Source organism: Leptinotarsa decemlineata, unplaced genomic scaffold (genome assembly GCF_025532065.1).
Source record: "Leptinotarsa decemlineata unplaced genomic scaffold, Ldec_3_MD MMD2_tig00004307_RagTag_RagTag, whole genome shotgun sequence".
Classification (NCBI taxonomy): Eukaryota; Metazoa; Arthropoda; class Insecta; order Coleoptera; family Chrysomelidae; genus Leptinotarsa; species Leptinotarsa decemlineata.
The window spans coordinates 4,208,015-4,275,541 of NW_027412606.1; the positions used below are offsets into that span (position 1 = coordinate 4,208,015).

At 35.0% G+C, this 67,527-nt stretch overlaps 2 protein-coding genes across 2 annotated transcripts; both read right to left on the reverse strand.

The window, feature by feature from the left end:
* Positions 1–201: 201 nt before the first annotated feature.
* LOC111509904 (sodium-dependent neutral amino acid transporter B(0)AT3) lies at positions 202–35,364 on the reverse strand. Its single transcript, XM_074178799.1, has 8 exons — positions 35,285–35,364; positions 32,599–32,881; positions 28,099–28,394; positions 21,201–21,373; positions 17,632–18,306; positions 11,211–11,572; positions 7,986–8,249; positions 202–3,132 (listed from the first exon to the last, which is right to left on the reverse strand). The coding sequence occupies exons 2-8, from the start codon at positions 32,799–32,801 to the stop codon at positions 2,937–2,939; spliced, it is 2,169 nt and encodes a 722-aa protein (XP_074034900.1). The 5' UTR covers positions 32,802–32,881; positions 35,285–35,364; the 3' UTR covers positions 202–2,936.
* A 12,254-nt stretch (positions 35,365–47,618) lies between these two features.
* LOC111509900 (uncharacterized) lies at positions 47,619–58,543 on the reverse strand. Its single transcript, XM_023165756.2, has 3 exons — positions 58,302–58,543; positions 54,203–54,307; positions 47,619–47,961 (listed from the first exon to the last, which is right to left on the reverse strand). The coding sequence occupies exons 1-3, from the start codon at positions 58,454–58,456 to the stop codon at positions 47,625–47,627; spliced, it is 597 nt and encodes a 198-aa protein (XP_023021524.2). The 5' UTR covers positions 58,457–58,543; the 3' UTR covers positions 47,619–47,624.
* Between the last annotated feature and the right edge of the window lie 8,984 nt (positions 58,544–67,527).

The window sequence follows — 67,527 nt, forward strand, 5'->3', positions numbered from 1 at the left end:
GCTGCCTTGCCTTGTGGATTAATTCATAGATTTGACTTACAACAGAACCGATTGTTCAATTTCACATCAAAGAATCACTTTTATTGACATTTCTTCGAATACTAATTATCTTGCATTCGTTTGTCTTTTGCCAACATATTCAGTTGGAGGTGCTTTGATTCCTAACATGATTCCAACATGAATCAACGAATGTGATTTGCATTGAATGTTTTCTTTCCTCTTGTAGTGAATTTTAAAAATGTCATAATTCTGAAAACTATCATTGATACTTGGTAACTCAAAACTGTTTTCTCAAAGTTATTTCTCTCAATGCACAAAAACGATGGAATAGTTGAAGGCTAGACAGCGGTTACAGATCTGTTCAACTTGTTCAACCGATTGAAAGGAACATAAGTCGGTGATCCTATTCATGAAAATCCCGAAATTTGAATTTTCAAACAAAATTTTTCCGATTTATATTATCGTCTTCTTTTTGTGGAACTGATCTTAAAATTTGTACATATTTCAACCGATTGAACTTGTACTTTGAATGTAACCTTCAACTACTCAAAATGAATATAGAGGCATGCCATTGAAATGCAATAAGTGAAAAAATATGTATTATGTTGTCAAACATTTATATTTATAAAATAGTTTATAGGTGCCTTCATTAAATTTAACTTACATTGTTTTCAAAATGCTCTTTGGTAATACGATTATAAAGAAATACAAATGAGTGTCAAAAACAAATAAAATTTATTTCAGAAAAAAATAAGAAAAATGTACATTAATAGTGAGTACGTCCACCCCTGGCTCTAAGAAGTTCGGCACAATGACGAGGCATGCTTTCCACCAAATTTCTAACTATTTGTTGTGGTAACTGCTCGTGAATCGTCAAAAGAGTATCTGCAACTTGGTTCAGATTTTGAAAGAATAGATGATCCTTCAAACGTCTTTCCAGAGCTGCTCAATAGAATTTAAATCTGGACTATTAGCTGGCCATACCATGACATCAATATTGTGCTCCTGTAGGAGCACAATATTGGCCAGCACGTTATCTTGTTGTGAAATGAAACCAGCGCTCATATTTTGGGCAAATTGTTGAATTTTTTTTTCATCTGCAAATATTACATTGGCCCACTGCTCTAAATTCTAATTACGATGCTCTTGACAAAAGTTTTTACGATTTCCTCGATGAGCTGGACCTAATCTAGGGGCTCTAGCACGTCGTCTTGCAGTCGGAGTTGTACTTCGTGAAGTCGGTTTGGTTCAAAATTCGCGTTCCCGTAGCTTCTATAAGGCGAATTTGCACTGTTCTAGCAGAATCGGTACGATCCCTAATTGCCCAAAGTCATAACAAACGATCTTCTCTGCGGGTTGTTGCTCTTTGTCGATTGGGATAAGGGGGTCTTTTTACTATGCCGTAAATTTGGTAGCGATTCCAAGCTCTGGAAACCGCAGAATGACACACATTAAGCATTTGGGCTATACGACGCCTTGATTACCCTACTTCTATCACTGCCACTGCTCTAGCAACTCGAAATTCGTTGAAGTACACCCCACGTATCCTCCTTCTACCCAATACATTAACATTCATTGTTTGAATTTCAAAATTTAATACCTATCACGAACTAAAGTAAAGTGAAACGAAATACAGAATTTTTCATATCAATGATTTTGTAGCTGAAAGTACAAAAAGAAGAAAAAAAGTAAAAAAGTAAACAACAACCGAATGGAACATGCACGGCCGTCGCCATGGGAAGGGATGGGGAGGAGCCTTCCCCCGCCTTTTCGACTTGGGAAAAAGTTGGGAAAAGTTGGGACATTTTGGGCCATGAAGATATTAAGAAATAATAGTGAAAAAATGAATAAAAATTAAAAAAATTAAAATGAGAGAAAAGAAAAGAGAAAGAACCGGGAGAAGGTTGGAATTTCCCAACATGCATAACTAGAAGAGAATTCTGAGTTGCTTGAAATCTTCAAAAAAGTTTAATTTCTCCCAAGTATGAAAACAGTCCTGAACAGTCCACAAATCTTGAAGTGACAATTTAACAAAATTCACAACTTTTCGCTGTTTTTTCTACTTGGAAAAGTTGGGAAATTTCGGGCCGTGAAGATGGAAATAATAATACTTGAAAACAATAAGCACAATATTATATAAGTGTTGTTTCCTTTTATTTGTATTGAATATTTCTATGCATGGTGGAAGACCAAGAACCTTGGTCTAAAGTAGAATAATTCCTATTATTATTTTTATAATCACCAAAATTCATTTTTGTTTGTGCATACCCTAACGGGCATAAGCATTCAGCCAATCTTTGGATAGCTAAGTAAGAAAATCAATATATTATAGTAGTAACATTAATCCTTCAGCTTTCATTTCTTCGAATGTTGGAAAATTTTGCTGGTGAGGTTAAGAAAATTTGGATTCCCTCCCCCCCTGGTTTTTCTTTTCTTTTACGGCCCTGGGAACATGATTAGAATTAGTATGGAGTACACACCAGAAGTTTTTATTATGAAATAATACATTTTTTTTCACTTATTGGATTTTAAGGACATGTCTCTAAATTGATTTTGAGTAGTTTATATGGGTACACCAGTAATTTACTCGATTCATTTATAGAACATCAACTTTATGTTTTCTTTGAACTATGAGGTATTAAACAATGAATAGCGAACTATGATCTTATTCATTCGCCTACTGTTTCGAATTTTCATAAAAACCTTCGGAACAAGAATAAGTCGCATAGAGATTAAAAAGCATTGAAAAGTGATACGAGCCCAATAACACCAATTCACTATCTCTATTATATTGCTCTTAAAAAATCAATATTTCAAGGAAACGTGAACACATAAAATGTTATTTTTATTGTCTACATCATCACATATTTCGAGAACTACAATTATTATTTATCTCTACGCGACTTTATTCTGTGAAACTTATCTTATTATTGTCTTCAAATCTCTTCATCGTCTTCGTCATAAGAATGGTGTGTTGGGCAACAGAGGCCTTCCGACCCGTCAGCCCTCATACAAAATAGTATTTTTTCTGCTGTAGTTACTTCATGAGGCATTATTCCATGGAAGTCCCTCAAATCGTTAGCTGGAAACCATGCCTTCTCATTGTCGTCTATTACCACATAACCAAACAGCCTACAACAGAAATAACTTCAAATTAGAAAGTGAATATCGTCAAATATCACCGAAGGAAATTTACAGACTCAATTCGAGCAATTTCTATTCAAAAAACTAACGAGATTTAGGACGTTAGTGGTAACTAACTACCCGTTTCTACCCGTCGGCTATACATGATGTTGGTTAAACCCATGATAACATACGCATCTCTGGTCTGGTGGCCAAAGATGAAGCAGGTACCGTCATCAACAAACTAGGTAAGTTGCGAAGACTTGCATATTTGGGAATGACGGGCGAATAAGAACTACCCCACCTGCATTGGCGACACTCCTGAATCTACCTACTTTACACTCTGTGATAATGGGGAAGGCCAGGATGGGCCAATTCAGACTGGAAAACTCACCGAACTACAAAAGATCGGACCGAACAGAAATTTTGGAACATGTGTAGGAATACATATTGAATATGTGCACGAACCACATGACAACGAAGTACACCTTCAACACAAACTTCACGGATAAAATCATAAGCCGTGAAGAGTGGACGAACATTAGTCAACCCGAAAACATGTATGGAAAAAACAGCTGGTATACAGATGGATCGAAGACCAAACATGGAACGGGAGCTGGAATATACGGAGCGGCACAGTTATCCGCTAGGACTATACATATCCGTCTTTCAGGCAGAAGTGTATTCTATCTTGCAGTGTGCAAGGCTTATTGAATTGAGACCTCAAAGAAATGAGCGGATCAATATTTAAACAGACAGCAAGAGCGCACTAGGGGCTCTAACAAACCCGATGGTGACATCAAAACTGGTCTGGGAATACCATGAAGAACTGAGTGAACTTGCAAACAAGAACAAATTAACTTTGTACGGGATGCCAGGGCATTCAGGAATCACAGGTAATGATACAGCTGATGAATGCGCTAGACGCGGATCATCAACTTCATATATAGGTCCTGAACAAGCTCTGGTGGTACCAAAATCATTGGTACAAAACCAGATTAGGACATGGACCAATAAGAAGCACTAGAGTACTGGCAACAAACATAGTAGAACTTTCATTAGGGAACCGTCCGAGAAAAGAACCGAAGAACTACTTCAATATAGTAGGGATCGGCTCAGAATAATCACAGGGTTACTGTGCAACGAAGGGAAAGAAACAGCTTTACACATCTTATGCGAATAAGAGGCACTAAATCACAGAAGGCAGGCAATATATGGACGTACGAAATTACGTCCAGAAGACGAACTAGTACAAACTAGTACAGGGAACGAGACTGATGAAATGAGTATCATGAGAAGATGGGAGAATAAACACAATAAGCCCAAGAGACTGAAGTATTTTCTGGAGACTTGGACTAAATAATATGAATATGACAAAGCCCAAATATGACTTACACCCTGAATATGTTGTATCTACACCTCAATTATTACAAACACACCTACTACACTCACCCTAAATATGTCATTTACTATAAGTATTCGAAAGGAGAAAAATAATGAAATATAAAATGAATAATTATTTACTATTTCATTTATACATTCACTAGTTGTAATTTCTTTCAACAATATTATGTACTTATGTGCTTCAAAATATTTATACGACTTTTCTGTCATTGCATACTATAGTGTTATACTTTTTAGTTTTAAGTTTAATATCACATACAAGCGATATTTTTATACTAAAGCTCCGTGATTTTTTCTTGTTTATTCAACTAAAATACATTCACTTCAATTTTTGTAAAATTTTGAGCTTTCATGGATAAACATTATTATTATTTTTAAAGACTAAATGGACAAGTCAGACAGCTCCCAAGGTACCAAAAAAACTACCCGTTTCAAAAATGGATTGAAGCATATGATAATTCTTGAAAAAAAACTGCATCATTATCTCAGATAATTGAATGTCCTTTTGTGCATCTACTTGATCTGCATGTTTTATGTTTGAGGGGAAGAACAAGTCTCTTCAGCCGACTAGATTTGAACTCTGCCTTTTGACTGACATTCTTTCCTATATATTTTGTATTGTCTCATCATTATTTATTCATGTAATTTGTATTTCAGTAGATTAAAACGATTATTATCTTATTCAACACAAGTTTTCGCTGGTTAGGCCCTATCCTCCGAAGTCCCGTTACATTCAAGAGGATCCGCCAGCATTATCAACCAACGACCTCTCTCCACAAAGTGGGGTGAGTGAACATTAGATTCGAGAATTATTACCTAAAGCAAGAGTAGTGAAAGAAGAATGGCAGCCGTCTGCAGTTGTCCGGCAAGCCGGCAAGATTTTGAAATTTGAGAGTAGAGACGGCAAAATTCCACCAAGAACTCCAATGATTCAGAACAACTATCTTGACAGAGTGATCTGGATAGTCTGCTGAGTTCGAAGGAAAAATTTTTATTATTTATCCGTTTCTTCTCCGCTTTTCGGACGATATTTGTCTTGCCAAGATCTAGAAACTATACGACAAATATCGTCTAGCTCTGGTGGTCGGGAATGATTTCATCAGCTTATTAGCTTACATGAACCCAAGTGTGGAAAACGAAAAATTCCAGTATATTCCACACTTTTCGTTTCTCACAACGGATTCAATTACCCTCGAAGCATTGGGCAACATCCGTGTCTCGTCAATACCGTAAAAGTGTCGAAAGTAGTAATAAAGAACTCTAAGGGCCGCGTTATGTCGATGGATATCGGCCGAGACCACATATGCTGAACATGATGACAGTAAGTGCATAAGAGTCCAGATATTTCGCGGCTGGCCTTGCACCTTGTGTCAGGAACTTTTATATCCATTACGCGTATGCGGTAGACTAATGTGTTGAAGACACCATCTTGTCGAGCCATGATAAACCCCTCATTTTCCGACTTCAGCCCACTCGACCTGAGAAAAGCGCAGATGAGGGGCTTTGATGAGCCAGGGTATTCAATGTTGTTGAAGAAGATTCCATCCATTGGCTTATCCATGTGCTACTGCAGAAGTGAAGTGATCTCTGCGGCTTTTACATGGGCAGCTGCCCTTAAGAAGAATGCTCCAATTTCTGCTCTCTCATAGTCTCATAGTCGGTATCCGAACTCCTGACGACTTTACACACTCCATCCAATACCATTCTGTCAGGTAAACACTTGAAACTCAAAAGTTCAGGCCCTCCCTGTTGTCAGGAGAAGTGCAATCGTGGAACGGACAATTTTGAATGCAAACTCCTATGGAGGTTCATCATTTTTCGGTTCTTTAGGTAGAGTTGATACAGCTTCTCCCGAACTCACTTCACTACTTCAAACGAGTAAAATAAGATTGTAATGGCTGGCATATTTGTTGCAGCAACTTTGTTCTTCTTCGACAGTTCCGATAACCAGATCTGTCGGATTTTGTACTGATACTTGCCGCGGAGAGAGTTCTTCACTGCTGTTACCACTTGTGAGTGACGTTATTATTATTATCATTATTATTACTCCAATAAGTAGTATTCTGAGTCAAGAGTCTTTCATATATAATAAAATTTCACCTATCGATACATCGAAACGTCATTTCAAAATCAATGGCCAGTAAATCAACTCATTTGAAATATACTTTTCCTACATTTTTCATACTATTCTGCTAAACTCAAATTGATTTTTCATTTCATCTGGACCTATATCTATCGTCATAGTTGAGGTACTTTTACTTATAATTATTTTTTTAACAACCATCCGGGTGGTACATTCTTCCGAGATGCTTTTATTTTCAGAAAGTAGCATTTTTCTGGCATTCTTGAAGGATAATGAAGAAAAACCCGTATCTCGATAAAAACTGGCTTTTCGAAAAAGTACTAAAGTATTTTTTGCTGGTATTTTTTGGCAACACTGTTTTTGACAGATCACGCGTGAATCGTGTCTTGTGTCATTGTCAAACATGTTTAGTTCGGTCTATAATTCAACCACGAATCGACTTAGTAATGATCAACGCTTGCAAATTATTAAATTTCATTTTCAAAATTCATGCTCGGTGGAGAAAATGTATCGTGCAGCGACGAGGGTCATTTCTGGTTGAATGGATACGGTAACAAGCAAAATTGCCGCATCTGGAGTAAATACCAGCCATAAGCATTGCAAGAGCTACCGATGCATTCCGAAAATGTCACTGTTCGGTGTGGATTATGGGTCGGTGGCATCAATTGGCCGCCTAGACCGTATGATTCAATGCTTTTGGATTATTTCTTGTGGGGTCATGTTGAGGCTCATGTCTACAGAGATAAACCAGCAACGACTGACGCCCTGGAAGCCAATATTGAAGCATTTATAAGTGAAATACCAATCGATATGTTAGAGAGAGTATGTCAAAATTAGACCTTGAACATGGGCCGTCTAAAGCGGAGCCGCGGATAAGATTTGCATGGAATCATTCTCAAACAGTAAATCATATTGATCGTTTTATCGATTCCAATGAAGATTTCATCAATTTTCTCTAACTTTTCGTGTTGTTTTGAAAATCAAATCATATACCTCTTGAAAAATCACCCGCTAGGTGACAAAAAAGTTTCAAAATCGATGTATTGAACCATTGGTGTAACAAAACTAATTTAAAATTTCGTGGTTTCATATGAAAAAGAGGATCTCATGATAAGGATCCATTTTCATCACAGAATGTTAAACAGTTCATGGAATATTTAAAAAAAATCGATTTTCATTCTGTACTTTTTTGTGTTCATATTTACATTCAATCGAATTATTCTTCAACCAGAATATGTGGTTCAATTTATGACCTACATTTTCGTTACACCCTGTAAATTTAGAATAAAAGATGAAGAAGAATAAATTAAACAATAACTGGACCTGTATGAACACTAAAGTAGTTGTTCTATCACATAGTTGATATTTTTCTTACCTGGCAATAGCAGCTCCAGGTATCCATAAGACGGAGGCCAACACCAAAACTGATATCAAAAGTATGGACCATACAGGCCAGGAATGCCTTTCAGTTTCACCTTTCGCAGATACCCAAACAGAATATCCTGATCCATCGACAGCTATTTCGATAATGCTCGCCACCAAGATGGAAATCATTGCCAAGGGAGAAAGATATTTCCAGCAAATCAACCAGTAGAGACCTGGTCTGCTACCAGTCATCATTTCGATGTCATCAGCAAATCTAAATGCAAATAGACATTTATAATATTTTTTGTTAAATGGATTCTTCGAAGAAACTATTGATATAGTCATTAAGAAAGTTAGAAAGTGTAAATATTATAACAAAACAAGCGAGAGATGATGTTGATGTATTCGTACTCAACATAGAAACAGCTATCGACAAAACCAAAAATGGAATGACTCCCGTTATCATTGGAGAAGACAGATATTTTCTCGATATCATAATTGGACACGCTCAACAGCTCCAAAAAGAAGTTTTCTAAAAAAGGGCAATGTCAAACCACAAATTAATTCGTCAATTACCCCTCATATTTGACATTTTGTGAAAAAATCACTCGAACTCATCATTTCATATATTGGAATCAAAGTCTTCCAAGTATAATGAAAACCTTCTTATTTTCGCTTCTTCGGCGGAGTGCGATCCGTTCTTTGAATATTGGAGGAGGTTGAAGGTCATCTTTCGAAAAATAAGTGATTCCTCCTTCACTAATTTCAAAATTTGATACAGTAAATATTGAGAAGAACCTCATAAAGAACTCGAATCTTCTTTCACTCTCAAGCAATGATTTCGGTGTCATCAGTAAATCTAAATGCAAATAGACTTTTAATCATAGTGTATAGGCTTTCATAGCCTATGTCGAACAGATTTTCCCATGTTTTCAGGTTTATTAGCCGTGGTCTGCAGGTTTTTATACCTTACGTTTCGTCTACTACTGCAGCAGACATTATCAAAGGCAGATCTATTTTGCATTCAGTGAGGAAAATCTGCCTCACTGAATGCAAAATAGTCTGCTACACATAATCCAAAAATCGAAAACCAATTTTCTTGAAAAAAGGTGGTTTTCAAAACATTGATTCATTTTGAAAATATAATATTGGTGATATATACTATTCTGGTTGATAGTATTGCTCAACATTGTCACTCAATTCAGCTTCTGCATATCACTGAATCACATCAATATGACTATACTTCTCTAGATTGTTCCTCTATGAAATACTGAATTAATAATAATAACAAATGGGCTTTATTCATTGACATACATTGTTTATGAAGAAGTAGATAAATAAATATAGTTTGAAAAAACTAAAAAACACGCTTTCAAAGAACATCGAACTAAAAAGTTAAAAATATTTTTTTTAAATGAGCTTGAAACGAAAACGAATGAAAAATACTAGTTTCTTTAAACTATATTTATTTTTCACTTTTTAGTCCGATTTATTGTCAAAAATAATAAAGTTCAATTCACTAGTATTATAAATCTTTAACAGATGGCGCACGAATGTATAATTCCTCTCAAACAACATAATGAAGCTTGAGGTCTAAAATTCTATAGCAATACTGAGATACAGTAAGTCTCCAACAGAGAGCGGACAGTTGTGAAATTTGTTTCGAAGCAAAGAGAAAATTTGCAGTAATAATTTCAAAAAACAATTCAGTCTTGATGTTTTGATTCAAAGTTTCATTCAAAATATTAATGGACTAAAAATATTTTTTCAGTGAATAATTTTATTTTTCAAATCAATCTTTTGATTTAATATGTATGCCTTAATTCTAATTTTTCGATTTTGTTAAATATTTGAGTTACTGAATTTTTCAGGTGTACAATTTACGATGAAGTTTTCATTGTTGAAATCCATATTCTGGTTTGCTTTCAAATAATCGAATTAGATTTTAAAATGTATCTTCGGTTTTGTTCAAAACTTTTTTCTGTACTGAATCACGGGTAATTGTAAATATTTAAATATTCCATCTGTGGTACAGAATTTCACTAACACTTATAATTCTGAAAATATGTTTTTAATTTTGATTTTCTTTTGAACAACCTATCAAGGTTACGTATAGCGGCATCTGCCCGCGAATGGCCCAAGCAATAATTGATAGTTACGTACAGCGTCATCTGCCCGCAAAGAGATCAAGCAATATTTGATAATTACGTACAGCGCCATCTGCCGGCGAATAGATTAAGAAATATCAATGAGGTTAGGTACAGCGCCATCTGCCCGCGAATAGATCAAGCAATAATGCCGATTATTCTATCAATACAGATCCCGAGCTTGAGAGTTACAAACAAACATACATACAAACAAACATACATACATACATAATGGTGAAGCTAATATAAAGCGTGTAAAAAATCAATGAAAAGGCGAAGTTCAGCCGAAGCAGTTTCACAACTTTACCTAGTATACATTGGTAAATGAGTAGTTCATGAATCTTTGTAAAACTGAGAAAACAACAAAGGTTATAAATGTCAAAGTAAATATTAAAAATCTATCCAGTTTAAATAAGGTAAAATACATAAAAAAACATACACAAAAGTGAGACAAAGGGAAAACCATATGAGCAAGGCATAACATGAATATATTATCTATCCAGAAGACTTCAGATATGTTTTCAACTTTTTCTTGAAATTATATATGGAGTAGTGTCTTAATTCACTGAGCAGAGCATTATATTGTTTGATAGAGTTGTAAATAAAACTACGAGAAAAGCAGGATGTCGAGTGTTTAGGAATAATAAAAGTGTGACGGTTTCGTGTCCTCGAATTATTATGAGATTTGAAAGTTCAATATCTTTCATATATATAAAATGACTTTTTTATATGAGGAATTTATGTGTATTGACGAGTAGGTGGAACAGCCAGGTTTAAGCAATCGGTAACCAACCTGACTCCTCGAACTTGGGGGATATATGGTCGAATTTTCTCACACCATAAGAAAGACGAATGCAATTATTTTGTATTTTTTGTAAGCAATTTACATCAATTTGTATCGAAGCAGGCCCGTAGATTATATCGCAATATGCTAATCTGCACAATATGAGGGTTTCGCAAAGTTTCAACTTCAAGTCATGATATCTCTACTTTCATAGAGTTGACGTAAGATACTGTACTTGAATCATATCATTTGACTTATCGTAATCACATTTCCTAGAATTTCATTATAAAACAAAGATACTCACCTTCCCAAACCATAAACATATGACACTCCAACACATTCGAAGAAAGCAATAATCAACAGTGGATAATTGCCACAGAAATTATCGAAGAGGACAAAAACGTAGCTGCCCGCTCCATGCGCGAATCCCATGGAGATGAGGCAACATACTGCGCAAATAGTTCCCGTTAGAATTTCCTTCGGAAGATTCGGAAACAGCTTCAGATCTACCACCGAGGTTACGACGCCTTCCAGAGTTCCGAATTGGGAGTCAATTCCGAGGGTAAAGAGCATGAGAAAGAATAGAACTGACCAGAATTGCGCGCCTGGAAATTGGTTTATTGCTTCTGTGAATATGATGAAGGCCAAGCCGGTACCTGATGCAGACTGCAACAAAGACATATTTTGAAATCATTCTTTATCAAATTCTGAAAACACTAAAACTAGGAAATACACTGATGGAAGTAAACGTGAAGTGTTTCTCCCAAAATGAAGAAATTGGTAGAATACGTAGGTAGATCAAAAATACCTATTACTAATTTACAAATAGTGACAATGAATGAAACGTGAGTTTTTCTACTCACTTCGTTTCAAACTAATCATTACGTGTTTGACAGCAGGTTGGTAATAGCTCATTCAGAATACACGTGTATTCTAAATTTATGGATTTTCACTATAAGGGTTTTACAAAAACCGCGACACGTGTTAGCATAACTAAGAGTTACTTCTAAATTACACCTTATATACTATAACCTAGTACCTATTCGTCTACCTAAGTAATAAATCTACCTGAAAAAGTCAGGTATCAATACATATTTCTAAATTCTACATGGAGGGGTTTGTATTCATGATCGAACTCATGTCCCTCTGAGATTAGATGACTGGCATATGTGGAATTCATTTTTCCGTTCTGAAAACTATATTTGTGTTCCTTTATGCGGGTTGTAATACCTGGGGTGTTAGTCCAGATTATTGCTGTACTTAGTATCAAATTTAATTATTTACTGCCCTCCATCTGTCACCAATATATCACCATTCCGTAGGGCTGCTGGACTCGTGCCAAACGCACGAAGGTTGGTCTTTTGAACCTTAACTACACTGAGGGTTTCCCGTTTGAAATTCCTCCTGTTGAGGTTGAAGCTTAATTTTATCAGCTGAAGGCCGATTAATTATTCTATAGGACAGGGACTTACTCAATTTAACGAGCCAATAAAAGAGAAATGTGCGGTTATAGATATATTAAAAAAAAATGAATAATTGTTACCAAAATTTAACAAAGTTATAGATTGCAGTATGCAGTATTGCAATTATGAGCCTCCACAATTTACCATCGTGTAAAGAGTAGATATATATATACAAATAAATGAAAAGAAAACCGTATAAACCACTTGAATATAAAAATAAAATACAATAAACCCGAAGAAACAGAATTGTTCGTACCACAAATCCCTCCTATAATAAATACTATACAAAAATTAGATAACTCGTTATCAGCTCAAAAACACATTAAATTGTATTGCCTGTAAGGTAGGCTTCCACCTTATACCTGAAATTCTATCAAAATAATGACCAAAATAATAAAAACTTTTTATAGGCTTGCCTGGCCGCCGTACTAATATTGACTTTCTATCACTTATATATCAATTGAAATTTTACTCTAAGCCAAGGAGGAAGTGGTATAATTTCCTTGTCATTCTTTTCAACTTCAATGCCTCAAAATAACCAAACCCAAGAATAAAGCTCAAGGTGACAACCTCTCTCAATAAAACTACATAGGTGTTAGTACAATTTGAAATTTGACTCACGATACTCCGTTTATCCTGGAGTATTCGATTACCCTAGCTGCGCCTGTGATATGTCCGTCCTGTCCAGTCCTGATTCCGTAACCCTGGCTAATGCCACAAACCAAAACACCAAAATATTATTTAATTCACCGGCCTAACGCCACTATGCCGCAAGATTCACTCCGTCGCCCCGGTATCTAGAAATCAGTATTTCTGACTATTTTTATTCCGCTTACTCCCGTATCCCTCTGACTACCATTTATCGCCTGGAGTCCCGCTGACTACCCGTCTTCCACTGACCGCCGTGTTCCCCTAACTCCCTATCGTCACCGTTTTTTTTCGGTCCTCCGCAACCTCCGAACCCCCCAGTACCGTCTTTAACGAAAAATAAGTTCTTTCTCTCAACTTTCCGTGATTGGTCATTCCCTACGGTCTTGCTGAATTATTTTCCATTACCCTTCCCATTTAAAACTTATTTTATTTTTCATCGCACGTTATTGGTCACCCTCTGTTTTTGATAAGATGTGGTTCTGCCTATTTAGTTATGGCGGCTCTTTTCCGAGTCAACACAATTACCCGCCAGACCTTGGGTCAGCGGTTTCTCAATCGTTCCTAAGAAACGTGATTATGGGCACAGGTAATGTATACGGTATTTGGGTACTCTAACTTACATGGCGACGGCGAAACCGACAAAGTCTTACAATCATATATTATATTCCTCCAGACGCTAAGTCATCATGAGCCCGTTTTCTGCCACTGGGTTCAATGTGACCGTTAAAATGTAATCGCGAAAATGCTTATCTAAATATTGAACTGACCCGGCAGAGAGATGCTGTTCACAAATGAATTCTTATTTTCACGAAATTAAATTAACCTTCTTCATTTCCCTTATAATGGCAATTATTACAGGGTTTTGAACGTTCTTCCAGTTTGACCTATATAAAACATCGGACATGACCCACACAATAATTTATACACTCCTGATTTTTCTGAAACTGAACTTTCATCTTTGTTATTTTTGATGTGCACGCCCAAGTTGTCGTTGGTTTTGAAAGCAGTATTTACACCATTGCTGTGCAGAAAATCTGAAATATTTGTAGTGGGTTGGCCTGAGTAGGTTAAGGTTCTATAACTTTTATCCTCTTTTCTTCGAATTGGGTAAACTTCTTTCAAAGCTTGACTGTATAACTTCTTTGATGATAAAGAATGTATCAGACCACTACCAAGGGTACATTTATCAGTCTGTGGATCATACTGTTGAAAGCTGCTACCTTATGCTGATATGGGTGGGTGGACGAATTATGAATGATAATATCTGTATGTGCCGGTTTACGATAAATTGAAAAATCATGTTTGTTGTTAACTTTTGCTATTGTCAAATCCAGAAAATGTATAGATTCGTCCAGGAGTGTATAAATTATCGTGTGGGTCATGTGCGATGTTTTATATAGGTCAAACTGGAAGAACGTTCAAAATCCGCATAAAGGAACACAAATATAGTTTTCTGAACGGAAGAATAAGTTTCACATATGCCAGTCATCTAATCTCAGAGGGACATGAGTTCGATCATGAATGCAAACCCCTCCATTTCCAGAAGAAAGGTTTGAAACTTAACCTGTTGGAGAGTATGGAAATAAACAAATTTTATTGAATTTGTTCACACGCAGGTAATAATAGTTAGATATATTCACATGTAGAATTTCGAAATATGTATTGATACCTGACTTTTTCAGGTAGATTTATTACTTATGTAGACGAATAGGTACTAGGTTATAGTATATAGGGTGTAATTCAGAAGTAACTCTCAGTTATGCTTGAAGAAGCTATTGTATAGCGAAATACGTGTCGCGGTTTTTGTAAAATCCTTATAGTGAAAATCACAGAATAAACTCTATTGATTAGTTTTTTTTTATCATATTCTCAGTGGAAATATTGTTCAATAGTTTGTGGGTTGGTGATGAATCTAGTCATTTCGTGAATCAACAACCATTTGTTTTGATTATGAGCTGTCATTCGATATCTCGTAAAAATTCCTACAGCAAAAGCAAGAGGAAAAAACGAATATAATTTTGAGAATTTTATGAGTTTGAGAAAGAAGGAAAACATAACTTCGTTTTCCGAAAACGTTCTTCTCGTTTATTTCAAAGAATTAGAAAAAACAAATTTTTCACTTGTGGGTAGTTGGCTTCTTATCCTGATCCTAAGTAATATATTATTAAGCTGTTATGAATGAGTTATTTTTGTTCTTGTTGGCGAAAAAACTTTTTAATAATCCCGAGTAGAAAAGTTCAAATTTGAATTGAGAATTTAATTTTCTCTAGTTGAGTGCTATCAATTGGATATCAGTTTTTCAACGATTTACGATGTCAGACGATGAAAAATGTATCATAAGTTTTTGTGTAGATTATATTAGGTTGTTTCAACAGTTTCATTTATTTAATGTCATGTGATACTGATCGATAAAGAAATATGTTCTCTGTAGCCGGAAATTCACTTACAGATTAATATACCGTCAGGTCAAGCAACCAGAAATCAAGAAATGGGTTACGCTAACATATTTTGGAAAAAGAACAGAGATAATTGCGGGTTTCTTCAGAAAAAACAATGTGTAAGTGGCATTTAAACCATATGGCAGCTTATCCCATTTCCTTGTCAATGCCAGAGATGGTGTGGACAAGTTGGAGAAATCTGACGTTTATAAGCTCAAGTGTCCAGTGTCTATGTGTCCAGTGTCCAGTGTCCAGTGTCCAAGTGTCTATGTCTGACAATGTGGTCGAAGTTTTCAAAAACAAATGTCCTTATAGGACGAAAAGTGGTAAAAACATAAAAAGTTTCAATTCTCTTTTCTTCATCGCAATAACAACTGTGTGAGTTTAAAAAATCTGAACAAACTTCGTCTCGAACGAAGGTCCATTGCCTTAATGCAATTCTTATATTTTTCTTATTGGTGCTCTGAATAATGTTCAATGAGAATATGTTCTAATATTATACATAGATTGTTGGAAAGAGAGGATTACACTATTTGTAATGATCAGTCTTCTCTTTGCCAGATGTCTGTTCCAGTTATACGCTTCTTGAAACATCTATTCTGAACTGCGCTATCAATTACGATTTCAATGACGTCTCTTTTGATGAATTGAGATGTGTAGTGATTATTGTCCCGTAGAAGTTGGTTTCTCATCATGGACATTTTCATCTCTTGTAAGCCCTCATCACTTTCACACGTCCAGCTTTTTCAATATGAAACTGATGCGTATAATGATTGGATTTTTGGCCACATAAAAATTCAGTATTTTTGAGACAGGATTATGATAACTTCTACACTCAACGTAGAACAAAACGTCAAAAAAAGTAAAGAGACTATGAAAGAACGCATTTAGACAGATGCAAAACAATACAAAACTATCGACGAAAAAGTTGTCGAAGTGCCTGAAAAGATAGTAGTCAGTTGACTAGAGGTCTGGAGAGTATGGTGGGTAATGCAGAACTTCGACGTTCTATTCGTAAAATTTTTGGACGATGTTTTGTGAAACGTGCCGTTATCGTAAAGCCGTTATCGTGTCCATCCACTGTTCTGTGACCTATGGTGGGCAAGTCTCCGCGAGAGTCCTCGAATCGTCGTCTTAGATTACTTTAGGTCGAGATTACTTTAGGTCGACCACTTCGGGACTCATTTTGAAGGCTATAATCTCCGGAACTGAATTTGGCATACCAACAACCAAATGCATACCGATTTCAAAATGTTTGGTTCATTTTTACGTCTATTTCGGCAGCTGTTTGATTCGATTTGAATTCGTAGAGAAAAATTGACCGAAAATTACTTAACAATATCATATAAGCCTAAAATTCACATTCGGGATAAAATTAACATAATCAATATATAGAGTACACAATTTCCTATTCATCAATATTTCCCAAGACACACTAGAATAAATACTTTTATTCATATAGGACAATAGACATCATCTCCTGTACAGTAATAGAGTAGCACAAAGTGCTACAGATATACAAATTAGTATGTCTGTAGTTAACGAAATACTCAAAATCAAGTAACTGGATAAAAAAATTCAAATTCACATGTACAGATCTAGATTGCCGTCAACATTGAAATTATAGAAGCGGACGCATCTGTAAAGTGGAAAGTTAAGAAGAAAATTTGTTCTACTATTACCTATATCTAGAAGTGTTCTAGTTTTTTTTTGTATATGATGTACAGTTCAGAATGAAAATAATTAGACAGTAAAGTGAATAAACAATATTGTTGATCAGTTTGTAGACCAAAAAGATATCGAAAAATTTTCTTCTAAGCTCAAGGTGTTTTAATTTATGAGATTTTATATTTGATTCATATGAAAAGTAGTGCAGTTGCTTATGAAATCTGTAATTCAGTGTGTTGATAGAACTTCTTTAATCATTTTCAATTATTTTGGTGGGATTACTGTAGCAGGGGTTTCGTATTATGATTACGTATTCAAGGTTAAGTTTCATAATTGCAATTTGAAGGGTTGTGATAGAATTGATGTTCTTGAAATGCTAATCCAGTATCGGAAGTGCCCCCAAGGTCTTCCACTAATTCAGATATGGAGTTACAAAAACACATGACATTAAAACGTACACAACGTTTGAAACAATCAATATTAATGAACTTTTTATGCCACTTACCTTATCCAGTTCCGTTTCTAAATCACAAACAGGCAATATAGGCATCACCTTAGAAATCACATCATTTCCAACGTGAACGTTGATCAAGGATCCCGCTTCAGGCAGGTCGTTCTCATCAAAATCACTGCTGCCGAACACCTCGTATAACGTTGAATTTCGCACATCCAAACATTTTTCGAAAGTCATAGTTGCCTTGAATCCAATAACGGAGAACACCACTATCCCCGCAAACATGGATGTGAAGCAGTTGGTGAGGGATACCATTATGGCATCTCGGTAGCAATTGTTATTTACAGGATTGTATGAAGAGAACGCTATAAGGCCACCAAAGGCGAGTCCAAGAGAAAAAAATATCTGGGTTCCTGCCTCCAACCAAACCACAGGGTCGAGGATTATATGCCAGGTCGGAGTGAAAAGGTGCCTGAGTCCATCTCCTGCTCCTTTGAGCGTGACTCCACGAAAAAAGAAGATGATGAGCACCAGATACGGAAATGTTGCAGTCACGTATACCACTTTGCCAGATGAAGCGATGCCTTTGATCATACACATGTACACCAAGATCCAGGCTACGAACAGGGCTATTGCGATTTTCCAGTTGAATGACTGAGGAGTATTGATGTCTTCGGATATCATGAGGGTTGTTCGGTACCAAAAAAATTGAGTCGGACTACTAGCCTATAAAAAAATAATGCGTGTCAGAGTCTGAAAGATTCCTTAGGTTTATTATTCTCATATACATCGTGAATATCGTGAAAACTTTCACGGCCGGTGTCTGACAAATTTTCCATGTTTCCAGTTTCATTAGCCGTCGTGTGCAGGTTTTTATACCTGACGTCTGCTACTGCGGAATACACTGTCAAAGGCGTTGAGTCATCGGTAGAGGTGATATATCTTGCTTCGATGCTCAATTTGAAATTGGTCCTAGTGCCTTCGTACTTCTAATGAGTGCAGTATAATGGTACACGTAGTCCCATTATACTACACTGCGAACAGCATCGACCTTCATCGAATTGTAGAGGTTAACAGCCTATTGAAACGAACTAATTATAATCGAGCTGGTGGACTGTTGATAAAAACCGGCAAAAGATATACTGCCACCAAGATACCTGAGCGAATATCAACGAACAGTATCCACGTTGGAAAACTAACCTATCAAGGAAAAGATCATAGGGGAATCCTTAACAAACAGATAACGTGTCCGAATCCAGTTGCTGCCTCTTTTTTTAACGAGCCGCAAACGAATGATACTACCTATGATTCTTCAAATCAAGTAGGTCTCCTGGGTGATTTTTTATATCCGAGATTGAGTCAGGTTGCGCCTCAAGTTTAGCAAATCAAGTGAACAGTGTTAATAATCCTCAACCACCTATCATAAATACAAGTGAGTTAACAATTTTCCACCTTGATATCCAATGATGAACTATCATTGTTTTTAGATTATTATAAATACAAAGTCGTCTGCCTCTCTGGACACTGGCTTAACATTGATATAATAAAATCTGTTAATTGATGTGATTATTTAATATTATTGATGTACTTATGATGAAACACCTAGTCCATTAGTCCCGCGGGACTAGTTGTCCCATTATAGGTACAAACAAACCAGAACAATTTCCAGTTTGCACATCGCAGCAAGAGAGATCACTCCGACTATTGCCACATCGCCTTTGATAATGTCTGCCGCAGTAGCACACGAAACGTCAGGTGCAGAAACCAGCAGACCACGGTCGATGAACTAAAAATATTGGACAATTTTGTAGAAGGTATCTGTATCTGTAGAGTGGGGAGGGTGAATGTAATCCCACAGCACTTAGGCCACATGTGACCCACTGTACATTCTCCCGAGGAGTTGTCCTCCTAGGTCATCGTCCATCCTGTTCTTTCCAGAAAGGTGGAGAGGTCACTTGGATTCATCTCCTTTATATCGGCAGGTGTAGGCCAAGACTCGTCGAATACACACTCACTTATTGACGATAACTCCGGGCACTCGCATAGGACATGCCTGACAGTCTCATTTTCCTGTTCACACATTCTGCATAGAGAAGTGTCCACTAGCACCATATTATGGAGGTGTTTTCTTAGTTGACAGTGGCCAGTCAGAAATCCTACTGTTAAGCGTAGATTTTTCCTGGTCATCGCCAGATATTTCTCGGCACCAGCTTACCAGGGTCGCCCAGGGTGATCCTGACAAGATTGCATCCTTTGATTCCATCCCATCTCTTTAGGGATTGAACATGGGTGTGAAATTTGGCTGGTTCCGCAATTGTCGAAGTTATCAAGCCGTAGGTGCCACTGGGTCCTAAAATTCTTAGTCCAGCCGCTTCCTTGGCTAAAGAGTCGACAATGCGATTACCTTCACTTCTGTCGTGCCCTCTAACCCACTTCAGGATAATGTTATTATCTACCGGGGCTTTGGTTAAATCTCAAAATCTTGGTGGCACTCTAGTACTAGCCCTGAGGTGACACGCTGTCTGTTCAAGTCTAATAGGGCTTGTCTGGTGTCAGCGCAGATTGTTATGTTTTTGCCTGAAATTCCTTTCCTGGTTATTTCTTCTGTGGCGATTGAGATACCAGCCAGATCTGTTTGGACCACGCTGGTATTTTTTCTCATTCCCCACGTAATCCTTAGACTTAGTGATCTGGAGTACACTCCACATCCTTAGCCTTCTTTGGATTTTGGGTCGTTTGTATATATGCGTATTGCATTTGTAGCATCTGACTCTGTGTTCTGTTTTATTTGTATTTTGTAGGGTTAATTAAACACAAACCTGGGTCCAATTGCATCACTGGTTGCCTGCAGCAGAGGTTGCGCAATAAGCGCTTCTCGCCATAGGCGCAGCCTCAATTGACTCATTCCTACTTCGAGGTTTACACCAGCTATGCGCAATCATAACATGGCCATCAACGCAACTTCCTTAACTTCAGGTCCAAAGGGGTGAGACTCGTAATCAATTCCATTGCCGCAGTTAGTGTTGTTCTCATGGCTCCTGTGATGTTTAAACAAGCCAGTAGCTGTATTTGATATAATTTTTGGATGGTCATTGCTTAAAAAACTTTCGGTTCCCATGCAATGGGATACGTTAACATAGGTCTCATTTTTGCAGTGTTGATCCAGGTGACCACACGGGGTGAAAGACCCCATGCGCGTTCCACTGTCCTCCGACATTGCTCATAAGCCACATGTACTCTTTTTGCTCTACTCTGTAGGTGAGAGTTCCATGTTAGGATAGTACCAAGGTATTGGTCGAGGATAGTACCAAGGTATTTCACCCTTCAGATAAGTTTAGTTTGCTTTTGAAGATTTCGGTAGGTTTTGAGCCCGATAAACTTTTTTTCCCGATGAAAAGGATTCTTGTAGAAGGTAATTCTTATTTGAATTTCGGAAAGATGTGAAAGTGACATATTTTGAATCAGACAAAACATTTGTTTTCGATGACATAATTTTTCTATTTTTATGAAAGTTCAAATTATCAAACCTAAATGTCGTCCACCACATGATCCTCTCAGAAGATGATTTTTCATTTCGAAATTCTTGTTGTTGAATTGAGGATTATGGATAGTCTACTTACCTCACACTCTGGTTCGATGGTATACGATCCATTTGGAAAGTAGACATTCGGACATTCAGCCCATGGCAACTGAGATTGGAAACTCTGAACGAAATAAAAGAGGCACCAAGCAATTATTGTGTTGTAGTAGAGGGCGACATTGAAGGAAACTACTGCGCTGCTAATACCAATTCCTGAAAAATCAATGATTCTCTTTGATATTTTTCCAATTTTCCTTAGAAGTGACGAAAGAAATGTTCAATTTTTTTTCCATAACTGAAACATTCGAAAACATTTGGAAATTCATGGATTCTAGTGACTGCACTATCAATAGTTTCAGCAGTTACCAAATTTTCAGCGACAGAAGACAAGTTGAAATGGAAAAATTGAAATATCATGGAAACTTATGTTATTTCTATCGTTGTCCAGAGGAAGATAAACAAAATACTCTGCAACATTTTCTCAATATATGGTAAAGTTGAAAAAATCTCAAATATTCAACTTCTACCTGATTCCTAATTTGTTACTTTTTGATGTCACAAACTTATTCCTAAGCACTCTTCCAGAAGATTCATACAAATCCATAGGTAAAACGCTACCAGAAAATCATACAAGCCTATGTATTAATTTGGGTATTCTTCCACTATTGCCAACTTTGAGAAAACCATTCAACAACACAATTTAAAAAAAAATCCATGATAATAATTATACAATTTTCGTTTCTTCTGAGGATGCAACGGTGTTAGCGAAACGCGTCTAGAAATAAAAAAAGGTTTGTGAAAATTGTGGACGCTTTTTTCTGCGAATTTCTCTTTGAAAACATGCAGTGCATTTCTTTAATATCCCCCCCCCCTCTTTTTATTTTTTGAACAAGTCAACTCAAAAAATTGAAATATGCAATAAGGCAATTAATGCATGAATACTTTATTTTGAAGTGACACTGGCAGATGAAACTTTCAAGATGGCGACTGGGCGCATCTGAGAACAAAATTAAACGGAAAGGGGGGTCTTGAGGAACATAATTTTGAAGCTCCTGACGAATACTTCACAATCCTAGAAATTCACCTACTACAAAATGGCGAAACATTCAATAATTTTCTGGAGACAAACACATTAATATCGATATTTCTAGAAATATTTCTTCTTATCTGCCATAGGTATGGCAATTCCAACAACTCGATAAGGTTTGTTAAGTTATTTTTTGTTTAGAAAAAATTTCGAAAAATGTCAGTATAGTCTATCCATTCCCAATTGGAATGGCAATGAAAAGATGAGTACAGTCATAAACATTTCTTGCCTGTGGCCCCTAGTCGCCCAGATAATTAGTAAACGTGCTATCAAATGTAGTTGAGGAGTGAAGGCTCGGCTAGGTGGACTGGCTGAATACTAATTTTTTGTCGTTTCATAATATTTTTTCATCAGTGCCGTGTGTTCGTGGGGTTAGGTGAGGTAGTGAGTGGTTTTGCATACCGATTTCTGAATACTTTTTCTAGAGATCAACTACCCTAACACCAAACTGATATTTTTGCACTCGACGCGCTAACAAGGTTAGCATCTACGGGAGAAGCAAATTGATACTGAATCTAAAGACAAGGGTTAGCTGTTTATATACCTAAATATACAAATCAATATATAATATACAAAATAAGGACTTTCATGTTCAAGTTCAGCGAGTAATTTTAAATATTCATGAATGCTTGAAGAATGAAAATTGTCACACTTCACAGAATGCTTTTGTGAATAGAATATGCGAGTTACGGAAATTATTTCGTTCGACAGTTCTTGGAGTCATTAAAATAGGGGATGTCATGGACCATGCAATGAAACGAAAACAAAGGAATAAAAAAATCGCAAACGTTGATGTTGCTACAAAAGATGTGAGTCGGCGAACAATTTATGGTATAGGTATACCAAAAAAATGAAGTACCAACCTTGGAAATGATTAAGTATAAATCACTCGACTATCCCGAATACAATTACAAATCTTTAGAAACTCTACGAGGTGTCTTATTGTCCTGTGGTTTCAAATATAAAAAATTGAACAATCGGATGGTCATAATGGAATCGACACGCATTGTTCAACTCCGACAAAAATATTTGAGGCGTATGAAAACCTACCGAGAATAGGTAGACATATAATCTACCTTGACAAAACTTGGTTTGACACCCATGATGTTGTCAAATATGGCTGGGTAGACGAAACTAAGTATTGTGTTTTGAACACACCTTCTTCAAGGGAAAAACGTGTTATAATTTTGCATGCCGGGAATGAAAGTGGTTTCATACCTAACGCTTTGCTTCTGTCGGTCAAAAATATAAAAGATTCGTCTGCTGATTACCACGAAGATATGACTGCGGCTTTATTCGAAACCTGGTTCAGTGAGCAGCTTCTCCCAATTATTTCTCCAAACTCGGTTATTGTTATGGATAACTCTTCGTATCATTCTCGTATAGCATTTGTCAGGAGCTTCAAAAATATGTGTCACAAGATCCCCCTTTCCATTCAATTTTTTTCCCAGATGGCGCCCAGTCGCCATCTTGAAAGTTTCATCTGTCAATTTTACTCCAAAATAAAGTATTCATGTATTTATTTCATGATCCCAAATTGCAATTTTTTTAATCGACCCGTTCAAAAAATAAAAGGGGTGAGGAACATTAAAGAAATGCACTGTATTCTCTTCTGATAAATAGTGCTCAAGAATGCTCAAGAATCATCACCATTATGTCTATCAAAAACGATTTCAACGAGAATATCTGGATTATTGGGAAAGAAAGGTCCATCTTGATACAAAAAAGTGTGGAAATCTTTCAAAAAAAGGACAGAAGTAATCAAATTTAAAACATTCATTATAGAATTGAATCAGATATCATTCACAGTATTCCTACGCAATATAGTGAATGAAAGGTGTGAAATTTCACTCACATGGAACACCGTCATACTAAATGGTGGACATCCAATGTTTCGCCGTTAAACACTTGCCTTATCAGCTCCTCAATACCAAATCTGGATAACATTATGGGAAAAAAACTTAATGCATTCATATAATTACGATTTTATGTCACAGAATGAGTTTGATCTACTCATGTGATCGATGACAGTACGTGATGACATTCATTCGCTCATTTGATGAAATCCCAGTCATAGGAATCTTCTTTAAATTGAAAGGGGTATATTTTTAGTAGAAAATAATTTTTGGGAAAGAAAAGTTTCGGCTTTCTAATTCCTCATCTTGAAATGAATATGAATTGACATGATTATTCATCGATATTATGGGTGGGAAGTTTCCAACATGGCATCATGTATATTCTATAGACTGTATATTTGATAAATTCCAAAGTGAATAAATCTTTTTTTGGTGATAGTTCATCTTCAGTAATTTGGTTAGACGGAAACTGTACTGAATTTCAGGGCAGCATACATTGGAGTTGGATTTACAGAAACCACTACTTGCTGCCTGTACCACAACTATAACCACAGACACTCCGGATTCGCTCCTCAACCTCAAGTTCTCATGAACATGAAGAATATATCGATTCACATTTGATTGCATGTTAGGCATAGCTGTGCAGACAGATGGCATAACGTTTAATAGCTGTTCATTATCTCCCGGCAAATCGATATCAAGCGATGAATTGCAACTGACAGAGCTTGCTATGGATATATGTTTGTTGGCTCGGAGAAAATGAATATTCATTTGTGGCGAACTGAAAGTAAATGTTTGATGTAACGTAAAATGATTGAAAAATAAAAAATTCCAATGACTCATTATATACTAAGTGACGAAGAAAGGTAAACACCCATTCATATTGAAAATATTTTAATAATTTTTTACTTACAAATTTGACAGATAATACCAAACGTATGAAAATAAATTTTTAGAGGAATTGTATGATCGTGAAACCAGTGAAATTCAGTAGTGTCGTGCAGATCCTTGATGTCTTATACACTCAAGGATACGTCTGGGCATTGTCCTGGTAAGGTGGTCTATATCCTGCTGGATATAAACCCTACTTCTATCTCATGTCTGAGTGATACCAAAGTATGTGGGGGCTGTTGTAAATTCAGCAGTCTGTGACCAAGAATATCTCACACATGTCCGATTGGTGAAAGATCGGGCGATCTGGGTGGCCATGGTAAGCGGTTAATGTCATTCTGATCCATGAAGTCCAGAGTTACTCTAGCCACATGCTGTCTAGCGTTGTCTTGTTGAAATATGGGGTTCCCGATGATCTCAAGATATGGGAAGACATGGTGCACCACTACTTCGTGAATGTAACGAAGAGCTGTCATGTTGCCTCCAATAAAGACTAGAAGTGTCCTGCTACCATATGCAATGGCACCCTATACCAATCAAACCACTGATTCGCAATTGCCCTAGGAGAAATGAACTGATCCCTAAGAGCCAAAGGTCTTAATCGGCGATGCTTACGCGCTGTTGTTTCCCTGCCACGACCCTGTGTTCTTGTTCTTCTTGGTTTCATGCCCGATAACATCTCAGAATAGTACGCAAAGATCGATTAGTTCTTCTTGAAATTTCTCTTACTGAAAAACTTGCCTCATGTAAGCCAACAATTCGTCCTCTCTCGATGTCTACTAGTGAGGATGACAGTGTTCCATTTGAGTGAAATTTTTATCTTCCATTTAGTATATTGTGTAGAATAAATCCTGTGGGTAATATCTGATTAGAAACCATAACGAATGTTTGGAATACAAACTGAGTAGGGAAATGGGTTTTTTATATAATTCAGTTTTCATATAAAAGTATTTGTTTCATAAAAATATTTCTTTCATCTATTTCCAAGTTTATATGAAAGTAGCTGTTCCAGAAGGGCTTTTTCTTCCAGTTTGTGTATGAAAGTTACTTTTTTGCAAGATCTACATATCTATGTTGAAATTGATTGCTGTCTTTCTTTCTTTCGAAAATTCCCACATTTTTCTGTATCAACATGCAGTAGTAGAAAGCATAAAATTCACTTTTTCAACAATGGGATGATACTCAAAACTCTTACCTGAATCGCCACTAGATGTTCTCTATACGAAATCAGGCACAGAAAAGACCCTTTCAAAATTTCATCCTTCTCACATAGAATCGGTATCGGTTCAAAGTTTAGACAATTCTACCACCTGTTACATTATTTCCTTAAAACATATACCCTCCGCCCATCGATTCTAAGGATGATATTACAAACATATATACATATATCTCACTTTTCGTTACACTACACAACGAAAATAAATTCTATGACTGAACAAAAGAAGAAGAGTACTATTTGACGTCTATTTGTACACCTAACTTCAACATGAATGAAAATAATGAGAATTAACAATACGAACTTTGAATAGGTGTCAGCAATTTGATACTCTTATTTATTTGGAGTTCTACTGTAGACTGCAGAAGATTTCTAGATGTGTGAAAATATAAAATAGAATTTGAAATAATTGGCAAAAAGGGTTTCTTTGTATTCAAGTTGTATTACAAACAATATTAAATGGAGACTGGAAAAATGCAATGGTACAAAATTGCTAAATTGAAAGCCCCCATTTTTGACGACACCCCTTTTAAAAATTCTGTGATAGGATTCTGATACACCGATTATTGTTCCATCGACAAAGAATACCGTTCGAAAAAAGAGGAAAAATTGTAATTTTTCAATTTGGTATCAACAATTTAAAAATTGAATAGCTCCATTTATCGTTGAAAATAAATTTTTATTACTCTCGATCCTTTTTTATGATCAGGAGCTACATGAAAATGATGTTTTAAATTGGAACCTGCTATTGTTTGAACAATTATCATGAACATCATGAATTAATCTGGAAAAGTTTTTTGAAAATATAATCTTTGATTGAAAAATAATCGTTCCTCAAAAAGATTCATCATATTGCTTGAAAAAGGATTTGTTGATCAACAATTTTTTTTAGTAATTGTACTCAATAATAAGGAACCAGAGTACCTGTTTCGGTACGTATTTTCATATTTTTAGAAAAATCATAAATATGGGTCCCAAAGTTCCGAAAGGTGGAAAATTTCCTGTTCTTCGTGAATCTCCTTTCAAGTTTGAAGAAAAATGTCGAACATTTTCTGAGATATTCACAGAAAACCATTATCTTCTCAGTTAATTGTTTGTTATGAAATAGATAGATAGATCTTTATTGTCTAAAATGTAATACAATTTGTCGACAAAGGGTGTCATGTTTATAAATAAATGAAATGTTAGAAATATATAAAATGTAGTTTTTTGAAGACTGTATACTATTCACAAAAATACAGTGAAGATTAAAAATAACAGACAAAAAAACAATACAAAAATATCAAAGATATAAAAAAATGTACAAATATGTTGACATAAATCGTAATATACATCGTGGTATATCGAAAGACTAGATATATCAGGGTTTGCCATATAGTTAATATATAGCAAGAATGAAATTGGGCCCAAGATTGACCCCTGAGGAACTCCCCGTACAATTTTTCCACTATCAGAAGTGTTGTTGTTCAATGTTATTCTTTGACTTCTACCAGTAATATAACATCTAAAGCATTTCAAGGCTGTTTCCCGGATTCCATAATGGAAGAGTTTTTTCCAATAAAAGCCAATAGAAGGTTCGATTTAAATATCACAAAAATAATGAATTGCACATTCATTGAATGCCCTGCATATTGGTGATTATTTCCAAAACCAAGCTTTATATTTTCTGTAACTTTCATTCATGGGTCATTCGTTTCTTTCCCATATGGAAGAACAGATGTGAGTTGCTTCTATGTTCCAGCAAATATCTAAATGAATCACTGTGCAGATTTATTTGCTTACATCACATGAACTGTGGGGGGTTCAGCAGAACAATAACCACCCAGAGAAGATATCCTTGTATATCAAATTTACTGTTGTAAGTTCTCTGGAAAATCAAATCAATTACCTGCCAAAAAAGGTGACACTTGATTCCATACCCCTATAGCTCCCTTTCTCAATCTCTGACCAATTGCCAGTTCCAAGTAAAATATAGGGATCCCCTCAATGGCCAACATCACGAAATAAGGTATCAGAAAGGCACCTCCTCCATTCTTCTGTGCCAAGTATGGAAACCTCCAGACGTTGCCGAGCCCCACAGCATATCCTATAGTTGCCAATAGAAAAGTGAGCTTGCTATCCCAGGATTCCCTTTCATCTTCACCACTCTCAGGTTTGAAAATAGGTTTTCCGTCTGTTGAATTCCTAGAAAAGAAAGCAACGGATGTAAAAAAACCTATTCCGGGTAGCGATGAAATAATTGTTTACGACACCACTCAGTTGTTTCCTAGGTAAACATTTGAAACAAATTTATTATTCTTCGGAACCAGGCATTCCAACGAAAACTTGACCTCCCCTGTAAGTCATTAAAATACATGTAATCGAACATTTCAAAATACACTTCAATTTCTATTTCTAGGGGCACTCATTCTGATATGAAAATCATTCCCGAAACTTCACCTCCTTCGGTCAGCAACTAACCCCTATTTTTCCAATGGCATGGGGGTCGTCGAGTGATACATCACTTGAAAGATATTTTGTCCTTCTATTACTTCAGTAATATTTTTTTAAATCAGTTCATTCCTTATTGAGAAATTAACTGTTTCAACGTTTTAACGTTTAACGTTTTATTTAACCCGGCAGTACATATGTGGGGTTTCTGAGAGAGAGTACTACCTACTTGCTGAATTGTTGTCTGAAATAATTTGAAGGGATTGAATTATATCAGTTTCATTGAATCATGCGATGCCCTGAAATCACCATGGAAAACAGTTGCTCATTGATATTTACTATCAACCTGACAATATTGTTGAAAGATCCTGTTGTATTAACCCCCAGACCAGTTTTCATTGCATTTGCTGTTTCTAGTATTGTTGTTCTTTGAATCACCGTTGTTCCTGTTGTGTCTGCCGTGTTTTTGTTCCCATTGTGTTTATTGTTCCTGTATTTGTGTTGGAAATTGTTCCTGTGTTCCAGTTGTTTTCTGTTCGTGAGTTCCTGTTCATATTTTAATATTTCTGAAGTTCCCATTTCAACTGATATCAGCTCATTTTGATTTACAAAGTTCAACATGGCACGTCTGTCACTTCAAGCAAAAATTGAAATTGTTGGTGAAGGGGTGAGGTCTTATCGTGAAGCGGCCGCTGAATTTAATAAAAGACACCCGCTACCCTGGAACTGAACATAAAATATATAATATATTCGTGAGCACCGGTCAAGTAACAAAGGACAGAAAAGTTGTAAAACATCATATTGATGATGATACGATATTGGCGGCTCATCAAGCTGATCCTAGAATTAGTTTGAGAAACTTATCGCTTCAACTCAATATGAGCCGCAGTAAAATATGGAGGTGTTCAAAGAGGCATAAAATGCATGCGTTCAAACCCAAATTTTGACATACTTTGCACGAAGGAGATGAAATCCGCCATATGGAGTATTGTTTATGGATGCAGGGAAATTATCTCAGTGACAGGAATTTTTTAAAGTATATCTTATACAGTGATGAGGCTACCTTTACCACGAATGTTGTATCTTCCCAGAACATGAGGTTTTGTGCTGAACAAAATCCAAATTGGGTGGTGAATTGTAGAGACCAAATATCTCAGAAAGTAAATGTGGTATCCTGAACGAAAATATTATCGGGGCATTTTTTTTTTCGATCAAAATTTAAACGGACGACTATTCTTGACTTTCTCGAAAATGCATTTTCCGATGTGTTGGAAGAACTACCTTTGGATGTGAGACACAGCATGATTTTTCAGTTAGATGGTTCACAATAGTGGCATAACAAGGGTTTGGTTGAATAGGAATCTACCTATGAAATGGATAGGACCCAAAAGCCCTCTCCACTGGATTTTTATTTATGGTCAACAGTTGAATCATTCAAAATTGATTGTTTTGTTTTTTATTTGAAAATGTGATTTTGAAATTAGTACTTCGAAAGAATTTTTAACTTCATAACATTTTTCGCCACAAAATATCCTTCTTTTTTTTTAAATAATGGGGAAATGAGAATATGAACTAACATTAACCATCCTAAAACCTCGTTCATGTTTTGATATCAAACCAAAAAAAAAATCTACTTCAATTATTACGGAAGATACGGGGGTGTTTCCATGAAAAGTGAAACAAATTCGGATTTTTCAGGAAAAAAGTATAATCGTAGTGAGTTGGTAGTCCTGATCACGAATCTGAAGAAATTTTGAGCCTATTTTTCCCCCTAATATGTTTTACCGTAAAAATGGGGTATTCCATCACGAGTGGCGGACAGTGTATATCACTTTGGCCAACCCCATTCAGGTGGAAGGTGCATTTTGAGGATATCCATCAGTCCAGAGAGTTTCATCGTTCTACCTCGAATATTACGGAAGATACGGGGGTGTTTCCATGAGAAGTGAGACACACTGTATAAGAAAATATACATGTCAGATTTGTCGACATATCCCATGTGTTTGTTGTAATCTTTGACCAATTTCAAACAAGAAATATTTTGCGACGAACCATCTTTTTGCTAGCGAGGTAGGAAGTCAATATGTTATGGATTATGAAAATTGCTGAGAAATAAAACTGGTCGTTTGTCATCCCATTTCAAATACAGACCTTCTTCAGTCATTCTCCAGTCACTATCTCCTCGTGTCATTGCTTTATCACCTAATAGATTTCTAGGCTCGTTTTTTTGGCCCTTTCTCATAGTTCAACATAAATATATTTCGGTTTGTAATGAGACACCGTTGAAAAAATAAAATTGTCGAAGTATACCTTGTGATTTTTCCAACAAGTGGTAGAGTCAAATCAGATACGACTCCAATTATGCGTCCCAAATTATGCTCTCTACCTTATCATCCTTCCCTGTATAAATTTGGAATTGGGATACGTAACCAGTATCATTTGCTCGTATACAAATCTTGTACCCACGCTCTATCGGCTTCAGTGACATTCGGAAGCTCATGCGACCTTTGAATTTGACCATAGATTCATATATACTTTGATTTTCAGACGGTTTATAGCAGTCCAGAAAAGTTTTACCCAGAACATCAAGCATTGGTCGCAATTTATACAACTTATCGAAGCCCTCTTCACCCTTTTTCGGCTGAACCAAGTTGTCGTTGAGGTGAACGTGTCCCAAAAGCCAGCGAAATCTATTTCTTGACATAACTGAAGATATAAATGGATCTCTCATTTCGAATTTTGAAGACCAGTAGTCTCTGTAACTCGGCTTTCTAATGATACCCATCATGAGATTTATACCGATAAAGCATTTCATTTTATCTGAATTTATTCTAGGGAAGGGCTCATAATGTATCTGAGTGGTTTACAAATTTGTTTGAAATACCATCATTTCAAGTAAATCCATCGGGAATAAATGCAAAAATGTTTCCAGTGGAGTTTCAACCCAATGGGAAATATTAGGTCCTGAATCTTGGTCAAAAGACGAGGTAACACAGTAATGAGATACTTTAGTCCATGATATATTCGTGTCCTTTCTCTCACTATCACGGTCCAAATAACGTTCTGAAATCCCCTGTGAAAACATGAAATTGAATACTGAATATATATTCGAAATTCCTTGAAATCACTTCTTCAGATTTGCCTAGCTCCGGCGATTCCATCCTTGGTAAATCCTCAATGTGATCAAATTCCTCAACAATGTCGTCTTCACTAGAGGCCTCGTTTCGGACTCAAAATCTGAAGGAGTATCTTCTAGCTTTTCAAATATTTCATCTAAAGTCAATTTATTCAAATCAAGGAATTTTCTATCTGAAAAATTAACCAAAATTACAGTGGCCTTGTGGTTCCAAATGAAACCTCCTGATATTTTTCTGAAGATATACCATTTGAAATTCGAATTCCATCGTTTTTGTAGTGTCAATACACACAAACATGAATACTTGACGTTTTCTTGCACTTTATGACTTTATATCTCCAAACAATTGGAATTTCTTTTCACCTTGCACTTCTGGTAAAGAGATGGTGGTAGTACATGACTGTTTCAATGATGTGGTTCCAGCAGCGTTTACTGGGCCACTTCAAAAAAATCACGGTGGCACTAGTCTTCAAAGGGTTTCAAAAAACGTACGATATTATTGGTAGGTTCACTAAGATACATCGGACTCTATTGTTTCTTGCAGTAAACAAATAAAAGGTGTTGATAATGTAAGCGAGCTGAAGATAACAAAAATGAAGTCACCACTATAATTTGGTGTAACACAAAATAAAACGATACGTGGAACGATCCACTACTGAGGTAACGTGTTTCTTACTTCCAAAGTAGAAGATCGAATCGCTACAAACTGGAAAAAGTGAGAAAATAAATTGTGGAAAGTAACACAAAACCAATGAAACTCCCCTTCAACGGCTGTAATTGAATTTGTCCCGACAACCGATCGAGAACACTGTCCAAACTCACCTTTTACTGCTACAGCTCGACTTGATTTTATTGCTCGGGCTGGTATCCTCAAAGGCGGCATTCGTAGTGCCGTAGCTTCCGGTGTTTCCGTTTTCGATTACGAGTCTGCTTCGCATCTCCCTCAACTCCAATCTATCCATCGAACGTTGGGGGTTGAGATCGCGAGAACTTTGTCTCCGAATGAAGTGGGCAGTGTTTGCCATTATTGTGGGCGAGACGAGACTATTGGGTAATTATTCTAGATTTTCAGAAACTTCCGCTGTTTTGGTTCTGCCATTTTGATCTGAAACAAGGAATTCATTTCTTCGTCAATTGAATCAGGGGGAATATTGTAGATAATTGAATGTCGTCTGGAAAGAATAATCAGTAGAAATAGCTACTGAGCAGTCGGTACGAAATAAAAGAATAAAAAATTTTTTATATTGCAGAATTTTCTTCATAATGAGAACTTCTAGAAACATTAATTAAAAAAAAAATAGGCAAACTGACAAATCTCTTCGACCAGAGCTGATTCTTGAAGAGGATGGTAATGAATACAGAAGTAACTTATTGTGCATATCACTTAAAAAAACTAAATTTATGCATTACATAAATCCATGTTGAGAATGACTCTGATATTGTGATATCATTGAGTTGTAATAACTTTGCGATGTTTGGTGATCCGAATAATATTTTCGAATGCTGTTTTTTTATCAGTTTTACAAGTAGTTTTTGCTAACGTTTCGGACTCCACCAAGTCCATGTTTGAGCCCTGAGTATGGATTCAATAAAGTTCGAAACGTTGATAAAAACAAATTTGTATGAAACTTTTGTATCCCTTTTTCAACTAATAGAAAAAAACAACAGCTGAATGTATTAGGTTGTTTCAAAAGTGTTGTTCGTTTCAATGTCCTGTGTTTTTGCAGCTTCATATCTCAATAGACAATGATTATCTATTGAGACATAGAGCTACTGTTAAACATCTGTTTCAGCGATGATTGTTAATTTCATCTCAATGGCAATATTAATAGACATGATTGTCTCTATTGGAGTGACAAAAACCCACATATTTTTCGGTGAGGGCATACACAACACCACCAAAAAGTTAATGTTTGGGCTGGTATTCCTGGAAATGCAAGTTTTGGTCCATTATTTATGAAAAAAACCTGACTGGCAATCGGTACCTTGAAATGCTTGAAGAGACTATCAATCGTCCTATAACTCACGAGCTAGAAACTCAAATTGATGCAGAAGGATCTGTTACATTTCCAGCAGGACGGTGATCCACCTCATTATTTTCTTTTCGTCCGACAGTGGTTAAACGAGAGATTTCCGGATAGATGGATTGGCAGAAGGAGAGCAGTTAAATGGCCTCCGGAATCACTGAATTTAACACCCTTAGATCTCTTTCTCTGGGAGCATCTAGAATCCGTTGTTTATAAAGCACAACCTTCTAATTTCGAAGAAGTTTAAAGACGAGTTACCGCAGCATGATAGTCAATTTCTAGTGACGTTTTCAGTTACTTTCCTGATTGATTCGGCAGTTACTTGATGAAGATCCATAGTAATTCGAAAAATATATCACAACATGTTTCGCTAGCACAGTAGCTTTTTGATAATAAAATTGAAGTGCTCTTTTGATTCTTCGTATTGTTTACCGGAAGGGAAGATATTAGAGGTGGAAGTTTGCAAATTGACACCCTGTATGGACTAGAATGAAGTGACGGTTCAGCAGTTTATTCAGACCTGACAGGTAGAGTTTCCAACATAAGATACCAGTAGCATGTGGTATCAGATAAAAAATTAGCTACATATTCACATCTACAAGAAACAAACCACGCGATAAATAATGGAAACATGAAAATTCTACCATACGGACGGAAAATAAATTTGCATTGAAAATGAATACGTTGTATGAAAAGCCTAATTTTAAAACCCACAATAATCAACTAAAACTTTGTAGCTCTCCTCTTTCGAATTTGTGAATTTTGACAACTAATTTATGATTCATTTGTAGTTGGAGGAATCCACATGTTGGTTTCTGGGAAAAATAGTTGGTAATCTTGATATATTATGAAAAAATTGTTATTGTTTTAGTGTTGGCATTGATAATTCAGGAGATATTTGTTATTTCGGATACATATTACATGTTCCTGACTGTATCATTGTATATTTGGAGATTTGCTTTGTCAAAATGCATCAGTTCATTTAAAAATTATTTAACAAACCAAAACCGATCCTAACAAATGAAAAATCAGTAGAAATTAGACAAGAGTTCCATTAACAGAATGTAGCCCAGAGGACTAATGAATCTATTTATCCATCTATAAGTGATAGCATGTTGAATATGTATGTTATGTAATTAGATTTCACTCCATTCGATTGGAGAAGCGGAAAAATATTTGAAACATTTTGCTGAATCAGCTAGTCATTCAATAGCTGCGTGTAACAAGTTACTTCGAGTTAAAGTCTCCACAATTCGGAATCTACTGAATTCAATAGTAATTTATGCAAAACGAATCATTCAACAATCAGATATACTAGCATTCAACAGGAAATCTCTCGCCATTTCTGAAAATGCTTGTTATTCATTTGTGTTTTCAATATTTGAGAAAATTGCCATCTGAAATGGTTAACTTTTGTTTTAGTACAATTTTCTAGATCGGTCATCTATCTGAGTATGTCGAAAAAGTGATTTTTCACGTACCTTTCGATTGTGAGGACGACAAAGACGTCCTTACGTGGAGCGCCACACACACCAACTCACGCCGCGATGAAGAATCGATAGTAGCGTCGGCGCCCTTTGTTGGAATGGAGTCTGAAAGAACGGATAACATATTTCACCAAAGCTGGAGATCGCTTATCATGTAACGGTAATTGATTTTTTTGTCAATTCCGTAAAGTAACATATAATGTCTGATTTCCCTAGTCAATTTGAAATTGAATTACTCATTACTATCATCAAATATAATGTTCATGTGATAAATTCATGTAATAATAATAATTAATGAAAATAGAGAGAATGTATACAGCAGATACAATCTTCTGCATAAATTATACATACTCGATAAGTAAGCAAACACTTGTTTTGAGATAAAATCACCTTACACAACTACATATAAAAAATATATTCAGTCCAATAGATAAATATTACGAAAAAAAGCATCTCACTCAAAAATATATATGGAAATGACAGTGTAATATATCCTTCCGGTTTTTTTATACAAACGATAGTACTCGCATATTCTGGCTGAAAATTACAAAAGCGCCTTTACTTAAAGTATTCGTCGTGTTTGTGCTTCAGCATTTCCATTCTGACTATTTTTTTATTGGGAAGAGTAATCTATCAGTACTTTTTATTTCTCAATTTTCTCATACATCAAAAGTTATGTTCTAGATGAAATGAATGTAGAAAAATGCAGCTAATATTTGTGACGATTCTCATTTAGAAAATATTACGAAAGAGCTGACGGTTCATACCCGACAACATTCCTCGGATACAGTTCTTGTGGAATCCATATGGTGCTCCTGGAAGTGTGTCATTTTGAAAGAGATCATTCATTCAGACCAGTCGCTTTGCTATCAGTAATAAAAAAAATAATGCAGAAAGCCGTAAATCACCATATCCTTAAATATTTGGAAGGCTTCAACATCTTGAGCGATCATCAATATGATTTTCGGAAACAAATACTAACAGGCGTTCTTTTATCGCATGTCACCCATATTTGGGATAACACAATCGTGAAGAGCTGAAAGCTTCCTGAATGTACATTTCTTCAATTAATATGAAGACTATCTTATATGCCGACAACACAACATTTTATATGAGGGTTAAACAAGTAGAGGAAACCACCGTTATCCAGGACATAACTGAGTCAGCTAATGATTGGTTTAACGCAAATAAATTACAAATCAATAAAGCGAAAACAGCTTCTATGATATTCTTAAACTAAGGAAATGCTGCTCAGTCGTTAAAGTTTTTAGGAATTCACTTGGATAGCAACTTGTCGTGGAAAACTCACACAGACAATCTTTCGAGTAGGTTATCTAAAGACATTTATGCTATTAGACATGTTAAAATAAATTTAGGTAGGGAAGCGGCTATCATGACATACCATTCACTATTTCATAATGTTATGACATATGGATTATTGAAATGGGGACACTCTGTCTACTTACAGCCTATTTTTTTTTACTCCAAAAAGAGCAATTAAAGCAATTGTAGGTTTAAACAGATTGGTAAGGTGTAAGCCGTGGTTTGTACAGCTAGGTATTTTGACGTTACCTTCATCAGTCATATATCGAGTGGTCCAACGAAAACTATGCACCTTGCTTTTTTCCGTTTTTTGTAACTTAACGCAAAAATGCTCGGACAGGTCGATTTTGCTTTCGAGGGGGACACATTTCAGATGTATTTTTGTACCTGTGCCTTCAACCACCTAGCGAGGGTGAGTAACAACCCTAAAATTTCAAATGAAAAGTGGGGTCGAAAGATATATCATTTGAATGGGTACAAAATTCTCTTTCCAATGATACCTAATTTGTTGTATTCACTTGAATAATTATAAAAAAAGCAAGAACATTTACTCGATATTTTTGGTGGTAATGAAAATGCGGGAAAAACGGCATTTTTATCACTACTACATTCCTCAATTTCTCTCGTGCGTTTTTTGGTTCAAATAACAACAGCAGATAAGTGTATATATTTGAAATTATTTCAACTTTACTGTAAAAATGGTTTATTCCATTCCTGAACGAGCTGAAATTGTTAAACTTATCAGCATAATAGTTGTGCTAGACTTACTGTTCGCCTCTTTAATAACAGTCAGGGAAAAATGTGAATGATTCGTACGTTGCCAAGTTAGTCCAAAAGTTTGTCGATATCGGATCAGTCTGTAATGTGAAACACCAGCCACGGAAACCGATCAGAAATGAAGCAGTGGAAGTCGCTGTTTTGGGACATGTTGAATTGGATCATACTCAAAGTACCCGTCAGTTTGCTGCAGCCTCAGGTGTCTCCCGTTCGTCCATAATATGAATATTAAAAGCCTATAAATTTCATCCGTTCAAAATTAAATTAGTATAGGAACTCACTGAAGATGATCCTGATAGAAGGCTGCAATTTTGTGAACAACTGAGCCAGCTACTAATTGATGATCCGCACCTATCATTCAACACGTGCTTTTCCGATGAGAGTACATTTTTTTTGAATGGAGCTGTGAATAGGCATAATTGCCGTTACTGGGATAACAGTAACCCACACTTATTCCGAGAGGTCCATACCCAGTACCCTCAAAAAATCAATGTCTGGTGTGGCGTATTAAGTAGTCATATGGTAGGGCCACTTTCTATTCCTGGGAATTTAACTGGTGAGGTCTACCTGAACATGCTTGAAGATACAATTGATCCTCTCATAACAGAAATGATTGAAAATGACCAAAATCATAATGATGATCGGCTTCATTTCCAGCAAGATGGAGCACCTCCTCACTATGTTGCTCCGGTAAGAGAGTTTTTAGATGACCGGTTTCCTGGACGATGGATTGGAAGGAGAGGCCCCATCGAATGGCCTGCCAAGTCACCTGATTTATCGCCTTCAGACTTTTTCCTTTGGTGACACTTGAAAAATAAATGTTTTGCTACGCAGCCCGAATCCATAGAAGATCTTCGTCAACGAATTACAGAGAGTGCAGAAGTATAACACCTGATATGCTACAGAATGTTAGGAATAGATTTGAACAAAATCTGTATTATTGTATGGAAGCAAATGGGTCCCATTTTCAGCACTTGCTGAAGTAGGATGCTACTAAGTCAATTACACATTTCAAAGTACTGGGTTGTAGTTGTTTTTCTTCATAATACCTACAAGTTTGAGTGAAATACAACAAATTAGGTATCATTGGAAAGATAATTTTGTGTCCTTTCAAATGATATATCACTCGACCCCACTTGCCATTTAAAATTTTAGGGTTGTTACTCACCCTCGCTAGGGGGTTGAAGGCACAGGTAGAAAAATACATCCTAAATGTGTCCTCCTCAAAAGCAAAATTGACCTGTCCGAGCATTTTTGCGTTAAGATACAAAAAAAGGAGAAAAGCAAGGTGCATACTTTTCGTTGGACCTCTCTGTATACTAACTTGGTATTCATAAAAGAAAATATCAAAAACTATCAGACACTTAGTGATAATCATAATTATGATACAAGAAATAGAGACAACCTGCTGAGTCCACAACATAAATTAGCACGTACTAGTCGCAATTATCTAGGAATGAGACTGTTTAATAAATTAACTATTGAATTGAAAGATACACACCTGGAAATATTCAAAAATAAACTGAAGAGTATTCTGTTAAGGAAAGCCTACTACGAAGTAGATGATTTCGAATTGTCCTAAGTTGATTTGAATTACAATTTCTGTTATTTTTTCATTCTTTTGGTTACATTTGTTTTAAATTGTTACACAATACTCCTAACTCTTATTTATAAATTATGACTTACAGATTTGTTAATAATCTATATGGACCTTAATATGTTCAAGTTTTACTTCTAAATTTTGTTTCATATGTCATGTGTTAGTAATTATGTTGTAATTTTACGTTGTAAATAATTTATAATTTACAATTTTATATATCTCATATATGTGTGTATTTTATGTGACTTGTCCAGACACCATGGTGTACTTGTGATCAATGAAACAAACAAACATTTCCTGTTAATAGCCGTCGACGACTATCTCTCGAATACTTTCACTATCAACGCAGGTGTTTTTCAGGAACTATATTGTCTTCAATCCTCTCCCTATTGTATATCAACGACTTATTGGAAACAATCATGAATGTAATATATTGCTTTGCTGTTCCGTCATTCCATTTGGATTGAAAAACATCGGCAGCGGATGCACATCTTCATCTGCAGCAGGAGGTTGCATGTCTGAATGATGATCTAGAAGTGATTTCGAATAGGGGTGAAACTAACCAAGTTCCATTCAATGCCACAAAAATCCAAGCATCGGTTTTCTTCAAGAAGATAACTGTGGGGGCTCCGCCCCCAAGCATACCCTGAAGCTGCTGGATTCTATCCAGAAAAGAGCCAGCCGCCTGGTTGGAGACGCGAACTTGGAACTGGAAATCGAAGAAAGGTTGGAGATTTGCCTCTCTTCTAAAGATACTTTCATAGGAAGTGTTCAAGTGACTTGCCACATTTGATTCCACCAAAAGCGGTACATATCAGAAATACGCGACGGACTCTGGCGGCACATCGTTTCAGGGTTCAACTCAGTACACCTCGAACTTCACTGTTTGAGAACTCTTTCATTTGGAAAACTGCTTTTATGTGGAATAAACTTCCTGGGAACGATCTTTCAAATGGACTCAATCTCCAGCGATTCAAATCCAATGTGAATCACTATTTTCGCACAGGCATCGCTCTTAGAGCGCCTTAAAAAAATTCTGTATTGCTTGTGTTTTGCCATTGAAAAAAGCACCAGATAGCCCCAAAAAGAAAAGGTAATTATAATGTATTATTGAATTCAGTAACCTGCAAAAACCCCAACGCAACAACAGTTGCAGAGATTAAACACAACATTATTCTAAATATTTGATGAATAATCGATCGATCAAAATTATACAGAACAGTTTAGAAATACTCTCAGTTGACTCAAGAAAGGCACGGTTCATATTTGAAAACAATAACACATATAGTTAGCTACAGTTATGGAGAGTAAAATTAGCCAAAGAATATAAATGAAAGTGTCGGTATTTGTGAATAAACATAAACATAAACATTGTCTTCGATATTCGATAAGGAAATATATACAAACATGAATATGTTTGCGATTCTACGTATAAAAATTATGTGATTATTAGGAAATAATAATAACAATAATATTTATTTCACTTGTTGAACAGTATGAAAGCATAACAATAAACATAAACATACCGTAACAAGGAAGACGTCCTTGTATAACTGAAAACAAATATAAGTATATAAATATAAATATAAAACAACAGAACACGACAGATACTAAACTGTACATATGAAAGTAATTAACAGTTTTTTTATCGAGAGTAACTAATAAAAATCGTCAACGGTGTAGCAGTTTCTTCCGATAAGATATTTTTTCAATTGTCTTTTGAAAATGCAGATGTTCATTGAGTCCTTGATAGGAACATCTAGCTTGTTATACAATTTGAGTCCAAGGTATAGGTGACTCTGTTGATAGAGGAAGGTTCGGTGAGGATTCGCTATCAACAACCCTCTAGTTCTAGTTTCCTATGGGTGGTCTTGCTGGTTTGCGCTAAATTTTCCTTTATTCTTATGAACGTAGAGACACATCTCATATATATACAGACCAGCATCTGTGAGTATTCGAATTAGCTACTACATGAGTGTCGCCATCCTAAACTAGCAATTTTTCTTACCGCACGCTTTTGTAATATAAATACTTTTTCAGCCAAGGAGCTCATACACCAATTCAAGATTCCATAGCGCTAGTGACAGCCAAAAGTTGCATAGTACAGACTTAGGAGCACCTCTCTTCCACAATGATTCGATAACAGTTCTTTCGTAGTTTATCACATAGTGAATCTATATGAGGACCCCAATTCAGCTTATGATCTAGAATTTGACCTAATATTTTTGTTTCTGGTTGTCACCTCTAGTTGGCTATCTTCATAATATGTCTTAAATTCATAATCATAAATATATTATATTTTGAGAGTTTCGGTGGTGTTCTGCATTGTGAATTTGACTAATGCTGTTTTGCTGATAATTAGTGCTAAATGATTTTTTTCAGCCCATTTCATTATTTTCTCATATATGGATTCTGTTGATTCTGCAAGTGCTGATGTATTACAATCAGTGACCAGAACATTTGTATCGTCTGCATATTCAACTATATATACAGGGTATTCCATATTCGATGGTCTATTAGACGTATCTAGAGAACAAAAAAAGATGAGATTTTCAAATTTTGGTTATCGATGTAGATGGCTGTGATCTATCGTTTGAAAATATTTTCATCGTCGCATTGTTGCCATATCTACATGTAACAGACATCAACTTGGGAATTTCAAATAGAACACCCTATATATTATATCATTTTTCAATTCTGCATTGAAATTCAAGTTACTTTTGTGAACCATGCTCTGTACCTATCTCTCACCGTTTTCAAAATAATAATCATTTTGTATTTCTTTTTAGTGAAAACATGGTATTTTGAATATTTAATATATCATGAATTACCTGATATATTGAACTCAAATTCTGGCAACATTGAGATAAGGTATGGTGGTCATTATTTCAGAACGAAACCCAAATCTTATTTTATACAGAGTGTCTGAAAATTACTTCTCAATTTGCATCTTTGAAAAACGACCATAACTATTTTGTTTCAAATGGAACACCCTGTATATTATTCAATTTTCGAATTCAGGCAACCAATGTGAACAACTTTGATCAACTATGTCCTATACCTATCTCTGACCGTTTATAAGATATGAATTGTTCTATAATTTTTTTGCTTCTATACAAATATAACATTTCAATTACAAAAGTCGGGGAAAAATGTATTTATTGAACACATTGAATAATGAATAATAACTTTATATCAGTTTAGAAAGATTTATTGGAATACATGAATGAAATTTCATAGTGGGTGAATGACAAAAATTACTATTTTGACCGAAGAACGAACACTTTCCAAAATTAAATTGATAACAAAATAAATCTACACTAAGAAATAAGAGATAATATTGTGAAACTAGTTTCGCAATTATTTGACATTTGATACTGACATGATAAAAATTCACTAGCTCAGGTGCTTGAAATGCTGACTATTCGCTTATAAACATTGATGGATTGATGATTGTATTATGTGATCAGTCGTGGCTCTGCGGATTTCCGACGGGTCGATTTCCTCGAAGGCACATCTAACCCAATCTTTTAGTTCCTGTTTCGTATTGATAAGTGTTCTATATATCTTTCCTTAGATTTTTCCCCAGAGGTAAACATCTAGGGGAGTCAGATCCGGTGATACCAACAATTCCGATACAAGTTCAGGGGCAAATTGTCTAGAAAATCACTCATAGTCGATCTCAGAATATCTAAATATCTTTCGGAATTCAACTTCTCTTCATAAATGCAAATAGAAACTTTATCATCCGTGAGCATACAAAAAAACATTAAAACAGACTTTTTGTTGAAATCCCCTTGGTCTAATGAAATGGGGATTTTCTGAAGCCCAGAAGTGTTAGGAATCACACGTTAAAAGGTAAGACCTCGTTAATCCTTGGCTCGCACAAGTTTCGACTTCTAAGGGTTGTCGTTCGTAGGGGTGCGACAGCTGGTTAACGGAAAAACAGATTTCGAAGCTTGACTATTTCCTCACGTGAAATAAATTAATATAAAACGAGTTTAGGATTTTAAGAGTTTGAATAATTATTATTATCCATCTTCACTATTCAATATGACAGTCGAACTATTAAAACAGGTTATTGTCAAATCCATTATTTTGTTTTTTAAATCAGACTTCGATCATGATACACCTCGATCATGATCTTTGCCGAAATTCAGTTGCCAAATTGAAAATTAATGTTTAAATTAAAACTCTTTTGATATTCGAGTAGTATATTGGAAATAGAAAAAGATTCACCATATGTATTGAATTTTTCATACTGATTCAATAATATTCAAAAGTATTTCTTGTGTATTAGGCACTTGATTTTTAATTTTATTGGAAATTTTATGCTTGCATAGAAGACATTTTTTTAGAAATAGTTCATATATCATAAACGGTCAGTTATAGGTATAGGACATAGTTGATCAAAGTTGTTCACATTGGTTGCCTGAATTCGAAAATTGAATAATATACAGGGTGTTATATTTGAAAAAAAATAGTTATGGTCGTTTTTCAAAGATACAAATTGAGACGTATTTTTCAGATACTCTGTATAAAATAAGATTTGTGTTTCGTTCTGAAATAATGACCACCATACCTTATCTCAATGTTGCCAGAATTTGAGTTCAATGTATCAGGTAATTCATGCGATATTGAATATTAAAAATAACATGTTTTTGCCAAAAAAAAATTAAAAAACGATTATTATTTTATAAACGGTGGGAGATAGGTATAGAACATGGTTCACATAAGTAACTTGGATTTTGATGTAGAATTCAAAAATGATATATTATATAGGGTGTTCCATTTGAAATTTCCAAGTTGATGTCTGTTACATGTAGATTTGGCAACAATGCGGCGATGAAAATATTTTCAAACTATAGATCACAACCATCTACATCGGTTACCAAAATTTGAAACTCTCATCTTTTTTTGTTCTCTAGATACGTCTAATAGACCATCGAATATGGAATACCCTGTATACCTTTGAAAGACTAGTCGGGTATTGTATCAAGTCGTTCGCATAAATACGAAAAAGCAGCGGTCCGAGTATAGATCCCTGTGGAACTCCTTGATTGCAGACCAAGGACTGACTGTGAACACCTTGAATTCCCATTGTTTGTGACCTGTTCTCTAGATATAACCTCATCCAATCTTGGGCAACTCCACGAACCCCATAGCGATGCATTTTCTGGATAAGTACATAGTGATCCACACAGTCAAATGCTCTAGAAAAATCGATGAACAAACCACCAATTTGCAGTTTGTTATCCAAGACTGTTACTACGTGTTCTAAGGAATCATATAAAGCTGTTTCCGTGCTTTTATTTTGCCTGAAACCATGCTGCTTTGTCGAAAGTAATTCATTTTTAGGAGAAATGATAATAACAGATTTTTAATATTCATTTCGTATACCTTGGATATACTAGAGAGAAGACTTACCTCTCTATAGTTCTCATAGCTATTTGAGTCTCGTTTTTTAAAGATTGGGGTCACGATTGCAACTTTTAATTTCTCAGGGAATGGTTTTGGCTTTTGACTGTGGTGGTCTGGCCCGGTTACAAAAAGTTATAATGAATCATAGCCGCAGCAGACCACCATACAGTCCCCATGTTTTTTTTCAAGGGGTTTCCCTCTTGCATGGGTGTCAGTGTTTTGTACACCTCCTGTTACGATGGAGGATCCATTTTCCATCATACGTGACGATCCGATCTAAAAAAAATCGTTTCTGTTGCGCAAAAGCGAAGGAGAACAGACTTTGAAACGTGACAATTTCTGTCGATCATTCAAATCGGGGGGCATCCACATTTCAAAATTCATGACCTTTCCAATACCACGATACCGTCCGTTGATGCCACAGTTCTTTCAAATTACCATATTCTTCTATGTTGTATGTTATATGAATAATAATAATAATAAAGGTTCATTATTACATTTGCTTCCCCTCACTGTAACATTCTATTGGAAAACTCTATATAAACTTCATCAGATGCTCCTGTGTTGTTTTCAAGCTGATCATTCATTTCAGAAAACCGCTACAAAACAGGGCATTTTGAATATTCGACAAACTACAAGAGACATTCATATCATTCCGTTGATTATTTCGAAAGAAGCTTTAGGCGTTTCCTTTCACGGGTTAGTGAAAATTGATCCCCGTTAATATCATTAGTGTGGGTTTGCTACGCAACCGCAAACAAAGCATCTGACACACGGCTAACAAATTTTGATGACAATGGGGGAAACAAGAGAAAGCACTTTGTCACGTTGGAGTGTAAAAAGTTAGTTTGGCGGATGTTCTGAGTGGAAAATAATTTCATCTTCAGAAAATCATGTAGAGATAAAAATATACCATTTAAGTGCTTGGAAGCATGAATTGTGAAAATATTTGAGAGAGGCAAAGAATGCGGCACGAGAGATAATCCGAGAAAGAGTTGCGAGATTTTTTTGACTACAAAAATTACATACTATTATTACGCCTTGGACAGAGACGAAACGGGCTGGTTTAAGTTTGACGATAGTCGTGTCACGAAGAGTTCTGGTGATGTATTGAATTTATTGGAGCCTCTGGAGATACCCTGCATTTTGTTTAATGAGAGAGGACATTGGCAGAACAAGATCTTCAGATGATGTGGTGCTGCAGGTTTTTCCGAGTTTTCCTGCAACTGAAAAAGCAAATGCACCACTGGAATGAAGTCGCCCCGAAACGCCAATAGATTTTTTTGTTGTTCTATAATTTCATGATTTGTACTTTTTTTTGTAATCTGCGATATTTTTTGTATTTCAACACATGAATGCAATTTTGCAAAACACGATTCACAATAACAATGTCAGAAATCATGTTAATAAAATCATGAAAAAATTTAGGATCAGTCTGTTATCAAAACTACGATCCAAAATGTTCAGAATAGATCAACATAAAGACGCATTGGTTACCAAACGAGTGGCCATCGAATAAATAGCTGACAGCTTCACTCAGCTGGTTCAATTGGACAAATTTTGTGAATTACCACATATATTTACAAGGGTGGTCCCATAATTACCCAGCTCGAAAAAGAAAACACAGAAATTTTGAAAAAAAATTTATTCATTTTTCAGTATAGTGTCTGCATCTCTATACACTTTTCTGATAAAAACTGTCTTGCTTCTTAATGAAGCCTAAGACATTGGACTTCATTGATAGATCATGCAAGGACTTTAGCTGCTGCTGCTGTTTTCAAAAATAACAATATTCAGAACCATTATACAGCCCCATTTTGATAATTGTTCCACTCTGCTTTATCTTTTAAATAAAAACAATATACAGAAGTTACAGAAACTGCAAAATCGAGGTTTAAGAATCATCTTAAAATGTAGTAGATACACTCCCATTCAATGCATGCTGAGTGGTATGATGTGGTAGATAGACTGTATTACTCAAGTATGATATTTATCTATAAAATAACCAGATATTCATCACCAAAATATTTTGATTCCTTCATCACGTACAATAATCAAATTCATGACTACAACACAAGAACCACCAATCAATTCCACATTTCCAGGACAAGAACAAAGCAATCTATGAAATCGTTGTTTCTCAGAGGATTGAATAATTTCAACCAATTACCATACCACATTGAAAATTATGTTATTTTATATTCATTCAAGGCTCAGTTGAAAATATATATTACATCACGTACTCTATGAATTTTTGGAATATTTTTAATTTTTATGTTTCACATCATCGAATTGTTCTATTGGTTCTAGCTGTATACATTGTGTTACATTGTGATATGTTGAATATTTCATTACTTACCCACTCGAATAATTATTTTTATGCCTTAGTATAATTGTAATATGGAACTAACTATTCTGAATATTCCTGATTTGTTCTGTGTTATGGGACAGTATTCACAGGAACACATTTCTATTTCTAGCTCTTTAGTTTCTCGTATTTATATATTATTTGAACATATTTTATTGTTAGAAGAATTTTGATACTATTTTTATATTTTTTATATACCATATTTACCTTTTTGGACTTGTATTTATATTAAGATTTCCTATTTTCAAATAAATGAATAGATGAATGAATGAAATAAAATAAATGAAAGTTTAAACACTCTCAAGTTCGTCAGTTAGATCATTATTTCAGTTTGATATTTTACAAACTTATTTTATAACAAACTGTAATTGGGACTACCTGTTGAATATCACTTCTTCATCGTTGGAAAATCTTCGACCACTGAACCATTTTTTCAAGTTTGGGAACAGAAAATAATTCAAGGAGGCTAAATCTGGCGAATAGGTTGCATGAGGTAGCAATTCAAACTGTTTTTGCTCGAGTATGAGCAAACGCGGCACCTATGCCTACTAAGTCTGCTAGCTCGCGAACTTTCAGTAGACGTTCATTCAGTACCGCTTTATATATTTTCTTCACCGTTTCTGGAGTCGCCGCCACCTTATTTGGTCAACCACTGCGACGCTCCTCTTGACATAACGATGAACAATTTTCACGAATTTATCGAAAACGTTCGCTTTCTATGGCTGCCAAACAAATACTAAACAACGCAGCGTCTTCCAACATATGCTTACTTTTGAATCAGAATAGTTTCAATAATATTTCAACAATACAAAAAAACGAAACGAATCGAAATGAGACAGTTTTAACTATATAACTGCTTTATTGTTATTCACATACTGGGTTAAAGCCAAAAAGCTCAGAAGCTGTTCATGGTCCAAGTCAAGTTGAAAACATTTTTCCAAAGTAGTCATTGCCTTTTCATCTCGTACATTCACATTTTTGAAGTTCTCATTGATTGAGTTCATCGCATTTGAAAAAAACCTCCAGAAAGTTAGTCCTTCCTGAAGAATTTTGGTTAGTGGAGGTTGTAAAGCAGTTCCTGTTAAAAGTGATGAATCTGACTCCCAGTTCAAATCATTTGAAGATTTCTCCAATATTGACAATTTGTTTTTCAGTACTTGATTTGCTTGGTTGAGTCTATCTCTGAAACAAAGAAACTTTGGTAAACAATAAATAAAGGATGTTCCTTAATGATATATGCAAATCCGTGTCACAATTTTTAATCTGTTTTAAAGCTCATAGAATTTTGGAATTTCTTCCTGACGTTGCATAATATTTTAAAGATATCACTGGCAGAAGGCAGCACGCCTTAGAAAATCTATGGAAGGAACAACCGAACTCTCAAAATATATGACTTGCCATAGAAATAATTTACACATAACACGATCAGATGAAACTATCTATTTATCTACCTATGGCAAGGAATACACTGAACGCACAAAGTTTAATGAGAAATATTAAACTGTCTAGCAATCTTTCTCGTACATGTTTCAAGATGTTCTTAGATTTCCTGTGACACTGCTTCCCCAATTTAAGCTGTAGTTACATTCTGAGGTCTTTCTTCGTATGTTTCATTTCGTACAGTATCAATTTCCACAAGTCGATGATGAAGTTCAGAAAGGGTCTAGCTTGATCTTCCCTTTCAAATTCGCATTTGAGACATCCTTGAATTTATTTCCTTTACATCTTGTGACCAAAAAACTCACCAAAATACAGAACAGAAATTGTGGAATATGTGAGCGGAAAATAGAATATACTTTGTGGGTGAAATTTTACATTATAGCAACCCGCTCGATGAATACAAATTAGGAAAATATCAACTTGAGACCTCAATTGAATTAACTGTGAATATGGACCTCAGACCAACGACAATAGTAGCAAGAATACTGGTACGGAAAAATATCAAAAAAAAAATGAGAACATGAAAGATAATAATGAAATATACCTTGTGGAACACGAAGAAATCTTCCTAGAGGATGGCCCAAAAAAAAGAACTGCTTTCTTGTTCAACAGGTATCTATTGATTCAGAATAAACACAGAGCTCACCTGTTACATCCGATTAGATCAGATTAGAATTAGAGGAGACATGAACAAAATCGGGCCGTATGAAATAGCTATTCATATGATCGTTAAAAGTAAGGTTTTTTATGTGAGTTTGCGAAACGAGCGAAGCGAGTTGACCAATTTCACGAACAAAATAAAACTTGCTTTCAACACAAATATCATATAACGTTTGTTGTACAGCAGTCCTGTTTTCATAATAAAATAGTTACATTTAATATTTCTGTAAAAACACATTTTAACATCTCTTGTCAGTTATCTATTTTCATGTTATCGCATTTGCTGTGAAGTGGCCGTGTCAGGTGACGCCAAATCACCTGGTTACCTTGTCAAAAGTTACATTTAAAGTTGTTGCTAGTGTTTAATGTCTTGCATATTCTAATTTTCCTAGCTGGTGTTGACGAAAACATCAATGAAAATTTCAGCGAAACCGTCTTCTTAGCATATTCAGAAGATAAATAAAAAATATGGAGCTCGTCAACTTTGTGCAGCAAATGTTCATTGATAAAGTCGACTGCTCTCGTTGAAAATGGTGAAAGCGGAAAAATGAAAGTTATAGGCCCAAAAAATCAAAAACTCTTATGTTTGAAAAAGTCCAGAGGTTTACAAATGAGGAGCCAGATGAGAAATATTTGATGATAAAAGTTGCTACTATTTTCGGAATATATGGAACCTGCCGGCGTGAAGAGCTGTGCCATTTATTATTAAAAAACATTGAATTAATAAATGAATCATTGATTGTTCAAATTCCAAATACAAAAACGAAAATAGGTCGTTCTTTTTGCATTGTTGGAAAAATCATTGACTATTTTAATATGATAAATACGTTGCATTACACCCTTCTGTTATCAATCATCAACGTTTTTTCCTGAAATACTCAAATTATAAATGCCGTGAAAACCCAATTGGTATGAACATGTTTGGAAAAATGCCCTCTTCCATTGCTGAGTTTCTGAACCTCCCGGAACCAAAGGAATATACAAGTCACTGTTTCAGAAGATCTTCTGCTTCTTTGCTAGCAGAATCAGGAGCAAATATAACAGATGTTAGGAAGCACGGAGGATGAAAGTTTACAACAGTAGCTGAGGGTTACATCGATCAATCTATTTCTTATGAAAATGCTATTGCTGAAAGAATAATCCAGCGTAATGCCCATGAAATTGTCAACTCAGATAGTTCAAATATAGGGCTCTTCAACAAGATTCTATAACAGTTATGTAATTTTAATGAAAGCACATCTTCTGGTTCCAATTCTACAAGGAATCTCAAAAAATGAGTCTGTTTGTTGCAACAATTTTTTTATCGAAAACTGTATGAGTGACAAGAAAACGGTTTACACTATATCGATCTACCCAAGATTCTATGACAGTTTTGTAATTTTCATGAACGCACATCTTCTAGTTCCAATTCTACAAGGTGTTCTAAAAAATGAGTCTGATTGTCTCAATATTTTTTCCTGGAAATCTGTATGGGTGACAAGAAAACGGTTTACACTATATCGATCTACCCAAGATTCTATGACAGTTTTGTAATTTTCATGAACGCACATCTTCTAGTTCCAATATTACAAGGTGTTCTAAAAAATGAGTCTGATTGTCTCAATATTTTTTCCTGGAAATCTGTATGGGTGACAAGAAAACGGTTTTCACTATATCAATCTACCCAAGATTCTATAACAGTTATGTAATTTTCATGAACGCACATCTTCTATTTCCAATTCTACAAGGTGTTTTAAATAGTGAGTCTGATTATTACAACAATTTTTTTCTCGAAATCTGTATGGGTGACAAGAAAACGGTTTTCACTATATCGATCTACCCAAGATTCTATGACAGTTTTGTAATTTTCATGAACGCACATCTTCTAGTTCCAATTCTACAAGGTGTTCTAAAAAGTGAGTCTGATTGTTCCAATATTTTTTCCTGGAAATCTGTATGGGTGACAAGAAAACGGTTTTCACTATATCAATCTACCCAAGATTCTATAACAGTTATGTAATTTTCATGAACGCACATCTTCTGATTCCAATTCTACAAGGAATCTCAAAAAATGAGTCTGTTTGTTGCAACAATTTTTTTATCGAAATCTGTATGGGTGACAAGAAAACAGTTTTCACTATATCGAGCTACCTAAGATTCTATAACAGTTGTGTAATTTTCATGAACGCACATCTTCTAGTTCCAATTCTACAAGGTGTTTTAAAAAGTGAGTCTGATTGTTTCAATATTTTTTCCTGGAAATCTGTATGGGTGACAAGAAAACGGTTTTCACATGAACGCAAATCTTCTGGTTCCAATTCTACAAGGAATCTCAAAAAATGAGTCTGTTTCAACATTTTTGTTTTCGAAATCTGTTCGGATGACAACAAAATTGTTATCACTACGACAATCTACTCAAGATTCCATAAGTCTCATGCGATTTTTATGCACGCACATCATCCGGTTTCAATTCTACAAGGGGTTGAAAAAGTTAGTCTGATCGTTTCAACAATTTTATTCTCGAAATCTGTATGGGTAACAAGAAAACGGTTTTCACTGTGTTGATCTATTCAAGATTCTATAAGAGTTGTGTGATTTTCATGAATACAAGGAATCTCAAAAAATGAGTCTGATTGTTTCAACAATTTCTTTTTCGAAATCTGTTCAGATGACAAAAAAACTGTTATCACCAAGTTAATCTTCTCAAGAAACTATGCAAGTTGTGTGATTTTGATGGACGCATATCATCGGATATCATTTCTATATGGGGTATTGGAAAGTAAAAGTCTAATATTTTCAATTTTATTTTTCCCTAAATCTGTATTGTTGATGGGAAAAGGATTATCAACGCCTCAATCTACTCAAGACTCTTTAAAAATGTTAAACACCAAATAGTCCTAATAATTTCACGTTCAACCTATAGTGAATAGGTATTTCCAGCCACAGATATTAGTACGGGTGCTAATAATTTTGTATCCCAACCACAGATTTTTATTTTCCTCTGCGTCGGCATGTGTGGCCAGATATCTGTGGATAACTTCACGCCAATGCTACTTTGTAAACATCATCTTTTAGTACTCTTGATAACCATTGAAAATTTCACTTTTAATGACAATTGTGCAACAAAACATTTATTTTTATAGACAAATTTTCCATATTTCCGCCTTTTCTGAGAAAAGAAAAAATACAAATACATTATTTCCCATTTGAGATTCAGGTCCAAAAATAAAATTTGAATCGATCACTTTCCACGTCGAGGGAAATTGCGCTATTGAAATTCCAACAAATGACGTCAAAGGTTTATACATCGAAGCGTGAAAAGAATTACAGGAATGAAAGAGCTCATGATTGAAGGGAGTATGAATATATTATTACTGTGTTGTGAGGGCGACAGCTTAAAACTGGTTGGTAATATATTCAATAAATGCAAGCAGAGCTTTCAGAATGCTTTGTTTTGAATAATTTAAAAATCTATTGGACTGATTGACATACTTGTTCTGTGTGCGGTTGCTAATAGTCGATTTCAGAACTTATTTTTTTATCAACAAAAGATGTGATACAATAACTCAAATGATCCCTTCAGAAATTCAAATGAATATATAGTATATAATATTGAGACTTTATTGAAGCTTGTGAAATAAACAAAGAATTATATAGAAGTGTTTGACACGAAACTTTGATATTTTTCATTATTAGTCAGTGGGCTATGCTGGCAGACTGGCAGTAAACAAACCTAAAGAAATGAACTTTAAACGTTCAAGCCAGTCTCGAATATACCTACACAGTAGGTTAAATGGACTGATGCCTATCAGAAAACAACTACTTTCCTGGCTAATATCATGAAGGGCGTTGGATTATATCCGATAGGCGTCAGTGCAGGAATCTTCACAGAAAATTTCCTACACTGACGCCTGTCGGATATAATCCAACGCCCTTCGTGGTATTAGTTTTCTGATAGGCGTCAGTCCATTCAACTCACTGTGTAGGTATATTCGATACTGGCTTGAACGTTTAAAGTTCATTTCTTTAGATTTGTTTACTGCCAGTGTTGAAGCATAGCCCGCTGACTAATAAGAAAGTTTTGTTTCCTCATTCAGAGAAATTAGGCACATTTCGGATATGCAGTTGGTTAGTACCTCCACTAGATGAAGTGACATTTTGTTGTTCGCTCCAACTTAGGAAGAGGAATGAAATACTCTGGAAGAATTCCGATTTTCAATTATGGAATATAATTGACTTTAGGTCGATGATGGCCACTGTCTTACACTGATGAGTGGCTAATGAGCCCGAAACCGGTCTGCAAGTGTGCCCGTTCCAAAATTGAAGGTTGACTCTTTCAGTTGTATTGCCATATCCAGGTATGGCTTGGTCACAATCTTCTGAGTCTGAATGTGAAAAAAACTAAATTTATTACATTCACCCTATTACAGAAAGATCAACCTGGAAATAACATAATCCATATACATGACAGGGACTGTACAAATAAAACAAATTGCAATTGTGCTGTTATAGAAAGAACGAAAATGATTAAGTATCTGGGGGTTATAGTGGATTGGCATATGAGGTGGGATGACCACATAAACTATGTTGTAAAACGGCTCAGACTTTCAAAAATTCTATGAATTGAGAAACATTCTGCAATACAAAAATTGTATCACCATATACCAGTCTTTAGCAGAATCTGTATTGCTGCCTGGGGTGGTACATTTAACAATTCTCTCAATACCCTCCAAATATCTCAAAATACAATCTTGAAAATATTATTCAAAAAACCTAAAATATACCAAATGTCTGTATAAGAAAACGCAGTTACTGAAAACAAGAGACCTCTATATCCACCAATGTTTAACTTGGGTGTACACAAACAAACTCACACTTCAATCAACAAATAAAGAAAAACAAACAAGATTTGTTACTAGTTCTTCCATAAACATACCAACATTTAATGAAAGTCACACACAGAGATGTATTTTCTATCACGGTCCAAAATTATTCAATCTTCTGCCAATTAACATAAGAAACAATTCCAATCTCATTCAAAAATGTATTGAGTTGATTATCCAAATCCAAGTTGATTATTTGCCTCCTCTCATTCAATGCTATACACTTGAAAAATTATGACAAATTATTTATGTCCCTTCATTTAGAAGTCCATTGAAGAGCCCTGTAACTATTCTGAGACTATCCCTGCTGTTTTTTTACTGACTTTCCGTTCAATAACTGACAATTATTCGCTACATGAGGAAATCCTACAGATTGTAGACTTTTGATTGCTGATAATTATTTTTACGTAAGCATTATTTGGTAATGACAAAACTTAATTATATACATAGTAGATACTCACATCACATTTCTCAAACATTTCATTTCGTCCTCCATTTCCATAAAGATTTTGAACTTAAGTTTTCCTTGGAGTTCGGTGAAGTTTTCTATGTATTCAATATCAGCTCTGAAAAAAATAGATTTCATTAGGCCTTTCACAATGGAACAACATCTCCCAAATATAATTATATGCCAATCATAAATGATTAACATATATCAAAGGAGTCATAGTGTATTTGAAGAAGTACCCATTTTCTCATTTGAGCAAACCAAAAATGCACGTTCATATTTTCATTACAACTCATTACATACAATCCATCATATGGAAATAGCCGACCTAAAAAATATGGGTATTTCTAAGGGCGGAGTTTGAAACAGAATATGGATCAGACAATAATACAAAATTCGAATATCTCACGAAGTCATTTAATACATTATCTCGAACCTTTTAATAACGCTCCTACCCCCCTAAACGTTCTCAAAAGGTAGGGAATATTAATAGCGGTTTCTAATATTAGTCATATTAGAAACCGCTAGGTGAAGTTCCAGAAATTCACATACATTTTTGCTACCTCTTGAACATGTACTACATAGTAAATGTGAGTGAGGATTTTTCCAGCAAAAGATCTACAAACAAAAGACGAGATGGGAGTATTTATTCAGTATTCAACAAGAACCTCAAGAATTCGGAACAATCCTCTTGTTGTCCTAACGATTATCTAGTGGACTTCAAAGACTCTAGGAAATCAATTGAAGGGAAAAATGATACGTTCTCACGAACCTGTAGCTGCTTGAACAGATGTTTGAGTTTGGTGAATAAGTAAGAAACATTCTTTTTCTTGTTCATCATTAAACCCTCGTTATTGAAATTCTTCGTCTTGGACAACACTTGTGAAATGCCACCAAAATATCAAAATATAATTCGTCTTCTATACTTGAAAAAACAAAAAGTCCTCAAGAACAGTTTCAAATTGAAAGGAAAAGGAGTATATATTGCTCGAGATCTCTCTCCAGAAGATCGCGAAGATCAAAAAATTCTGATTGCTCATCAACAACAAGCTATACAGCGAAAAATTTGAATGCAAAAACTGAGGTAAAATCTTCAATTGTTAACGGAAATACATACATACAAATTGAACCAACAGAAAGAATCTGGAATTCTGATCACAGTACAAACAAAATAAAATACTCGAATCAATAAGCGTAAAAAAAAACGAAAAAACTCCAAGATTTGAAATCGAGCAAAACTGAACTTTTCACTTACATCTTCAGAAATTCTCCAAAAGAAATGTTAAATTGTAATCATTAAAAACCGTACTAACACTGATTATTTCTCTTTAATTTCTTATTTTGAATAGAAAAGTGTATATTGAAGGAAGAATTGAAATCCAACTTGGACAAGACTTACTACAAACAATTACAGAAAGCAAGCTAGATGCTGATCTGAGATTTCACAAACATAAAAATTCACTTCGTCGTAGCTCATACAGTATCTTACGTCAACTCTATCAAAGTAGAGATATTATGACTTCCACATTGAAGTTGAAACTTTGCCAAACCCTCATATTGTCTAGGTTAGCATATTGCGATATAATCTACGTGCTGCTTCGATACAAACTGATGTAAATCGCTTACAAAAATACAAAATAATTGAATTCGTCTTTCTTATGGTGTGAAAAAATTCGACAATATATTCCCCAAGTTCGAGGAGTCAGGTTGGTTACCGATTGCTAAAACATGGCAGTTCCACCTACTCATCGATACACATAAATTCCTCATTTACCAAAAGCCAAATTATATTTATGAAAGATATAAAACTTTCAAATCACAGAATAATTCGAGGACACGGAACCGTCACACTTTTATTATTCCAAAACTCTCGACAGCCTGCTTTTCTCGTAGTTTTATTTACAACTCTATCAAACAATATAATGCTCTGCCCAGTGACTTTGAACACTACTTATATATAATTTCAAGAAAAAGTTGAAAACATATCTGAAGTCTTCTGGATAGATAATATATTCATGTTATGCCTTGTTATGGTTGTTATGTTATGGTTTTCCCTTTGTCTCACCTTTATGTATACTTTACCTCATTTAAGCTAAATAGATTCTTAATATTTACTCTGGAATTTATAGCCTTTGTTATTTTTTTAGTTTCACAAAGATTCATGAACCACTCACCAATGTATACTAGTTAATTATTTTTATATTGCTATATAAAACATGCTATCCCCCAGGTTAAGTTGTAAAACAGCCTTGGCTGAACTTTCATTGATTTTCGCATTTACGTCTTCTTTATAAACAATATATGTCAATTAATAAAGCCCATTTATAATTATTATTATTATATTTAATTTATGTTGATACTTTCCACTTCAGTTCAAAATAAAGTTGGTCTTTGAATTTATTATAAAACTATTTACTAGTATATAACTTCAAAAAAATGGATCAGTATTTGCGAGACTTCGACTTTCCAGATTATAAAACCACCGAGATGGATGGTTATAATGAATAAGATTGAGTTTTGAAATCAATATTATATTATTATATTTAGGATGTGAATTAGGCATTCTCATAACAAGAATTTTTTTGTCGGTACTGTAATTCAATTCCTGTTGCATATGCAATATTCTTGGATTGTGATGAGCTTTAACGCTTTTTTTAACACGCTTTTATTAGCTTCACCTGTATGTATGTATGTTTACTTCTTTGTTTATTTGTTTGTTTGTAACTCTCCTATTCATATTTATTCTCATTTGAATGCTTGGGATCTGTATTTGACAAAATTATCGTAATCATTGTTTGATCTTTTCGCGGGCAGATGGCCCGGTACATAAAAAAAAAATTTTCACTTATTAGTTCAATGTTCCTTAAAAGCGTGTTTTTTAGTTTATTTAAACTATATTTTTTTATTTTTAAATATATCAGAGGTCAATATCACATACAAGCTACAGGCTTCAGTGATCTCCATGTTTACTTCAAAGTTTTGGTTTTGTAATTCTGTTTTTGTACAATTTCTGGAAATAAACATTACATTATTATTGTGATTTGTGAAGATATACTTGAATCTCTAGTGAATCGATACTTATGCTCCATATTTCTATTTTGACATTGGCGGACCCTAATATCTCCGTCGATATTCTGTCGGAAGCTGATCATTTTTCTCCCATTCTTGAATCAGATCGCCTGACCTGATTCAACCACAGAAACCTATCAGAGATCCTGATCATTATTTATGTGAAACAATTTACCAATAGACAGATTTTTTTCTGATTTCAAGATAGAAAATCTCAGCTTTTTTCCCGAATCTAAATTGATAAATCAGTAGCGGTTCAACCCGCTAGAATATAGATTACGGAAAGACTATTATGACTTTTTACAAAACTATCATATGTTCCCACTTTCTAACCAAAAAACTCATATTTTGAAGTCGTTTTATATCTCATCATAGTGTTGCAAACTCAAATAGTAAAACTACTAAGCCCAGAGTGGTATTAGATACTCCTTGTAAATAGTGGTTCGCTTTGAGTGAATGAATGGAGCAATGAATGAATATTTGGTTGACGTTCATAATATCGTATAAAAATGGAAGTAATTTTCATCTCAAAATCGACTTATTCACAAACAAATATGGCTAAGTAGGTACATCAGGATAAAAATATGCAGCCCAAATTACCATTAGCACTGATTGATATTAATATATATTGATATCATCAAAAAGTTGAAATATTGTTTTCGCAAATTTTATTTCATGCTGCAATAAATAATGTTACATTACATCATAAAGAGTAGTTCAACTTTCAACTTTTTAATGTTTATGTTGATTTCCTAATCAACTCTTTACAATGATGTGTAGATCATGCATAGAGGTTACTTTCAGATTCTAAAAGGAGAAAAGCCCTCCCGAAACGACTAATTCCATATGAACATTAAATTACACAAAACACATTTCTCAAAAACTGATCTCTACAAAAAATATACACATTTCAATTCAAATAAATAAATATTTTGTCACAAATGTTCCCAGTGCTATTCTACGCTTATGAAAATAGGTTTCATAAATTTACACTAACACTAAAGCCGAGGATATACCTAGGGTATGCAACTAGTAATACTCACTTCTCCACGTGGCGTAGTTGCTCTGCATAGTTACACAGTGCTTTGTTGGGCATACTTGCCTCTTCTAATAATTTTCGCCACTTTTCCACGTGTATTGGTAAAATATTACAGAAATTCGTAACATATTTTTGGACAGTCGACTCTAATTCATCCATTGTTTGATTATATTTTGTTTGTTCGAGACAGAAAACATTGCACAATTCACGAAACACAGAGTTAGCTACTGTGTCACCATCTGTGTGACAGAGGATTTACTTACTCGGAAGAAGAATGGTGAATAAACGGTAACCTTTCTTTCGACCTGGGTTATATCTATATCTTTGCTCAGAGATATCTTTGTATATAGACTATAATATCATTGCCTAAGGATTTACTTTAGACAATGAAAATATGATCGAGACATTGTCTATAAGACAATGATCGACGCATTGTCTAAGCAGTGTTGCCAATGGATGAGAATGAAAAGATCCTCTTCTGGACTCGAAATTATCCGATTTTGCCCGAAATTATCCGATTTGTTGAAAACAATCAAAAATAGTAAATCAATACTATATATTCAGGTTTCGTACAAAATAGAAGGCAAGAATAGGTATTTTGAAGCAATAATGAAAAAAATAAGTTATTTCATATTTATTTATATAAAAAAAGTTACATTTTACAGAAAATACTCTCATTCAAACTAAAAAATCTTTGGTATCATTGAAATACACTAAAAAAAGTATTGAAAAAAATAACAAGTTTACCTAAAATACTTCTGTTCTAACTAAAAAAATCTTTGGTAGCATTAACATACAAAAAAAAAAGATTTAAAGAACAAAAAAGTTACGTGTACCTAAAACTAAAAAATTTTTAATCAAAATACACCAAAAAAACAGAAAAACACGAAAGTTACACGAATGGTAGGTACATGTACCTAATTTGTTATTTTATCTTTTTTTTTCATAGAAAAAAAGGAACATCTTACCTAAAATAGCATCTGTGAAAAATAATATTAAGTCACCTACCAACTTGAAATGTATTTCTTTCAACTACTGCTTGTCTTGCCAAATCTTACTCTCCAACATTTTTTTTGTTGGTTGAAATTTAACACAACCCCCACTGTTATCTACTCTTTGTTTGGTAGCTAAAATAGCCCTTAGAGTAGAAGTGTTTAATAAATGTCTTCCATCTGTTTTTATGTTAAAAACATTGCTGAAAATTCTTTCAACACTCGCATTGGAAAATGGCAAGACAAGCAGTAATGATAGGGTTTTTTTTTAAATTGGGAAATAATAAAATGTCAGCATTATTCTTCAAGTTGAAAATTTGTGACCAATATTGCTCACAATCTTTCATATTTACGTTACCATTAAATAATGTTTAAGTGGCTCATATTGTTCAAGCACTCTGTCAATGCATGCTTTTATTGATAACCACCTTGTTACGGCTGGCGAGAGTATTTTATGTATTTCAACATGGAAAAAATGTTGAAACTCTTCAAATTTTTTTCTACGCAAGGAGCTCCTGTTGAAATGACTGCCTACATTACGAAGTAGGTCTTTCACATGCCTTGGTAGTTTTAAACAAGTTTTCGGCATTGCCAAATGTGCCATATACAGAAGAGCAAATACAGAATTATGTTCTCCGACCATAACATTAGTGGTATCCGAAGAAAACCCTACCAAATTTGTTAATGGAATTTTCTTGGATATCAAGGAATTTTTTAAAATGTTGAATAAATCAACAGCTGTGGAACCATCAGCTTCAACCAGATCAAAATAAATTGTTTTAATCATATTTGCACTGTTATCATAATAAATGATTGAAAAAGCACACTGCTTTTTGATGAAATATCTGTCGTTTCATCCATTATCAACGAAAAGAAAAATCCTGGCTCCCTTAATTCATTATGGAAATCTATCAGAAAATTAGTTCCCAAACTATTGCATACAATAGCAGTGGCCTTGGTTCTTCTTACACTTAATTTTTGTGCAATTTTTGAATCATGAAAGATATTTTTTAAAAGTGGGCACAAAGTATCCATCAGCAAAAAAGGTAATTGGTTTGTAGCCAACAGGGCACAAAGTTTTATTTCCGCGATTCTGACGGCAATTTCTTCGCTGTTTTCCGTGAAAAGTTCTGTGATCTTGGTGCTCGTAGACACTTTTTGCCAATTTAATTTGTGTTTTTCACTATTCGAGTGTTTAATAAGGACAGTTTTATGAGCTACCACATCCATATTGCATACTCTGTTCCTCGACCTGCTGGTTTTGAAGACTTTTCCAACGAACCCTTAAATTTGGGATTGTTGATCCAAGAAAGTACGAAGCCAATCTTCTTTTCCCTTTTTCCAGGATTTCCAATTTTTTTTTTCTTTCTGGTTGAGAAATTGCAGCCTAAAATAAACGAATGTAATACTGAATTATCTATTCCAAATATTTTTGTTTTAATAAACAGTAGATTATTTGTACCTTTATGAAAAAATACTCACAAAATCATTTCCATAGGTTTGTTCTGTCTGTGTCGCGAAGGACGTCGAAGATTCCCCCCATTTATCGGCACCCCTAGGTCTATCACAGGTTGTGGTAGCAACGGTACTAAAACCTGGTTTCTCTTGATCATTTGCCTTTGGCTTTTCGTTCCCGACCACAACCTCTGAAGACGGCTTAATTGGTAGTTCTGGTATCCGTTTTTCCTTCTTCTAAAATCCACAACAAAAAATAGTACTTATATTAGCATATTATAAAACCCTTGGTACCAAATCATATTACTACTTCTATGTTATCTGCAAACTTTTAAAGTTTTACCTTATAATCAATAAGCCACTTGTCCATTTTTTTTATTTCCTTAGGATGTGCAAATGAAGCAACCAACAACGCTTTTATTTAGAACAACTTATTTGAAAACTTCTATTCACTTCAAATCATTAAACGACCGAAACAATAATCAATTATCAATTGCATAGGTAAATATTATGAAAGTGGAACTTCAGTGTGGGGAGAACCGCTCTATACGCGACATCTGAAAGTGAATAGCGGAATCTCTCGCGTGACGGACACTGCGATGGGATAACATGTACTACAGAATTCTACTTTTCATGGAGTAAAGGAAATTCGACAATAGAATTCTTCGTTACACAGAATCTCATTATCCCAACATATGCTTCAACACGAAATATCGCTGTTGTCAAGTCTAAACATTCAGTCGGATCCTAATTATCCGATTTTCGACAGGGTGAGAAAATTATCCGCCAACCCTTCGAATTATCCGCAAATCGGATAATTATCCGCCAATCGGCAACACTGTGTCTAAGATCGAGGGTAACCACGAAAATTATCGCGGAGAGAGGGCACTGAGGGGCGTTAGGGTTGGTACTCATGACTCTCGTTAGCTACATTTCGTATACGAGTTAGCTATATTAGAACGGATTTAGAACAGTTCAGAGTAGTCGCACAGTTGAAACTTGGAAAGTTTTGCGAGAGTCCATGCTAAATAAGCAGTCGAGGAACTTTTTGAAACCATTCTAGAATCATCCCAATTGCGAAGCAGAATACGCCATACGCCTAAAGATGAAATTTTGATCATATTTCCTGACAGGAATGGTTTGTGAATGTTTGAAGGTGACTGACAATGTTTCACAATGAATTTCATTAGTTCGGACTTCCATTGTCTTATATTATATGAAATGATTTGAAATCCCTAAAAGAATCAATACAAATAAATAATCAAGAAGAATAGCTTAAAATAATAATTATATTGAACAAAATAACCCTGAAATGAAATTACAGTAAAATAAAATACAAGTCGAGAATAGAATAGTTGAACAAAAAATTAAAAAATTAGAGATTCCAAGCCAAGTTACTATACGACGTTTCGATTGTTAGTATCCACAATCGTCTTCAGGTCTTCGATCACCCGTATTTTCTGACTAATACCGTATATCTAGTGAAAGCAAATTGAAAGATTTATGCTTTTGCTATAATTGATACGTTCATGTCTTTTTTCTCATGGTATGTATTCAGAACAGTTTGTTGAAAACCATAAAAGAATGAGCTCGTAGATTTTTCTCATCTTCTTAGCGTTACCTTAAATCTCAGTAAAAGCTACTACGGTGCCCCTGAAATATCTTTTACCTATTTACCTACACTGTGCTCTCTGCTCCACATCACGCAAAAGTGAAATTAACGATTTTAGAAGCCGCGCGGATTGAATTCCTCGTATGCAACGATGCCAAATCGCAAAAATATCGTTAATAATCCCAATTGGCAAATGATTGTTTTTATTTTTGCCAACTTCATCATGATGCCTAGACCCTAGATTTTGACATGCCCTGTGCCCTCGAACTTGTTTGTACAAAAAGAAGCATCCATTATTATTGAGAAAAAAATTTAGAAAGGCTAGAAAATGAGTATGGAAATATAAATGTTTGGTGAATTCTTTGTTACGATTTTTTATGAACCCGTTCTCAATCAAACAGTAAGACTTATACCGAGGTATCACCATGTATTCGAATTAATTTCAAGCATAGTCTGAAAGATTTGCTTGTGGTTTGTTTTTGCGAGTGCGCAAAAACTGCTGAGTGACCCTTGCTCCTTTTCATGAGACTAAACAAAAGTTAGTTATCGTTGGGTCTCATGGGATAAGTTAGAAAACTTATTGGGTTCTTGACAAGACCCGAGAATACCTGTAGGTATTCTCGGCCAAGACTATTTTCACTTTCGACCTTTCTCCGAATTCTATAAAGTCATGTGGTGAAAATGCATATCTAATAAGTGGAAATGAAAAAAAGCCTTGATTATCATTATAACTATTATATTTTATTTTTTTACCGAAGTATGCGCTGGTCAGGCTCTATCCCCCGAAGCCCCGATACATTCGGGAGGGCGCGCCAGCATTATTAACCAACGACCAGAAGTAGTTATTATTTACTACATAAATGCCTTGATAGCCTCAAAGAACGAGCTAATCTGAATGCAGGTAACATGTAAGGTATTATCGACTAGGAAAAGATCAAAGCTCATTTATTAATATGCTATCACTTAGAAGTGAATATTCACCTATACCTGACTATGTCTGGAACTCCTTGATCAGGGAATTGAATGCTTATTGAAAAGGTCCAATGATCACGTTTTAGGAATCACATATTGAAAGGTAAGACCTCGTTAGTCCTTAGCTCGCACAAGTTTCTCAACTTCTGAGAGTTGTCGTTAGTATGGGGGCGACAGCTGATTAACGGAAAAACAGACAGACAGAACAGATATTAACTCATTTGCCACCAATACATGAGGTTTAATCTAATCATTTTTTCACCTATGATATACCTTCTGATATACCATGAAGGCATCATCACAAAGGTATTTGGTTCAACTGGCAAAATGTCCACAAGGAAGTCAGAATTAGCCAAAACAAAATCACTATTCCAAAAAAAATTGGTCGACTCTTTAAAGTAATCTACAAAAAATCTATTGAGTATGAAATTGAAGTGAATTCAATAATAACATGTCAAATAGAGGTGAAAGGACAATCAAGAAAGCTTACAAGCACAAGAATAATCAAGTCGTGTTCTGATAGGCTATCTGGGGGCCTATCCAGAACAGGACTATACAATATTCTTTTGAATAATTGTAAGACCATTCCCAGTATTGTAGGTGCAAATTAATTAACCATTCAATATCAGTGTTTCAGAGGTCATTCGAAATTTATTAAAGTCATTTTCCTCATTAGTATTTCCATCCATGAATTGAAAAAAAAATGTTCTTTTGGAACTAGCCTGGCGACTTTAATGTATTATTTTGCAACAAAATTGTAATGTATTCAAGCTCCAAAACAGCCCAAAAATTCAACCACTTCAGCAACGCAACGTTAGACCTTAGTTTGAAAAAATTCATTTCGGAGTGTTCTTATTTCAATTCAGTTGAGAGAGTTATTCACTGCGATATATTCATCATCACAATTATTCATTCAAAGCGTAATATAATTGATAGTTACAAATGAATATTGGTAATTAATGGATTATGAATGAATGCATGAAAAGCGAATCAGATAAACTTTCATTAATGAGTTGTGCATTTATGTTTGTGAAACAAAGTAGGGGGAACTAGATCTGATTATCAACACTGTACTCCTATAATTTTAATTATCTCATAGATGCATGAGTGAGCTTCATTTAACATGTATTATAATCGAACAATTGATGTTTCTTTGAAGCACTGATGAATTATAATCCAAAACAATGACAATTTCATGTCATCGGGAATTGATGACTCTGTTTGACATGCGGTATCTTCGAAAAACGCTTATATTGCATTGTAAAGCAAATAATGACTAATATAGTAATAGTTTAATGGATAATTGATTGGGCGTGCACTTCAAAATTGTTTTGAATTTAATTCTAAACCACTGCAAAACATAAGGTCAAAATAAGCGGAATTAAATTGTTCACTTCTATATGATGTGTTTGATAATATACAACTGATTTGACTCATTTCTTTTGTGCATTATACATTTTTTGAGGTACTGGTACTGGGAATATCGTTCTATCTTTCTAGTTATTTCATTGGAGAAAAATAAAATTTCTCATACAGTTCTGTTCATTATTCATCTTTGTTGTTGTCATATATCACTGTCTTTCAGGAGAGATTAGTTTTTAGATGAAAAGATTTTCAGATTTGCACTTCTCAATCATTATACAAAAACTGTGAAAAACTTCCGAAAAACCGGAGAAAAGTTCCATTCGAAACGAGCAACTCACACAGAAACGCTACAAAAAGTCATACAAGATCTGTTCAGAAAATTATTCTCAAAAAATATTCATTTATCCATCAATTTTCATTCTGTTCCCTTCGAAGTATAATTGTGGCAGCATTTCTCCAATCCTCAAAGCAGTTTAATCCGGTCAATCTAGACATTGGAAGGTACATAAATTTACAACAAGCTGCAAACGCGTAATTGTTCAAAACATACTTAAAAATAAGATTTTGAAGTTCCGAATGATTGCGATGCCTGGAAAAAAATTTATTCGAGGTCAAAGGTCAAAAATCTTGAAAAAAATTGGTTTTTCGCGATTTTCAGGAAAACGGTGAGTTTTATCATAAAATAATTTCAGATAAAAATTGTAGAACATAAAATTTTCTACAAAAAATGTATCATTACTTTGTTCTCTTAGAGCCACCGTTTCTGAGATACGACGAGTCAAAAAGTTGTAAAAGTTGTAATCGTTATTATATGCACACGTTTCCACGCCACCTATTAGGTAGTGTACTTAGCGCGTTTTTTCAACGTGGTTTCCCCAGCAGGCCTATTCCACATGTGTGTTGTGATTCTGTCAAATTGAAAACTTGCATAATGAAATATATTAGGAAGGGTTGGAAATTATAAAAGCGATTGAAATTAAAAAAATGTAAAATTTATTCATTTGAGTCACAACCTTCAAATACTTCTTCTTGTCGTTCTTCTTCTTGGTCTTCTTCTTCTTGATCTTTCTCTTCTTGATGTTCATCCTGAGTGTAGGTAAACTGCGTCAAGAGTGATGTATCGCATGTTTCCTCGTTGGTATCAAATGAATCCTCCACTATTGGTGATTCAGCATTAGAACATGACTGCCTTGACAATGTGTGCATGCCAGAGAACACAATAGTCCAACTTTTTTACAACCACATTCAGCGCTGCATCCCTTTTTACAGTTGAAAAAATTGTGTTAATCAGTTTTTCCAGCTCAGGTGGGAGTAAAGTCTAAATAAGTTCTGATGCATTGTCGACCAACTTCCAACCCCAGTCTTTTGGGTCTAGCTGATAACCAAGCCACCCTTGAACTTCGTAATATACCCGGAAAAGATGTTGATGAGCAGCAACTGAGGTTGGAGGAAGACAAGCTAATTACACCTATTTCTTATTTTTTTTTTTGTGTTTTTTACGAAACATGCATATCGATACTTATCTAAGCAGTTGGTTTTTTTCGGAGCTTTGTACATGAAAGAAGAAACTGTTGGTGATAATTTCTTGTTGAGTCGAATTACGTTTTTGAAAACTTCAGCACGAAATAGGTTAGGTTAAACACGTGTTTTCACTACAGCGTGGCGCTCAAGACTAACGGTATTTTATTTATTGGACATTCTGACACAAAGCAGGTATACGACCACGCACACAATTGAACAGGGAAACAGATGTTGGCTCAAGGTTACACTAGCGTACAAATAAAGGGACTGGATATCATTCTACTCAATATTCTCATATTTATACTTATGTATAAAAAATATTTCTACTTGAATTACAACTTCAGAGATGTATATACGTGGCATACTTATGCATATAATATCGATTACAACTTTTACAACTTTTTGACTCGTCGTATCTCAGAAACGGTAGCTCTAAGAAAAAAAAGTATCGAAACATTTTTTGTAGATAATTTTTCGATCTACAATTTTTATCTGAGGTTATTTTATGATGAAACTCACCGTTTTCCTGAAAATCGTGAAATAACAAATTTTTTCGAAATTTTTGACCTTGATTTCGAATAAATTTTTTTACAGGCATCGCAATCATTCGTAATTTCGAAATCACATTTTCAACTATGTTTCGAACAATTACACGCATTTGCTTGTTGTAAATTTATGTACCTTCACTCTTATTTTTTAGTCTAATTTGACCGGACTATTTATACATCACAGCAAGCGTCAAATCCGAATTGCAGATTTTTTTATGATGTTGGCCTAATGAATAATCCAAGTTTGTGACCTCGAGTGCCGAACGCAACTTTGTCAAATTTTGGCGATTGAAATCCTGAAGGACTAGTTGTTGAAAAAATTTGCTCCATAAGTTTTCAAAGTAGACTAAGTTTGCTACAATTTGATACTACAACTGTCTCTGTAGTTCCGTTCGGCTCCCGAGGTCACAAACTTGGATTATTCATTGGGCCAATATCACAAACAAATCTGGAAAAAATCAAATTTACGGGATTTCAAAAACTAGTCGTTTAGGGTCCTTCAGGGTTATTAACGCCAAAATTGAAAAAAAAAACTGATTTTTCGCTTTTTGACAAAGTTTCGTTCGGCGCTTGAGGTCACAAACTTGGATTATTTATTAGGCCAATATCACAAACAAATCTGCAAAAAATCTGAACTAACGGATTTCAAAAACTAGTCCTTTAGGGTCCTTTAGGGTTATTTACGCCAGAATTGAAAAAAAAAACCGATTTTTCGCGGTTTTTCCGATTTTTGACAAAGTTCCGTTCGGCGCCCGAGGTCACAAA

What these genes read in the sequence shown, in the direction of transcription:
- LOC111509904 (XM_074178799.1), bottom strand. Translation starts at nt 32,801, where the DNA reads ATGGCAAACACTGCCCACTTCATTCGGAGACAAAGTTCTCGCGATCTC. An exon ending in TCGAGCTGTAGCAGTAAAAG is followed by an intron (nt 28,395 to 32,598) that starts GTGAGTTTGGAC and finishes TTTCTTTTCTAG; the next exon opens with GAATTCAACAGACGGAAAAC. An exon ending in TATGTTTATGGTTTGGGAAG is followed by an intron (nt 8,250 to 11,210) that starts GTGAGTATCTTT and finishes ATTTGCATTTAG; the next exon opens with ATTTGCTGATGACATCGAAA.
- LOC111509900 (XM_023165756.2), bottom strand. Translation starts at nt 58,456, where the DNA reads ATGGATGAATTAGAGTCGACTGTCCAAAAATATGTTACGAATTTCTGT. An exon ending in CAACTACGCCACGTGGAGAA is followed by an intron (nt 54,308 to 58,301) that starts GTGAGTATTACT and finishes TATTTTTTTCAG; the next exon opens with AGCTGATATTGAATACATAG. An exon ending in AAATGTTTGAGAAATGTGAT is followed by an intron (nt 47,962 to 54,202) that starts GTGAGTATCTAC and finishes TCTTTGTTTCAG; the next exon opens with AGATAGACTCAACCAAGCAA.